Source organism: Haemorhous mexicanus, chromosome 9 (genome assembly GCF_027477595.1).
Source record: "Haemorhous mexicanus isolate bHaeMex1 chromosome 9, bHaeMex1.pri, whole genome shotgun sequence".
NCBI lineage: Eukaryota > Metazoa > Chordata > Aves > Passeriformes > Fringillidae > Haemorhous > Haemorhous mexicanus.
The window spans coordinates 1,062,080-1,119,553 of record NC_082349.1 but is presented as its reverse complement, the minus strand read 5'-3'; the positions used below and the strand labels follow the sequence as shown (position 1 = coordinate 1,119,553).

The window sequence follows — 57,474 nt, the reverse complement described above, 5'->3', positions numbered from 1 at the left end:
GGGAAACTCTCAGTGAATTGCTCCATGAATTTCTTGACCTGTGGGATGTCAGCCTGAGGCTGGCTCTGAGCCTGGACCTGCCAGGACCTGGTCACTTTTTAGGGAGCTTGTGGGAGAGTGCAGTGCCCTCCTGCTCCACTGATTATCCAGAGTTTCTCCCACGTTCCCAGACCTGCCAGAGCTCAGGGACTGCTTGGACAATGCTCAGGCACAGGGTGGCAGCATTGGGGTGTCTGTGCAGGGCCAGGCCTTGGGCTGGATGATCCCTGTGGGATCCAGCTCAGGATATTCCATGATTCCATTCCTCTGAGCAGGAGAGAATCCTCTGGGATGTTTCAGTATCTCCTGCTTCATGGCTTCCCTGGAGCCACCCTGTGTCCCTGCTCTGGGCTGATCCCAGCTCTGGGTTGTATTTCCCATATTCCATCTTTCTGAAACTCAGAGGATGTGTTTTTCCTTGGATTTGGTGTTGCAGATTGGATTCAGATTCACTCCATCTCCAGGGAATTCCGTTTCCATGCTGAGGCCCCAATTCCTCGTGTTGGCTGAGGATACCTTTGTCCTTGGGAAGCAAAGCACCAGCACTAAGCCTTAAATCCAGCCCAGCTAAGCCTGAGGCAGGGCCTGGCTGCCAGCCCCAGCATTCTGAGTGCTGGGGTCAGCCTGCTCCCTCCCAGCCTCACATTCCCTGGATTTGAGCATTCTCTGGCTTTTCTCACTGTGTTTGATGAAGGGTTTGTGTCCTCCAGCCAAGACCGAGCCACATTAGTCAGAAGAGTTCTTAGAAACTCTGGCTTTCATTTACAGGAAAGTTCTGTCACTGCGCTCCTCTGTGTCACCAGGAGAGCAGCTGGGCATCCAGGAATGCTGAGCCCACAATTCCCAATCCAGGGCCACTCTGGGGGCTTGGGCACTGCCCCTCTCTGTGCCGCTGGCCATGGACATGGAGCTGGGGTGCTGCTGCTGCAGGGCCCAGCAGGGCTGGGAGTCACAGCTCCCATCCCACAGGTTTATGGATTGAGTGGACTCCAAGGCACAAACTCCAGATGCCCTTCAGTCCCAGCACAGCTTCCCAACATCCCCATGAATCACTGGAATGAGCCTGAGCCCCGTGAGTGCTCAGTAATTATTTTATCTGCTGCTGTGTGCAGTAGCTGACTGACAAATGCAATTTTTATTCCTCCCTTTTATCATCTCCCTTTTATCATCTAATCAGTAGGAAAATATTGATTATCTCCTGTCTTTCTAAAGGATGTTGGGAAATGCAGTTGGAGCCATGGCTCCCACCCTGGCAGCCTGACAGGATCATGGAATACCCAGAGTTGGAGGGACCCACAGGGATCATCCAGTCGGGCTGCTGGCCCTGCACAAACACCCCAGCAATCCCACCCTGTGTCCCACAGTGTTCCACCAGCTGGCTCCTGGAATGCTGGGGCAGGGCAGGAATTGAAATTCCCCCCAGGTTTTCAGCCATCATTTCTAACTCGTTAAACATCACTGAAAATCCATTTTTCTTCTCTAGCAAACCCCATTTTTCACACACATCCCACCCTGACGGATCTTAATCCAGAGCAGCTGCAGGATTTGGGAAGGAAAGTTTACCCCTTGGGGTGGGTTTTTCCCAGTATTTCCCAGTCTGCCTGCATTTCCAAGCTGCCTGTTGGGTTCTCACCGGGACACCATCATTGACATTGTTACTGCTGGCTTTTAATGCCTCGTGTGTTTCACAAGAGCAAAGGGAGATCTGTGAGGGACGGAGCAGAATTCCATTTCAGTTGGGAGTATTTCCCAAGGGAGTGTGTCACAAAGGCTCTCAGAATGAAGGAATTATATTTAGATGATGTTAGTAATTTATAATCATTTATCTCTTCTCCTCTTCCAGGCTTCCATGAGGACAGATGAACGTAAAAGGAATTCTCTCCCTTGGACTCACAGGGAAGAGCAGAAACAGAGCCATTCCAGTCACAAGCCCTGTGCTCTGTTCCCAGGCTCCATGTCAAACCCATGGGCTGCTGTTGGGGAAGGATTTCATCCAAGCAGCCAGCTCCCAACCGATTTCTGTGACATCTTGGATCAGGAAATGGGAAGTTTGGATTCAAAGTTTCTGGATGCCACCATTTATGATTGCACAACAAACACTTGTCTGAAGAGGGAAGTGCCCCAGGAGGTCACGTGGAGCTGCTCCTGCTTGTTTCCAGATACTTGGCTCGTTGACCTTGGGTTTCTGTGGTTGCTTTTGGGATGTGCTGTGCTCTCCTTTGGTTCAGGGTTTGTTTCCCTCGGGGCCTGGGCTCTGTGCTGCCCATGGTGGGGGAGAGCTCCCCTGGTCCTGCCCCATTTCCCTGAGGTGACAGGAATAACAAGAGACCTTAAATCCCACCCAGTGCCACCCCTGCCATGGACAGGGACACCTCCCACTGTCCCAGGGTGCTCCAAGCCCTGTCCAGCCTGGCCTTGGGCATTTCCAGGGATCCAGGGGCAGCCACAGCTCCCCTGGTCTCTGCTCCCTGCCTTTCTCCCAGAAATGTCTGAACTTGGAGAACTGTGCTGGTCTCCTACTTTTCCAGGTTTTCATCCATGCTGTTGCCTTTTCCAAAGGTTTGTTTTGGACTCATTTTGGTTCCTAACACCAAATCTCACCTGAGACACCGGCAGCAATTCCCAGGAGCTTCAGCCAGGAGCTTCAGCATTTGCCAGCAGCCACAGCTCTGCATTCCCAGAACTGCTGCCTGCATCCAGCATGGATTCTCTGGAAATTCTTCCCAGGAGCTCCAGGCACTCTCTGGCAGGAGTCCAGTGTCACCAGAGCCCTCCTTGCACCTCCAGCCCCTGATGGAGCAAAGCAGAAGGTGAAGGAGCACTTGTGGGGCTCAGTTCCACCTCAGCCTTGCTCAGGAGAAAAGAGGAACCTGGAAAAGGAGTTTTGCTGCCCCAGGCTCTGGGCTGGAGGGGAGCTCCAGGACACCTGGCAGGAGGAGCCATGGTGTGTTTGGGGGTGGGAGGATCATGTGCAGGGGAGGCTTGAGCCCAGGCCAGGCACTGCCATCCTGCAGGAACAGCCTTTCCTTGTCCCACCTTGCCTGGTGGCCTAAGATGTCCAGAGACATTTCAGCTGGCAAACTCTGATCACTTCTGATCCTAAACCCTGAATTAAGTTCCTTTCTTCTGTTGTGTCTGAAACTCACCCTGCATCTGTCTGTGACTTGCTCCTTTCCCTTGGAAACAAATTCCTTTCCAGCTTGGCCATGGGGCCCAGGATAATTAATGGAACCCCTGAGACTCCAAGAAACAAATGCCTGCATTTACAGCAAAGGTTCCACTCAACTGACTGCACATTAAATCCATTCCTCAAAGGAAAATCCAAACAGAAGCACTGGGCTCGGGGGGATGTGGGGAGGGCCAGAGCTGATCCTGCCATTCCCTGATTCTCTGGGTGGATGGAGCTGTTGGATTCCCTGGTGAGGAATGAGCTCTGTTTTCCTGGGAATGAAGGCCCTGGGGACTCTGTTCAGTGGCAGATACCGAGGCACCAGCTCTGCCCTCTCGGGTATTCAGGCTCCCTGAGTCGTGCTTTATCACCTTGTTCCTCTCTGACACCAGATTTCCCCCTCAGAGAAGACATTAACTCCATCTCCTGCAATCCCAGCTCCTGCAATTCCCTGAGCTCCCTTCCCTGGCTGCTGCAGAGCTTCTCTGCCTTTGAGGCTCCAACCAGAGCCCTTAATTTGACAAGTGCTGAGGGAGCTGATGAAGCTGGAGCCAGATCTACCCTTCCAGGGCTGCTGCCAGAGCTGAGCCCTGGGCGTGGGGGTCCTTCTGCAGCTGTACCTTGGAGCTGCTGAAAGCTCGGGATGGGCAGCCAGGCAGGGCTTTCCTGACTCCTGTGATCCAGAGTTTCCCTCCAAGGTGAGAATCCCTGGCTGCAGCCTGTGCCTGTTCCAGTTTTCCTGATGGTTTTCCCCTCCAGCAAAAAACAGCTCCTGAAGAAACTCCAAATCCAGGGCCACCTTCCTGCTGCCAGGGTGGCCCTGGGGGTGACATGGGTGACCCCTGGCCCAGGCAGAGACACCTCCCTTGCTGACATTGCACTCATCCTGGCTCTGCAGGAGCAGGTGGCTCTGGCTGCTGAGGGATGATGGATGATGGTGGACAATGATGGACAATGATGGTGGATGATGATGGACACTGGATGATGGACAATGTTGGATGATGATGGATGATGATGGACAATGATGATGGTTGATGATGAACAGTGGATGATGGACAATGATGGATGATGGACAATGATGATGGACAGTAGATGATGGAAAATGATGATGGATGATGGACAATGATGATGGACAATGATGATGGATGATGGACAATGACGATGGATGATGGACAATGATGATGGATGATGATGGTCAGTGGATGATGGACAATGATGGATGATGGACAATGATGATGGATGATGGACAATGATGATGGATGAAGATGGGCAGTGAATGATGGACAATGTTGGATGATGATGGATGATGATGGTCAGCGGATGATGGACGATGATGGATGATGGACAATGATGATGGATGATGATGAACAGTGGATGATGGACGATGATGATGGACAGTAGAGGATGGAAAATGATGATGGATGATGGACAATGATGATGGACAATGATGGATGATGGACAATGACGATGGATGATGGACAATGATGATGGATGATGATGAACAGTGGATGATGGACAATGATGGATGATGGACAATGATGATGGATGATGATGGTCAGCGGATGATGGATGATGATGGATGATGGATGGGCTGTGCTGCCTAATGATGGCTCAGGACAACAACAGCAGGAGCAGCTCCACCATTGAATCACAAATGAGGAGAGGTACAGAATTCTTCCCAAATGTGAGGAACTTTGTGCAGAGAGGATCCCAAAGATCCCCACTGGCCCCGGACCCTGCTGGGATGGATGGGCTGTCCCAGTGGAGGTGGTGTCCCCACACGTCCCTGCTCTGCAGAGGGTGACAGCTCCACCCCTGACAGATGTGCTGCTGATGCCTCGGGTTAATTGGGCTTTGCAGGGCAGTGCAGGACAGCTGAGGGCTGGTGGCCCTGGCATGGCCCTCCTTGGTGTCCCGTTCCCAGGCAGGCCCTCCACATTTGGGAAGGAATGTGCAGCCCTGTCAGCCTGGGCCGTGGCAGAGCCGGGCTGCCCGGGCTTCTTGGGATGTGTGAGCTGCCCTCGTGCTGCCAGAGGCTCCCTGGGATCCTTCCAGCTGGGTTTATTCCCTGGAGTTCCCCTGAGCAGTGCTCATCGCACCCCAGCAGCACAGACAAGGAGAAGGAGCTGTTAAATATGAATATTAATATCTAGAGTATCTTTATTAAATGGCCATTTTTGGAAGCTCTGCTCCACTGATGGGTGAGCAGCTCTTCCCCTGTGCCAGGAGAGTGAATTCTGCATGGGCAGATGGTGATGGGACACGAGGGAATGGTTTTGAACTGAAGAGGAGAGACTGAGATGGGACTTGGGGAAGGAATTCCTGGCTTGGAGGCTGGGGCTACCCCTGGATCCCTGGCAGTGCCCAAGGCCAGGCTGGAGCAGCTGGGACAGTGGGAGGTGTCCCTGCCATGGCAGGGTGGCCCTGGATGGGATTTAAGCCCCCTCCCAACCCATTCCATGACCCCTCTGAGGTGCCCTGATGCTCCTCTGAACTCCCAAGGACTTTCCCTGTTCCCAGAGCAGCAGGGAAACTCCCTTTCCACGCAAGCCCACGGGCCCCAGCTGTCCCAGTGCCTGCAGCACCCCTCCCCAGGGCGTGTGAATATCCATGGGCTGGGATTCCCACATTATCCACGGGGTGGGACAAATCCTACCCCGTGTCTCAGTGGCGTGGGGCCCAGGCTCCCCCAAACCCCATTTATCCCATCCCTCCCTGTCAGGTTCAGACTTGGAGATGCAGTTCCCAGTCCTCCCACTCCCTCTGTTCTGACTCCCAGCTGTTTTCTCCCCGAGGTTGTGCTCACACCAATGCAAACCCTCACAAGTCAGTTTGCAAATATCCCTGCCAGCCCTTAATGACCTGCTAAAAATACCAGGAATGATTCATCTCCTCATCTATGGAAATGAGAATTATTTGCTCTTGGCAGCTCCTGGCCCTGGGCTGGGCTGCTGGAGAACATAAGAATGAGCAGATCAGGGAATATTGAAAGGGTTTTTCCTTCTTTTCAGGGGAATAAAAACATTTTCTACAAACCCAGGTGGGTTTTCTATGGCCTTGGGTGATCCGTGGGGAGGTCTCAGGCCTTCTCAAAGCTGCTGTCCCAAATTTGGACAGGGATGTCCAATTTTAATAATGTATTTTTTAGGTAGAAGTATTTAAACAGCAATCATTTTAACCAGGGATATTCCAAACAGTGTTTTTGAGAGCCCTACAAAGGCTCAATATCTTCTAATCTTTTAATAGGGGCTGCTTAAATGCCCTAATAAGAAAATAAGGGCTGTTGTAATCACTTATTTTTAATTGAAATAATCCCATTGGATTGATTAAAGTGGATTGGGGTTTAATTCCAAACCTCCCCAGCGCTGCAGGATGTTTATTGGGAAGGTTTCCCAACCCCTGCCACACACTGAGGTGCAAAATGCCTCAAATCCTGCACTTCCCCAGCTCTCCTGGGGCAGATCAGGGTCCCCAGATCCACGGGATCCCAAATGGAGCCGTGAAACTTCCGTGGGGCTGGAATTTATTTGGGAATGATTTGGCAGCTGCTGGCTGGAAATAAATCGACTCTCAGAAATCTGCAGCAGTTTGTGAGTGTCCCCTTAATGAAAATCCAATTATTATCCTTAAAAAACCAATTTGCTGCTGGAGTTTCATCGTCTCTGCAGGGGATCCCTGACAGGGATCTGTCACTGTAGGACACAAAATAACACCAGGTGCACACACCGCTGTTCTCAGGGTAAAAAAGGGAATGTTTAATTTCTGACTCCAACATTTATAGATTTCCAAAAGTGACAGTGGGTTGGAGGGTGACAGTGCCACCTCTCCAATGACACTGGACAAACCAACAGCCCATCAGATTTCTCTTCTATAAAAGAATGCAAACCAATAAGTTATTTACAGAAAGTGTGTGAGAAAGTTTGCTACAAGAATATAAATATCAGAAGGCTTGGGAAATCTTCAAAAATCAGGGTGACAGGGATCCATCCCAGGATTTGGGTCTAGGGACTCCTAGGAGTGGAGCAATGTGGGTCAAAAATCCCATGGAGCAAGGAATTGCAGAGAACATCTCCTTTTTTATCACTGGTTATTTTATAGTCTAAATCAGAACGTGTCTGGGAATGGGAGGGTTTGGGAGAAGGTGCCGAGTTTCCAGAGGGAGCTGAGGGAGCTGGGGGTCACCTGCAGTTCCTAGAGCCAGGAGCTGTTCCAGTGAATGAAAAAGGCTGGAAGAGGAGCCAAGTGCAAACATCCCTTTGAAGCCCTGTTTGTTGAGATGTGCTTTTATCGCCGTGCTGAGGAAGGAGAGAGTGGCTGTGTTTAACCGGGGAACAAAAATATTTACGTGACTCCAGAACTTCCCTGGGTCTGGCTCCTGGCGCTTGGCAGGAGGTTTCCTGCGGGGTTTGGCACCTTCCCTGATCCCAGAGTGGCAGTGTGGGATCTGTGGGCCACACAGCCACTGAGCAGCAGCGCTTGGCACTGTCACTGGCACTGTCACCTCAGCCCCTGGTCCCTCTGCACGGCTGGGACGTGGCATGGTGGGAAGGGAAGGGAAGGTTTGGGAAGGGAAGGTTTGGGAAGGTTTGGGAAGGTTTGGGAAGGTTTGGGAAGGGAAGGTTTGGGAAGGTTTGGGAAGGTTTGGGAAGGTTTGGGAAGGTTTGGGAAGGTTTGGGAAGGTTTGGGAAGGTTTGGGAAGGGAAGGGAAGGGAAGGGAAGGGAAGGGAAGGGAAGGGAAGGGAAGGGAAGGGAAGGGAAGGGAAGGGAAGGGAAGGGAAGGGAAGGGAAGGGAAGGGAAGGGAAGGTTTGGGAAGGTTTGGGAAGGTTTGGGAAGGGAAGGGAAGGGAAGGGAAGGGAAGGTTTGGGAAGGGAAGGGAAGGGAAGGGAAGGGAAGGTTTGGGAAGGGAAGGGAAGGGAAGGGAAGGGAAGGGAAGGTTTGGGAAGGGAAGGGAAGGGAAGGGAAGGGAAGGGAAGGGAAGGGAAGGGAAGGTTTGGGAAGGGAAGGGAAGGGAAGGTTTGGGAAGATTTGGGAAGGTTCGGGAAGGTTTGGGAAGGGGGTGGCAGAGCAGCAATCCCACACTGTTAGGAAGGGCAGCTTTGGGAGTGCAGCGAGGGAAGGCAGCCAAGAAAGGGCCGGGATGGACAAGGCACCATGCCCAGGGGCAGATCCCGGCTCCAACCTCATTCCCAGAGAGCAGGATGCTGGGGTAGTGTGGCCGAGCGGTCTAAGGCGCTGGATTAAGGCTCCAGTCCCTTCGGGGGCGTGGGTTCGAATCCCACCGCTGCCAGCTCTGTTTTGGCACCTCGGGGACCTGGGCGAGTTCCACAAGTGGCCCCGGGAATCTCAGGATGTCATCCAGGTGCTGGGGCTGCCCGTGGGGCAGGGCAGGGCAGGGCAGGGATCCATTCGGGATGGGAGAGATGGGAAATGGGGAAGGAATTCCTGGCACAGGTGCCCAGAGCAGCTGGGGCTGCCCCTGGATCCCTGGCAGTGCCCAAGGCCAGGCTGGACACTGGGGCTGGAGCACCTGGGACAGTGGAGGTGTCCCTGCCATGGCAGGGGTGGCACTGGGTGGGCTTTGAGCTCCCTCACAATCCAAACCCGGCCATTTTATGAAAAGCCACCAGCAAAACCCTGATTTTTCCCCCCGGGCTCAGGTGGGGCTGTCCCACGTGTGCCCCACTGGTGACTGTTGGGGGGGCTGAGACACAGCATAAATTCCCTAAAAATGGGTTGGAGAGGGGAGCAGGGCCGAGGTGGGAGCTGCTGCTGCTCCTGCCAGCGCTGGTGGAGCTGTCTCTGCCAAGCCAGGGCTGCTCTGGGCACCAGCCAGGACGTGCTGGGAGGGGGCAGAGGTGAACGAAAGCAGCCTGGCCTCAAACCAGGAGGTCATGGCAAGGAAAGATTAATTTTGTGGTTTGGGAGGAGGATGAACACATCTAACACTGAGCCCTGGGGCTGGGACCGGGCAGTTTTCATTGCATCATCTCCACAGGCCCTGCACATGAAAGGAAATTATTTGTTAATTATGGAATGGTTTGGGTAGGATCATCTTGTTCTTTAAGGTCCTTCCCAACCCACATCATTCTATGGCTTTGTGGCATTCCATGGGTCCCAGTTATTTGCTGCTGGATCCAAACAAAAAATGAATTTTGCTCTGATAGCAGGGGTCCCGTTTCACTGGCTGCTAGGGCTGCAGCCACAACCTGGGGTGATCCTGCTCCAAACCCTGTCCCTGAGCCCGGCAGCTGCTCCCAGGGGAGGGAAGGGGAGCAGGCGACACAACCAGGGCTGAAAGTCCTGTGCAGCTCCTGCCGAGCCCCTCGTGCTGCGGGACAGCAGCCTGCAGGAATCCTGGGTTTCCTGGGCGTAATTCCCGCTGGGCACAGAGCTCGGCTCCCCTGCGGAGCGCGCAGCTGGCCAGCCCTGAATAAACCCAATCCCCGACCTTTGGCGTGTTACTGAGCGCTCTGTTAATGAGCTATCCCCCCGTTAATGAGCCATCCCCCCGTTAATGAGCTATCCCCCCGTTAATGAGCCGTGCCCCCGTTAATGAGCCGTGCCCCCGTTAAAGAGCAGCGCCCGGAGCATCCCTCCGGAGCAGGAGGAGCTGCGGGAGGACCGGCGGTGTCGCACCGGCGTCCCCGGGGGCTCCTCCGGCCGGGGACGGCGTTCTGGCAATGCCCCAGGAGGATGCTCTCTTTATCCCGGCGGTTCCTCCCAATCCCTCCTCGGCCGAGGCCCCCAGGTCCCATTCCCAGCCCTTCTCCTGCCCGGGCCGGGGCGCAGAGGAGCCGCTGGGTCCAGCACCCCCTGCCCCAGGCCGCTCCTTTTCCCATCCCATCCTCGTTCCCGGATGGAAGGAAAAGCTGCTCCTTCTTTGCAGAGTCACTGAAAAGCAGGAAACTCATTTTCAGCACAACTCGCAGCGAAGATATTCAATATCGACACTAATGAGATCAGCCTGGCTCGGGGCAATATTAATACTAATTGGATTAGGTCGGGTTTAAGAGGAAGCCATGTTTAACTTAATGCTTGTAATAAATGAGGAGGAAGGGAGGGGAGGGAAGTTCTCCTCCTCTATTAAAAAAAGCCAGAGCAGGACATAAATATCATTTGAGAGATGCCATCGCAGGGGAGGGACTGCAGGGACCTGCACGGGGACCTCTGAGGTCCCCTCCACCCAAACCATCCCCTGATTCTGTGTCACCTGTGGCCAGGAGGAAAGTGCCACCTTGTCCCAGCCATGCCCACAGTGCCACAGCCCTGGCACTGAGATCCCAGCAGGAATTGTGTGTGTTTGGTTACCCGTGGATTTTATTAACTCTTAGACTTTACTTTAAGGGGAAACTTTTTAATTTCAGTGGGATTTTTAGGCCAGGTCGAGTCTGTGGTCTGAATGGAGAGATTTAATCCCCCAGATAAATGTGTAGGGCCATAACTAATGAGGCCATAATGATGTCCTGTTTAATGCCATTATTATCTCATAACAGTGCAAACAGGATGCTCCTGCTCCCCTGGGCAGGTTTGTGACAGGAGAAAGATTTAACTCTGCTTTCCTGCATCTTTTCTCTGTCAAAAACCTCCTGGGTAATTCATGCAAATGTCATTGGAGCACCCTGGGCTGTGGAGGGTGCCCCTGCCACCTGGATGCCCCAAACCTGTCCCTGTGAGTCCCCAAACCTGCCCCATGTGGGTGCCCCAAACCTGGCCCAGGTGGGTACCCCAAACCTGCCCTATGTGGGTACCCCAAACCTGCCCCACTGGGTGCCCCAAAATTGCCCCATATGGGTGCCCCAAACCTGTCCCACCAGGTGCCCCAAAATTGCCCCACTGGGTGCCCAAACCTGTCCATGGGGGTACCCAAAACCTGTTCATGTGGGTGCCCAAAAATTGCCCCATGTGGGTGCCCAAAAATTGCCCCATGTGGGTGCCCCAAACCTGGCCCAGGTGGGTCCCCAAACCTGCCCCAGGTGGTCCCTGCTCTGCTGAGGGTCCCCAAGGGCCACATGAGGCTTTAGGGTATGGGTGTTGCTCTGCAGCTGGAGCCCCTCTGTGTGTGGGGTCAGCTCTCCTGCCACCCCCACTGGACATTCCCAGGAGTGTCCCACACGGTGCCACTGTCCCCCAGCCCTGGGCTGGGGCAGGGAGGTCCCATAGCCAGGAGTTCTGAGCTGGGAAGCCCAGATGGGATGGGATTGTGGGTGCCATCCATGCTCTGCTCTCACCAGGCCTTGTTTGGAAGCAGAGGAGATGCTGGAATGAGGTCCCTGATAACCCAAATCCAGGGGAATCCAGGGGATCAGCCTCCATGGCTGATCCCACCGAGCAGCCTGCTGACCTTTCCCTGTGGCTGGGCTGGAAATTCCCCTGCTTTCCACACGAGCTCTCATGTTTGAAGGATCTTAAAGACCAGGAGAAGGATAAAAGAGGTGGAACGAGGGGAGAGACATTCCTGCCGTGCCCCAAATAATTCCCGTGCTCCTCAGAGCTCCTCAGGGCTCCTCCTCTCCTGCTGAGGGCCACTGCTCGTTCCTGCAGGCATTTCTGTGTGCCAGGGAGCAGTAATGGATATTTATGGGCTGCCCACTGGTGCTCACGTCTCCCAGCGGGGATGGCGCCGCTCCCTCGGGACGGCGTGTGCCCCAAATCCAGGGCACTGCTCAGCAATTCCGGCCTCCTGGGCTGGCCAGGCAAAGCCATGAGTTAAACCCCACCTTGGCTAGGCCTGGCTCAGCACAGGGATTAAGGGTGAGGTTTTGAGGCGTCTTCCTGCACTGATGGATGTTGTGGCTCGGGCTGTTTTATCCCAGGATCACGGAATGTCCTGATGGAAGGGACTGCCAGGGATCACTGATCCAACTCCTGCCCTGCACAGACACCCCAAAATCCCCCCTGTGCCTGGGAGTGTTTTCTGCTGTGTTTTTCCCTGTTTTTCATCCCCCACTGCACCTCCCCTCCACAGGAAAGAATTTGCTCTACCCTGAATTCCTGCTGTTGCTCAGCTCCAAGGAGCTGTTATTCATCAAATTCCCTGCTTAAGGAGCTGTTTCACATCTCTAATTTATATCATTTCCATTCCCCTGAAAAACACTCTTTAAAGCCCATTCCACTCCCCTGCCATAGCTCCCAGGCTGCTCTAGCCCCAGTGTCCAGCCTGGCCTTGGGCACTGCCAGGGATCCAGGGGCAGCCACAGCAAATCTGGGAATTCCATCCCAGCCCCTCCCCACCCTCCCAGGAACAATTCCCAATTCCCAATCTCCCATCCATCCCTGCCCTCTGGCAGTGGGAGCCATTCCCTGGGTCCTGTCCCTCCATCCCTTGTCCCCAGTCCCTCTCCAGCTCTCCTGGAGCCCCTTCAGGCCCTGCCAGGGGCTCTGAGCTCTCCCTGGATCCTTCTCCTCTCCAGGTGAGCACCCCCAGCTCTCCCAGCCTGGCTCCAGAGCCTCCTCTGGACTGATTTAAGGGGTTCTTAAAATTAAAACATGCCCATTAAGCAGCTGCAGTAATGCACTTTCCACTTCAGGGTGTTCATTTGATCAATACTGAGCAAACATTGGCCCCCCCTCGGCTGAATTTGTTTAACAAAGGGAACGAGCCTGGTGGGTGTGGCCAGGAGCCTCATTAACGGGGAGCCTCATTAACGGGGAGCCTCATTAAGGGTGATACTCATCCCAGGTGAGTCTCATTAAAGGTGATCATCATCCCAGGTGATCCTCGTTAAGGGTGATCATCATCCCAGGTGATTCTCTTTAAGGGTGATCATCATCCCAGGTGATCCTCGTTAAGGGTGATCCTCATCCCAGGTGATCCTCGTTAAGGGTGATCATCATCCCAGGTGATTCTCTTTAAGGGTGATCCTCATCCCAGGTGATTCTCTTTAAGGGTGATCATCATCCCAGGTGATTCTCTTTAAGGGTGATCATCATCCCAGGTGATCCTCTTTAAGGGTGATCATCATCCCAGGTGATTCTCGTTAATGAGCAGCACATGATGAGGGGTTTTGGGGGTTTCTCTTAACGAGGAGCACATGATGAGGGGTTTGGGGGGTTTCTCTTAATGAGGAGCACATGATGAGGGGTTTGGGGGGTTTCTCTTAATGAGCAGCACATGATGAGGGGTTTGGGGGGTTTCTCTTAATGAGCAGCACATGATGAGGATTTTGGGGGGTTTCCCTTAATGAGCAGCACATGATGAGGGGTTTGGGGGGTTTCCCTTAACGAGCAGCACATGATGAGGGGTTTGGGGGGGTTTCCCTTAATGAGCAGCACATGATGAGGGGTTTGGGGGTTTCTCTTAACGAGGAGCACATGATGAGGGGTTTGGGGGGTTTCCCTTAACGAGGAGCACATGATGAGGGGTTTGGGGGGTTTCCCTTAACGAGGAGCACATGATGAGGGGTTTGGGGGGTTTCCCTTAATGAGCAGCACATGATGAGGGGTTTGGGGGGTTGCTCTTAATGAGCAGCACATGATGAGGGGTTTGGGGGGTTTCCCTTAATGAGGAGCACATGATGAGGGGTTTGGGGGGTTGCCCTTAATGAGGAGCACATGATGAGGGGTTTGGGGGGTTGCCCTTAATGAGCAGCACATGATGAGGGGTTTTGGGGGGTTTCCCTTAACGAGGAACACATGATGAGGGGTTTGGGGGGTTTCCCTTAATGAGGAGCACATGATGAGGGGTTTGGGGGGTTTCCCTTAATGAGAAGCACATGATGAGGGGTTTGGGGGGTTTCCCTTAATGAGCAGCACATGATGAGGGGTTTGGGGGGTTTCTCTTAATGAGGAGCACATGATGAGGGGTTTGGGGGGTTTCTCTTAATGAGGAGCACATGATGAGGGGTTTGGGGGGGTTTCCCTTAATGAGCAGCACATGATGAGGGGTTTTGGGGGGTTGCCCTTAATGAGCAGCACATGATGAGGGGTTTGGGGGGTTTCCCTTAATGAGGAGCACATGATGAGGGGTTTGGGGGGTTTCCCTTAACGAGCAGCACATGATGAGGAGTTTGGGGGGTGGGCTCTGAGCCCCCAGGACAGGGATGGGGGCACTGGGGTGATACCCCGAGGGTCAGGACACCCCTGGGAGCACTGGTGGCCCCCGGTGTCCTCTGGCAGGGCTGTCCCTGTCCCTCTGTGCCCCCTCCAGTGCCAGGAACCTCCTGGATCCAGGCTTGGATCCCTCTCCCGGCTCCCTCCCTGCCAGGCCGCAGCCCAAGCCCTGTAATTTGTCTTGGTTTTAAATTGCTTTTAAAACAAACCCCTGCAGAGTCGGTGGTTAAGGATGCAATTCAATAACTCACACCCTGGGCTCGAGGGCTGGGATGAACCCTGGGGATGGGGCTGGGGCTGGGCTGGGATGTTTGCCGGGCTCTGAACATCTAGAATTTAAATTTTCCAACGGCTTCAAATCCATCCTCAGTTCTTGGTTCCCAAAGGCATCTCCTGCAGAATTTACACTTCTCAGGATCTGGACTCAGGGGAGATGGAACAGCTGATTCATTTAAAAAAAAACTTAAAAAAATTCTTTACGTGTGTCCTCTAATAAAAGTCAGAGTTGTTTTGAAAGCTTTCCTCTGTGAAATACAACCACAGAGAGGAATGACACATGTTAACAAATCCCTGTCTTTTTTATCTGGAAAACTTGTGCACGTGGAAATTCCTCCCCCAGGCCCAGGAGGTGTTTTTTCCTCTCTGTCCATTGTGAGGGGAATTCACCTCCCTGGCTGTCCCGGGTCTGGGAGCTGCAGAGGGATGGGGATGAGCTCAGCCTTGGCTGCAGATGTCACCTCGCCTGGGGACACTGTGGGGACGCTGGGGATGGCCAGGGACACTCCCAGGGGTGTCCAGGGACACTGCCAGGGTGGGGCAGCCACAGCTCCCTGTCCCAGAGCTCCTGCCCCGTGCAGACACCCCTTGTCCCCCCCTGGGACAGCTCAGCCTTCCCCTGGCTGCTGGTGGCTCCCAGAGCTGGCTCAGCCCCCCCTCCTGCCCCAGGGAGAGCCTCTGGCCCCCAGCCACGTGTCCCGACTGCTCCGTGTCACCTAGCTCAGCAAAACACATCCCCTTTCCCTGCCAGGCTGCACTCCATGGTCCTGGAGGTCCTTCCCAGCCTTTCCCAGCCTTTCCCAAGCTCACTCCCCAGCCCTGTGGCTCTGCAGAGCTCCTGTTCTCTCTCTTTGTGGGAGAACGTTGCGTTTCCTCCCCACTGGTTCAGCTTTACCCTCTTGGGTCTCGTGTGCTGAGCCCCCAGGAAAGAGCTGGGAATGGAAAATGTGCTGGAAAATCTGTGCCCTGAGGAGGAGAATTGGCACACAGACACAGATAGGAACTGCAAAATAAACTGAGAAACAGAAATAAACCGAGAGGAGCCAGGAGGGCCCGAGTGCCACCGCTGCTGTCCCCTGCCCTTGGGGACCTTCAGGCCCTCTCTGTGCCCTCCTGCTGCAGCCAGGGCGGGGGGCTGCAGGCAGGGAGGCTCAGGGCAGGGGGCACAAGGAGTGCCAGGAGTGGGTGATGTCCCCTCCTGACCGGGCTGGGCTGGTGCTGCCCAGCTCTGCTCCCTCCTGGGACAGACAGGCCTGGGCACCCCCGGGGTCCCCCGGCTGCCACTGGGACCTCCGAGCCCCCAGACTCAATTCCTGCTCCTCCCAGGGCTGTCCCAGCCCCATGCCCAGCCAGCAGCAGCAGGACAGTCCCCTCTGCACAGAGACACAGCCCTGGCACCCCCTGGCACCCCAGGGCTTCCCCTGGGCTGGCTCCTGGCACCTGAGCCCCAGATGTGCCAGGGAGAGCCCCAGATGTGCCAGGGAGAGCCCCAGATGTGCCAGGGAGAGCCCCAAATGTGCCACCTGAGCCCCCAGCTCCGGGCTGTGACACCCCCAAGTCACCCCCAGCAGCCCAGGGTGTCCCCTGCCCTGTGGCACCGAGGCCACCCTGAGCTGGGGGTGCTGGGGCTCCTGCACTCCTGGGGCTGTCACGTTTTGTGTATCTTGGCAGGACATCCAGGAGAACAAAACCTGGCTCCCTAGCAGGGGGAAAAACTCCTGTTTTCTCTTTATTTATTTATTTTATACAACTTCCTCTGCTGCTTTCCATCCCCAGTGCTGTGCACAGATCCTGCCGAGCCAAACACTGCTGCTGGTTTGCAGGGACACAAACAATCTCCTGGTGCTGCAAGCCCTGGTGAACGTCCCCAGAACCCAGCTCTGGAGGAGATTTCCAACCACCCCCATGCCTGCAGCCTGCTCTGCTGCCTCCTCCATCCTGCACCTTGCCAAATTAGAAGTCACAACCTCCCAGGCTGGCCAGGAGGAATAAACTCCACAGACAGCTCAGGTGGCTGGGTTTATATCAGGCTGGGCTTAAATCAGGCTGGGTTTAAGCAGGCTGGGTTTACATCAGGCTGGGTTTACATCAGGCTGGATTTAAGCAGGCTGGGTTTACATCAGGCTGGGTTTACATCAGGCTGGGTTTAAGCAGGCTGGGTTTAAATCAGGCTGGGTTTATATCAGGCTGGGCTTAAATCAGGCTGGGTTTACATCAGGCTGGGCTTAAATCAGGCTGGGTTTACATCAGGCTGGGTTTAAATCAGGCTGGGTTTAAATCAGGCTGGGTTTAAGCAGGCTGGGTTTAGATCAGGCTGGGTTTAGATCAGGCTGGGTGTTTAAATCAGGCTGGGTTTAGATCAGGCTGGGTGTTTAAATCAGGCTGGGTTTAAGCAGTCTGGTTTTTAAATCAGGCTGGGTGTTTAAATCAGGCTGGGTGTTTAAATCAGGCTGGGTTTACATCAGGCCATTCCCCAGAGGTCTGAGGTGCAAAGGGCAGGGGACGTTTGTGGGGACCTTGGGGATGGACATCAACACCAAGGTGATTCTTGCTGGTGTTTTGGGCTCACGTGCTGGGCCAGGAGGGACATCTGCCCACTCAGCACATTCCTGTGGCTGAGGGACCCTGGGACATCATCTCAGACTGGAATTGTCCTTTGGCAGCCCAGGGCCAGGGCCAGGGTCACTGCTGTGACACGGCTGCACTGTCACAGCTGTGACACTGGCACAGGGTGCCCAGAGCAGCTGGGGCTGCCCCTGGTCCCCTGGCAGTGCCCAAGGCCAGGCTGGAGCAGCTGGGACAGTGGGAGGTGTCCCTGCCATGGCTGGGATGGCACTGGAGGGGATTTGAGCTCTCCCCAAGCCAACCCACTCTGGGATTCCATAATTCTATAATCTTGGGAAAGGGCTGCCCCTGTTGCTAGGGATTGACTGATTTATCTCTTTACTTATCTCTCTCTTTACTTGTTGCATTTCCATGCAGCCTCTGGCTGGGCAGAGCCAGCTGAGCTCCCTCAGAGCCCCCTGAGCAGGAGCCCAGGCAGATGCAGAGCTCTGCTCCAGCCTCTGGGGCTGCCCTGGTGCCCTGCAGAGCCTGGCAGGGCTGGGCTCAGAGCCCAGCCTGGGCTCAGCTCAAAGCACTGCCTGTGTGCTGAGGGGCTGCTGCAGACCCAGCCCCAAATTCCCCTCCTGCCCTTTTCCCTGCCTCCTGGCACTCTGCAGGTGCTCCCTGCTGCTCCTGCATCCCTGGGGGTGTCCCAGGCCAGGCTGCAGCAGCCTGGGACAGCAGGAGGTGGCCCTGCCATGGGGGAGATGATCTCTAACGCCCCTCCCAGCCCAAACCAGTCTGGGGTTCCCTGTTTCTGGGGAATCCCCTCCTTTTGAAAATCACCAAAAGCTTTTTGCTGCTCCAGCTCTGCTTCCAGCCCCGTTCCCTCCCCCACCCTCCCAGGTTCCCTCCCCGTGCCCCACTGGAAGCCTGAAGGCAGCTCCTGCCCTGGGTCCTGCCAGGCACTCGGGCCAAGGGATGGCCCCAGACCTGCCCAGGGGGGAGGGAAATGGGAGTAAAGGGGCTTGAAAAGGTAAATCCTGATCAGAAAGCAGAGAATGACCTGTGGAGAGAAGGTGGGGGAGAAGCAGGATGGGACTGTGCAGATGGAGAGCCCTGAGCTGCTCTGCCATAATTGGTATTTATGAAGCAGGCAGGGCACTGGCACCGCTGATGTTTGGTGCCATGGCAACTGCTGCTGCCAAAGGATCAATAAATAAACAAAGGAGAGAAATAAATGGCAGCGAAGGCAGGATGTGGGGAGCCCTGCCTGCTCCTGCTGCCCCCAGGTTAGAGTGCTGCTGGGCAGAGAGAGGAATGAACTGCTGGAAGCCAAAGTGCAGCTGTGGCAGGGAGCTGGAATTGCCTGGATCCGTTTGCTTTCCATACCTGGGGCAGCTGCAAGGGTGGGGGCCAGGCTGGCACGGCCCCAGCACCCCTCAGCAGCTGCTCTAGGGGCTGCAGCAGTTCAAATTCTGAGTTTGCAGCCAGGAGCAGGAGCAGTCCCTGGGCACCACGAGGGCTGACACCCCTGCTCCTGCAGCTTTCACCTCAGAGGGAAGGAAGTGGTTTGAGGCTTGGTTTGTTTCAAAGAACTGCGGTGGCTATTTTGAACGAGGGAAGTTGCCCATCTCAAGAGCACTCTGAGTCAGGGCTTTTTGCAAGAAAAATTGTAGTTTAAAGAAAAAGTTAATGCCAGACAAGCCACGTGCATCTCTGCCGGGAAAGCGAAACCAACCTCCTCCCTCTTTTGATCTATTTTGGGGTGTGGATTAGAGGAACCCCAACGATCCCTTCCAACCCAAACTGTTCTGAGATTTTACAGCCCTGTGGAAGGTCGGAAAAGAGCCTGACAGATGGAACACTGCTTTTTTTGTTGTTGCTGTTTGAGGATGCTGCTGTTCATGCTTTGCTTTAACAATCCAGCCTGGAAGAAAAGAGCACAGCTGGAACCAAGGGAGTCACAGAATGACAGAATATCCCGAGCTGGAAAGGATCCACAGGGATCATCAGGCCTAGTCTTCACTGTTCACTGGGAAGTGTGGAAATGTGCAGATGTGTTACAGATAAAATCCAGATGGGAGCAGGAATGGGGCTCTGGCTGTGGCACTCAGAGCTCTGGGCTGGTCACAAGGTGGGGCTGGGTCACAGGTTGGCTTTGGTGCTCTTGGAGAGCTTTTCCAACCCTATTAATTCTGTGACTTAGCAGGTTCTTCCTTTCCTGTGGCTTGTTCCAAAAACAATGATGATTTCTCTCCTGCTCCCCATCTGCCCCCCCGCTGGAGGCTGTGCTGTCCTTTGGGAAGAGACATTGTCCCTTCAGAGCTGAATTCCTGCTGAGGGGCACAAAGCCACCCAAAAGTCCCTGGAGGGGAGGCTCCAGGTGTCCTCCTTCTCCTCCTGCCCAGCTCTAAGCCCAGGAGCAGGAATGAGCAGTTTGGGCTCTGGGAGCAGCCTGCCTGGGCTGAGCTCAGCCAGGAGCTCTGGCCCTGGCAGGGCTGAGGGCTCAGCCCCGAGGGCTCAGGGGGTTTGTGGGGTTGGGGCTGACCCCGAGGAGCACAGGAGTGCCTCGTGTCCCCCTCGTGTCCCCCCTCAAAGCCCAGGCTGCAGCAGCTCAGCCTCAGCAGAGGCACGAGGCTGCCGAGGGAGGAGGAGGAGGATGGAAGGGAGGAGGATGCAGGAGAGCAGCTCTGGGGAAATCTGGGTGCTGGGGGGTTCTTGCCACCCAGGGTCTGCTCCACTGCTCTGGTTAATGCAGGCTTTCATTAAGAGCTCCCGTGGAGGCTGTTTGGTTCTGCCCCCACAGGAAATGAATTGATGTGCTTGGTAAAATACGCCTCAGTTAATATTTAATGCCATGGTTGAAAGGGAAAATGGAAACAAAAATAAATTACCTTTCTTCAGTGCTTACAGCAGTTTAATTTCGCTCTGCAAACACTTAGAGTAAAAGAAACACCTTTCAGACTGCAGCCTGTGGAATTATTAATGTCTTTATGGGGGTAAATGTGCTATTTGTGTTTTGCAGAAACCAGCCCATGGAGTAATCCAGCGGAGCAGGGGCTGAATTTCCCTGAGCTGCCCTTCCTGTTGGGAAATGGGAAACATTCCAACCCCTTTCCCCTCCAGGGCCACCTGCCCTGTCTCCCAGGGCCTGTGGGGCTGGCAGGAGCAGGGCAGGGCCCCAGGGTCCATCCCAGCACGGGGGGAGTGGAGCATCACTCCCGGCGGGAGCTCCGAGCGCTGCCCGGGACAGCTCCAGCCCTCGGGAGAGGCAGCTTTTCCCAAAGCCCCTGTCCAGAGCTCCCTGGAGGAAAATCTTCCTGAAAGAGCAGGAAAACAAGGGACAGACATCAAATGTCATTGGTTGGGTTGTGCCCCACAAAATCTGGGGGATGCTCGGATCCAGCCGGGAAACCAAACCCAACTGGAAATGAAACGCAACTGGAAATGAAACCCAACTGGAAATGAAACCCAACTGGAATCCAAACCCAACTGGAAATGAAATCCAACTGGAAACCAACCCCAACTGGAATCCAAACCCAACTGGAAATGAAATCCAACTGGAAATGAAACCCAACTGGAAATGAAACCCAACTGGAAATGAAACCCAACTGGAAATGAAACCCAACTGAAAATGAAATCCAACTGGAAATGAAACCCAACTGGAAACCAACCCTGACTGGAAACCAAACCCAACTGGAAATGAAATCCAACTGGAAATGAAACCCAACTGGAAATAAATGAAACCCAACTGGAAATGAAACCCAACTGGAAATGAAACCCAAATGGAAATGAAATCCAACTGGAAACCAACCCCAACTGGAATCCAACCCCAACTGGAAACCAAATCCAACTGGAGACCAAGCCCAACTGGAATCCAAACCCAAATGGAAATGAGACCCAACATGGAATCCAAACCCCACAGGGTGTTGGAAAGAGGGGCTGGAAGGGGCATCTGCAGTGGCCTTTGCCATGACATCACCGTGACATCACACTGTCATCACAATGACATTACAGTGACAGCACCATACTATCACCATGACATCACTGAGCCATCACAGTGACATCACCATGACATCACCATGGTACCACAGTGACATCACACTGTCATCACAATGACATTACAGTGACATCACCATGCTATCACCATGACATCACTGAGTCATCACAGTGACATCACCATGACATCACCATGGTATCACAGTGACATCACCATGTCATCACTATGATATCGCCATGACATCACAGTGATATGGCTGTGACATCACTGTGATTCACCCTCTGCCAGGGAATGTCTGGGTCACAGTGATATCACAGTGACATCACCATGACATCACCGTGACATCACACTGTCATCACAATGACATTACAGTGACATCACCATATTATCACCATGACATCACTGAGTCATCACAGTGCTATCACCATGACATCACCATGCCATCACCATGTCATCACCATGGTATCACAGTGACATCACCATGTCATCACTATGATATCACCATGACGTCACAGTGGTATCAGTGTGACATCGCCGTGATATCACAGTGACATCACTGTGATTCACCCTCTGCCAGGGAATGTCTGGGTCACAGTGATATCACCGTGACATCACCATGACATCACCGTGACATCACAGTGATGTCACCATGACATCATTGCAATTCACCCTCTGCCATGGAACGTCTGGGTTCCCCCCCTCTTCCCTGGAAAATGCCTCTCCAGGGCTCAGCATTTCCCCTTTTCCCAGGACTGGGTGGATTTAAACTAAACTTGGAACTGGAAGTCGAGTTGGAATTTGGACGAAGCTGTGACAGAAGTAGATTTTCTGCTTTTTTATGTTTTATGTTTATTTTTAAAGTTTTTTCCCCTCCTTTTTCAGGCTGTGCTCACCCTCCCTCTCCTCAGCTGAGCTCTGCAGCCTGCTGAGGTCCTGACACGAGGAGCCAGCCCTGATTTGGTGCCTCTGAGCCTCAGCCAGGTCAGGCTCTCCCCAGGTGCTCCAGGTGCCCTCACGTGGAGCCTCTGGAGCAGTTTCCTGAGTGGCTTTGGGCCCGTGGTGCCGTGGGAGGGATGGAATTCTGCTGCTGTTCCCAGGGAATGGCTGCAGCTCCCAGCAGTGGAATGGGGAATGAGCTCACCCAGGTCCCAGCAGACACTTGAGACTGAGAGGGAAAAAGGAAAAAACAGGTGAGATTGGGACAAAACCATTCATTTTCCCAGTTTTTTTCAGCGTGGCCACGGAATGTGGCAGAGAAGGCATTTTGTGGCTCTGATCCATCTGGGAGCCCCTGGGCTGCTCTGCCTTGGACAGCCTCACTGGGAACTCAGGGAAATTAAACTTACTTGGGTATTGAGTAACATTAGAAACTGAATTAAAACCCCCATAAAGAGTGAGCAAAGCACAAATGAAAGCTCTGCTGCCTCGGGCTCAGCCCTCCTGGGCTGGGTTCCCCTGTGCCTTTGGAGGGGGAGGATTTGCAGCGGGGATGTTTTGGAGGAGACGTACAAGCTTCCCAAAAAAGGAATAAATTGTGGCTCTGGTGCTTAATTTACAGTGCTGGGAAGTGCAAGGTGCAGCCCTGGGGCTGGGCTGTCCCCGTGGCCCTGCCAGGAGCAGCTCCCAGGACACCCAGCGTGTTGGGAATGGCGCTGGAGCTCTGCAGAAATGGGAACTGCTGCTGGAGCCAGGCCTTAAAACAGGGACAGGCAGGGATTGCACCCAGCCACCCACCCAGCCCCTTGCCACTGCGCTTTCTGGGGTGTCCCCAGAGCCCCGGGGTCAGGACCAGGGCAGGCCACGCAAGGGGGCCCAGCCTTGCCCCCTCCCCTGCCCTGTGCATGATCCTGGTGATCCCCAGCCCTCAAAATCCATCACAAACCCCAACCCCAGAGCCAGCAGGGCCCTCCAGGGAACCTGGGCCCCCCACAGGACTCCATCCATGGGGAGGCATGCAAACCCTGGGAATCAGAAGTGAAATCAATAGGTGGAAGACCATGGAATCCCGGAATGCCAGACTGCTTTGGGATGGGAGGGGGCTCAAATCCCACCCAGTGCCACCCCTGCCATGGCAGGTGCACCTTCCACTGCTCCCAGCCCCAGTGTCCAGCCTGGCCTTGGGCACTGCCAGGGATCCAGGGCAGCCACAGCTCTCCCCGTGGGTCTGGTGTGAGTGAGGGGCTCTCCAGGAGCCAGGCTGAGGGCTGGGCTGTGCACAGAGGGGCCGAGCCCTGTCTGTCCCCGTTCCTGCCATTCCCAGTGCTCCCAGTGCTCCCAGTGCTACCCCTGAGCGAGGCTCCCTTCCCCGGGGCTCAGCCCGGCCTCCTCCCCGGCAGAGCTTGGCAGCAGCTCCTGCTCCGGGGCTGTGGCCATGGGCATCCCTCGGCATTCCCTGTCCCAGGGGATCTCTCCGCCGGGATTTTTGCCTCTCCGGTCTGTTCTGCTGCTCCCGGAGCGCTGCCATCCCTCTCATCCCTGGATGCCGCAGGTGGGATGGGAGGAGCAGCAGGTGGGATGTGCCCCCGGCCGCACAGGTGCTCCGTCCCCTGGATGGGCAGGGAAATCTCTGGAAGCCGGGCCGGGGCTCTGCTCCTGCCCCGGGCTCTCTCTGCCCTGCCCGGGGCCAGGAACAGGCTGGGCTGGTCCCTCCGAGCAGCAAAATCCATCGCCAAAAGGGAAAAACGCCTCAGAGCACGATGCTGCCTCCCAGCTGGAGGGGGAATAGCGATGGATCCGGGATGTTCCCTGGGAAGTGCCCGTGGGCTCGGGGCCCCGCAGGGCACGGGGGGCTCTCGGCGCCCTCACCTGATCCAGGTGTGACCGCAGGGGCTGCCAGGAGAGGGGAAATCAGTGAGACCTGCGGGCATCTCTAACCCAGAGTCGCAGCCTGGGCTGGGCTGGGAGGGGCTGCAGAGCCCACCTGGCCACCTCCGGTGTTCCATGTGCCAGGACACCTGGAAGGGGCTGCAGAGCCCACCTGGCCACCTCCGGTGTTCCATGTGCCAGGACACCTGGGAGGGGCTGCAGAGCCCACCTGGCCACCTCCGGTGTTCCATGTGCCAGGACACCTGGGAGGGGCTGCAGAGCCCACCTGGCCACCTCTGGTGTTCCATGTGCCAGGACACCTGGCAGAGCCAGGCGGTGGCAGGAGCAGCGAGCCGAGCCCTCCCTGTGACAGACACTGAGTGATGTCCCCGTCATTGCACAACCCTGCCGGCGCCTGCCAGATCTTGGGAAACCTCTCCAGGATTTCAGCACGGCTCCCCGTGCCAGAGTAACACCGTGTCCTCAGGCGGGAGGATCAGCCACAACAGCTGCAGCTACAAACCAGACCTCAAAGGGAGCTCCAGGGTCACTCCTGCAGCCGTGCTGTGCCCAAACCTCCTGGCAGGTGTCACCTGCCCCAGGTAGATCCCCGCCAGGGTCAGCAGTGACCAGCAGCACCCACGGAGCTCCCCCAAAGCAGGGCTTGGGGCACTTGAGGGACATCCCAGGAGGGAGCTGGTGGGATCCAGCTCTGTGCTGCTGACACAAAAAGGGAGGAGAACCGGTGGCAAGGGCACAGTGGCACTGCAGCACTGGTGTCCCCAGCGGGCTGGGTCTGGGAGCACCTGGTGACAGCTGGGCACAGATAAACCCAAGGGCTTTGGGAGTGAAGCTGGGCTGTGCTGCAGTGACAGCCCCCAGGGCCGGCCTGGGTGGGGCTTGGTGGCACCTCACTGCTGGCCATGGCACACCAGCCCCTGGAGCAGCAGCCCTTGGAATGCCAGCCCCTGGATCACCATCCCTTGGAATGCCAGCCCCTGGATCACCATCCCTTGGAATGCCAGCCCCTGGAACACCATCCCTTGGAATGCCAGCCCCTGCAACACCAACCCTTGGAATGCCAGCCCCTGGAAAACCAACCCTTGGAATGCCAGCCCCTGGAACACCATCCCTTGGAATGCCAGCCCCTGGAACACCATCCCTTGGAATGCCAGCCCCTGGAGCAGCAGCCCTTGGAATGCCACCTATAGGAATGTGTCCCCTGTGTCGGAGTGACAAAAAACTCTCCTTTGCCCCCTTAAAAAGGAAATAAGCCCAGAAGTTTCTCTCCTTCATGAGGTGAAAAGACATCTCATAGGACCTTGGGAGTCTTCACCTCAAAATTAAGGATAGTTAATTGGACAGGAGCCAAAAAGTCCAGCCTGAGCAATTTACTAGAAAAAGAAGAGAACAAAAAAACTAATGGCCTTTGTGAGGTGTTTTACCAGGAGCAAGAACCTCTTGCACCTGGCTCAGTTTTTCTCTGTAAAGATTTTTGTTATTTTGCCTTTTATTAAAACCTTTTTGTTTCCAACACTAGTACAGAAGCCATCCTGCTGGTTTTATGCCTTCTAAGGTAGCTGAGCTGTCCTGGGTGTGAAATAGACCTCCAAGAGCTTAGGAGACCTGGCTTGAGCAGAACCATATTTCAGCCAGCCCCTGAAATGCCAGCTCTTGGCACCCCAGCCCCTGGAATATCAGCCCTTGGAAGGCCAGCCCCCGGAACACCATCAGCCCTTGGAAAGCAGCCCTTGCACTCTCACCACCCTTTCCCAACGGTGGCAGCTCCCACTCTGGGAAAGGTCGTGCCTGGTGTGAATCCAGGGAGAGTCTCCTGAGAGGCGCTGCTGGGAAGCGGACTGGGAATGTCCCGTGGGCACCCCGTGGCTGCTGTGAAATCCAGGGTCATGCTTGCACAAACCCCTCTGATGTGGGAGAGCAGCTCTCATTTTTGGGGTGTTGCTCAGCCCGGGTATTTTGGGAAGGAAAAGGCCCTCGGGGTGCCAAGCGTTGCTAAATGCTTGTTTTGTCAGGAGGGAGCAGTTGGTGTTCCAGAGGCTGTGGAGCTCCTGCCGTGTTCTTCCTGCAAACCCAACAGAGCTCAGAATTCCCAGCACTGAGGAACAGCTCTGGCTGTGACAGTCACAGCCACGGGCAGGACTGAGGTCTGGATGCAGGCAGGGAACTCACCACGATGTGCAATGCCTGCTTGGACACCCCTGGGACAGCCCTGGGACACTCCCTGGGAATCCCAGGCTGAGAGTTTAGGGATGGGAAAAGGGCAACGCCAATGAAGTTGAAGGCAGGTGACAGGGTGATGTTAAGACATCTATTTGAATATGCTAATTAAAATTATTTGTGTACAACTGAGGGGAATTTGGTCCCTGGTGTTTCTAAACACAGCTGGAGAAGATCACGGACTCACGGCACGAGATCAGCCAGCAGCAGGGAGTGATTTACCTCCACTCCAGCACCGAGGGATTTTATGCCACTCCAAGGTGGCGCAAGCCAAGGATAACTGATGTCCAGGTGGGATGGGGACCTTTGGATCAAGAGGAAAACAGGAATTAAAATGCCCTCCTGGCCAGGGGCATCTGGTTGGGGTGAGCCTGGTGGCTGCAGGGCCCAGCACAGATCAGAGGGGACATGAGGGGACACAGGGGGACACCAACCCTTCCCGAGGGGGACCTTCCACCCAGCACCAGGCAGTGCCACTGGGAAACTGCTGTCAGCCATGAACTGCATTTCCCAGGGCACTGAAGAGGCTTCTGAGCTCACCTGCACCTGCTCTGAGCTGTGCCAGTGCCCACATGGGACTCCAGGCAGGGCAGTGTGACATGGGTGCAGTGGCACTGTCACCACGGGTGCAGTGACACCGTCACAGTGAGCAGGCACGTCCCCAAACAGGGAATGCAGCTCGCCCTGCCTGGCTGTGTCTCCTCAGGGAGTCTGGAACCATCCCAGCAGCCAGGCTGGCACTGGGACACTTTAGTGCCACCGCCAGAGCCACGGGAGGCTGTGCAGAGTCACCTCCATCTGTGTCTGTTTGTGGTGACAAACACAAAGGAAGGGACAGCTCAGTGTCCCACAGCACCTGCTCTGCACTCAGCCCTGGGAAACAGCTCGGGGCTGGCTGCCAGCCCCACGGGACACCGGGGACACTGGGGACACCGGGGACACTGGGGACACTGGGGATAGTGGGGACACTGGGGATAGTGGGGACACTGGGGATAATGGGGACACCGGGGACACTGGGGACACTGGGGATAGTGGGGACACTGGGATAGTGGGGACACTGGGATAGTGGGGACATCGGGGACATCGGGGACACTGGGGACACCAGGAACAGTGGGGACACTGGGGATAATGGGGACACCGAGGACACTGGGACACTGGGGACACCGGGGACACTGGGGACACCGGGGATAGTGGGGACAGTGGGGACAGTTTTTCTCTGTCCCTCCATTGGGGACACCGGGGACACTGGGGATAATGGGGATACCAGGGATACCGGGGATAGTGGAGACACTGGGGACATTGGGGACACCAGGGACACAGGGGATACTGGGGGCACTGGGGACACCGGGGATACCGGGGATACCGGGGACACAGGGGGCACGGGGACAGCGGGGACAGCGGTGTCCTTGCAGGAGCTGTTTGCCGTGAATGTGCCCGCGGTGGCACGGCTGCCGGAGCCGCGGCTGAATGATTAACCGGGCCATTGTTGGGAAATCGCTCCCATGCCTCCTTTCCCACACCGGGACCGGTCCGTGCCAGCACGGCCGGGGGGGCTGTGCCAGCAGGGAGCGGGGACAAACAGCGACAGGGCTCTGCCTCGGCTTTCGCACAGACTGACGCGGCTGAACTGGCGGGTCTGAGCATCCCGTGGGGGCTGGGAGCCCTGTTCAACCCGGGCGGGACGGACGGACAGCCGGGCTGTCCCCGCCTCGGGAGTCCCCATCCCAGCGAGGACGGGACTCCCGAGCAGCCCCGGGGCGGGCACTGCGAAGGCAGCAGCAGCTCTGCCACCTGGGGCCGGGTGCTGTCCCGGGCAGCGCTCGGGGGCTCCGGCTCGGCTGGCCGAGCCCTCCCCACGGCTCACGGGGCATCTCCGCCAGCCCAGGTGTGCTCCCCTGAGCAGGCGCTGATCCATCCACTCTGCAGGACCTCAGCTAAGCTGACCTGAGGAAATTCAGCTCGGGCTGGATCTTTATGCTCTGGGGTTTCTTCCCACTGTATCTTTAGAGAAAATCCTGATTTTAACCGTGGCATTAACTGGGTTTGACTTTGGTTGTTTTTGCTGTCAGGCTATCCTGGGGGTGCCTTTGTACCCTGAACACGGAGTGGGACATGCCACGGTCACACTGCTGGGGGTGATGTCCCCACCAGAAGGGTGGGACAGAGCCACCTCCAGCAGGAGCCCTGCAGAGGTGGCACCTGGAGGGAGCCTGTCCCTCCCATGCTCGGGCTGGGCAGCCCTGGCAGCTGGCACTGCCACCACCAGGTCCTGCTGCGGGCACCCAGCGTGTCCTCGCTTGTCACCAGCAGCAGGGGACACAAGGACAGGGAGTTCTTGGCTGTCACAGTGTAAACATCCCCGGAGGTGGGGCTGGGCAGCGGGGGCTGCTTCTGCTCCGGGCCACTGAGCCCTGCTGGCTCTCACTCAGCCAGGGGACATCCTTCAGAGAGCTGGCTTTGCCCTGCCCTTGGGACAGCTGTGTGCCACAACTGATCCAGTGCTTCAAAGAGCCAGAGAATCACAGAGTTCTTTGGGTTGGAAAAGACCTCCAGGATCACTGAGCCCAAGCTGTGGCCCATCCCCACCTTGTCCCCAGACCCCTCCTTTGGGTTTGAGTGTTTAAAGTTGTGGCATTTACAGGTCCCCAGACCATTCCTTTGGGTTTGAATGTTGAAAGCTGTGGCCTTTAGAGGTCGCAGATCCCTCTCAATCCCAGGAACAGAGGCCCCAGTGCCTGTACTGGGGAGGGCTGGAGGGAGGCTGGCGCCCAGGTGGGTTTGGAGCTCTCCCCTCCCGGGGTGCTGCCCTGGGGTGGTTGGGCTCTGTGCCAGGGCACTCCCAGCCCAAAGCCCTGCGTGTGCAGCCCCCTGGCTCAGGGAGCCCTCTCTGGGCTGGGCACTGTGCAGGGCTCAGCCCTGGGTGCTGGTGAGATGGGCAGCTCCCTCGGCTGGGCTGGGCACAGCTCTCTGGTGGCACTGCCCAGCTCTGACCTCTCCCTGAGGCCAGGACGGGACAAAGCCGTGCCCCAGTGTGGGCAGAGGGTTTCCAGGCCTGTGTTTGCCTCTGTTCCTGGGGGCCTGTTCAGAGCCAGGCAGCTGCAAACACATCAGGCCAAGTCCAACCTGTCGCACAAAGCACGAAGTGCTGGGAAGGACCCCCTCCACTGGAAAGGCACTCCAAGAGGGGATGAACACTTCCTTTCATCTGCCAGCCCCAGAGCCCTAACCAAGCTGAACTGACATGCCCTGATGGATGCATGGAGGAGCTGTGGCTCCTCGGAGCAAGCAGCCTGTGTGGGGAGGGGGAACAAGGTCTGTCCAAGCACTGTGTTTACAGAAACAAAAATAACTGGGGCTTCTATCCCTGGCCATGATGGATTCTTCAAACAAAGCAGCCCCAAACATAAATACATTGTCTTTTACAAAATGCACTTGGGCATATTTGACATATTTCATATTCAGAGCAGTTCTTTCATGTTGTGCCCTGAAGCGCAGGGGGGGCTCAGCCCCTGCTCCCCCCTCACTGCTGGGGCTGCTCTGTCTTGCTGACAAGCCTGGCTGAGCTCAGGATTAATTCTCCTTTTGGCTTCATCCCTGAAAATCCCAAACTGCTGCGAGGGAAGGCAGAGCTGGAGGGAGCCAGGGCTTGCCTGGGGTCTGGCTTAGGACAGCCAGCATGTGCAGCAGGGAGCAGGGTGACACCCAGGGGGACATCCAGGGCAATAGCCAAGGCTCCCTGGGGATGGCAGCAGGGCTGGGAAAGCCAGAACTGCCCACGGGGAGCAGGGAAAGTCCTTGGGATGCAGGGCTGAGATAGAACTGCAGCAGCAGGAGCAGCACAGACCCTCCCAGCACTGCCCAGGCACTGCCCAGGTGCTGCCCAGGCACTGCCCAGGCACTGCCCAGGTGATGCCCAGGTGCTGCCCACACTTCCTTCTGCCCGGGGCAGCCCAGCTGTGGAGCAGCAGCAGCAGCAGAGTTAATCTGTAAGCCAGGCTCTGCAGGGAAAAGCTGCAGTTTATGGTGCCCAGCAGGAACCTGCAGAGCCTGAACTGTGGAGCTGCTGGGAGACTCCGGCCCCAGCAAGGCCTGGGGAGCTGCAGGGCCCAGCCTGGACACACCTGGCCAGCCCTGCAGCCCTCAGCAACAGGTCTGGGAAATGTGCCAGGGAAGGGACTGCCGGGGGTGGAAACTCCGGGAAGGAGCTGGAGCAGGGTGTGATCCTGGAAATCACACTTCTGTAACACAGGGATGGATGGGAGGGTGGGAAGGAATTCCTCCTTGTGAGGGTGGGCAGGCTCTGCAAAAGAATTCCCAGAGCAGCTGGAGCTGCCCCTGGATCCCTGGCAGTGCCCAAGGCCAGGTTGGACACTGGGGCTGGAGCAGCCTGGGACAGTGGGAGGTGTCCCTGCCAGGGCAGGGGTGGCACTGGGTGGGCTTTGAGGGCCCTCCCAGCCCAGCCCAGTCTGGGATTCTGTGGGATCCCAGGCTCCTGTAACCCAGGGCAGAGCCTGGTGCATCTCAAAGGAGCTGTTTGTCCTGACAGCACAATTTTGGGGAGCTTTCTGCTGTCTCTGAGCAACCAGATCTATCAGCTCAGGCTCTTCCTGCTGCTGCTGAAGATCAGAGATCTGCCTCTTGTGCTCCCAGCTCTGTCTCTGCCTTCACAGCTCTCCTGTGTTCTGCTCGTTTTCAAACTCAGGTTCTGTGTTGCCTTTTGTTGCCTTTTGTTGCCTTTTGAAAAAAAACTGAGATCAAACTGATAAAGGGAAACTCAAAGCCAGCTCTTCATTGGGGGCTGGCTCCAGGTGCTCCTGCCACCACCTGGGAAATTTAATTTGGGATTTTGCAGAGTTCCCTGTCCAGGGAAGTCCTCAGTGCTCTGGGCTGGTGACAAGCTGGGGATTGGTCACAGGTTGGACTCAGTGGTCTGGGAGGGCTTTTCCAGCCTCAGGGATTCTGGGATTTGCCTGCCTGGAGCTCCTGTGTTAGTTCAGACCCAGTGGCAATCAGGGATTTCCCATTCTGCTGGGCTGGGGTGCCCATCCCAGTGCTGCTCCCCTGTGTCACCCTGCCTGAGGAGCTCAAAAAGTTCCTGTTAAATTCCAAAATGCAAAAAACCAGTAAAATAATTGGAATAATGGGATAAAAACATGGGAGCAGCCTTGGCAGGGGGGCTGCAGATGATTCACCTCTGCTGGGATACAGCAGAGCCTGAGCTGGGTTTGGGATTGGGGTGCAGGTCCCAGTCCCAGGTGCTGTGCTCCCCAGGGGATCCCTGGGAGGTTTGGGGTCGGGGTGCAGGTGCTGTGCTCCCCAGGGGATCCCCAGGCTGGTTTGGGGTCGGGGTGCAGGTGCTGTGCTCCCCAATGGATCCCCAGGCTGGTTTGGGGTCGGGGTGCAGGTGCTGTGCTCCCCAATGGATCCCCAGGCTGGTTTGGGGTCGGGGTGCAGGTGCTGTGCTCCCCAGGGGATCCCTGGGAGGTTTGGGGTCGGGGTGCAGGTGCTGTGCTCCCCAGGGGATCTCCATGCTGGTTTGGGGTCGGGGTGCAGGTGCTGTGCTCCCCAATGGATCCCTGGGAGGTTTGGGGTCGGGGTGCAGGTGCTGTGCTCCCCAATGGATCCCCAAGCTGGTTTGGGGTCGGGGTGCAGGTGCTGTGCTCCCCAGGGGATCCCCAGGCTGGTTTGGGGTCGGGGTGCAGGTGCTGTGCTCCCCAGGGGATCCCTGAGCTGGTTTGGGATCGGGGTGCAGGTGCTGTGCTCCCCAGGGGATCCCAGGCTGGTTTGGGATCGGGGTGCAGGTGCTGTGCTCCCCAGGGGATCCCTGGGAGGTTTGGGGTCGGGGTGCAGGTGCTGTGCTCCCCAGGAGATCCCTGGAAGGTTTGGGGTCGGGGTGCAGGTGCTGTGCTCCCCAGGGGATCCCTGGGCTGGAATTCCCAGCAGAGCAGCTCCCACAGGCAGTTCCTGGATCACGGGGCAGATAAGATCTGCTCTGGCCCCACCCCAGCAGCTCCCACAGAAACCCAGCACACGCCAGGGTCACTCTGGTTTTCATTCTCCCTGGCCCAACACGCTCGGCTTTGGGACACACTCGGGTGGCTTGCAGGCACACCATCATCTCCAGGTGGATCTTCTGTGCCCTGCAGCTCCCAAACAACACAGAGAGAGCAGGCTGAAAAGGCATTGTCAAAGAAACACGCCACAAACAGCTTCCCGTGCCCTGAACGTGGGAATGGAAGCTCCAGGTGCACTTCAGCTCCTTGGATCGGCTTTAGGAAGGGCAGCCCCTCACAGAGCCGTGGCTGGAGGGCACAGCTCCCACTCCTCTCCTGAAAACAAGCAGGAAGCTCCCGTCCCTTCCCACTTGGATAAAGCTCCCACCCTTCCCACTTGGACAAAGCTCCCATCCCTTCCCACTTGGGTAAAGCTCCCATCCCTTCCCACTTGGGTAAAGCTCCCATCCCTTCCCACTTGGGTAAAGCTCCCATCCCTTCCCATTTGGGTAAAGCTCCCATCCCTTCCCATTTGGACAAAGCTCCCATCCCTTCCCACTTGGACAAAGCTCCCATCCTTTCCCACTTGGATAAAGCTCCCATCCCTTCCCACTTGGGTAAAGCTCCCATCCCTTCCCACTTGGACAAAGCTCCCATCCCTTCCCATTTGGATAAAGCTCCCATCCCTTCCCACTTGGGTAAAGCTCCCATCCCTTCCCACTTGGACAAAGCTCCGTCCCTTTCCATTTTGATGAAGTACCTTCTTCCTTTTAGCCCAGCACGGAGGGACAGAAGTGCCCACCCCAAACCCTGAATATTCATGACAAAAGGCACAGTTTGATGAGAACTGGAGTGAAACCACGCCCATATTAAGAACCAGCTGCCCCTAATCTGCTGGAGGACCCTTCCCAGTGTCACATTCCTGGTTTTCCATGCGGGATCCACGGTGCTCAGAGACACAGCACCCTGCTCCTCCTGTAAGGAGCAGACCACAGGGGTGGATTCCCTCTTCCTCCCAGAACTCCTCTCCATCCCAGCCTGATCCCAGACAACCCGGGAGCCAGGAATGTGCCGGCCAGGGCTGCTGCAGGCGGCTGAGGTCATCCCGACATATTTCACAAGTGAGCGGCTCTGCTGAGCTCTTTCCCAAAGGAAAAGTACACAGAAGGAACAAAAGGGATCCTCTGCACACCACAGGCTTTTTCCAGCCCCACATCATTCCAACAAGACAGTCTGACTGCAGCAAGGCGCTTTTTCAAGCAGAAAGAACCCGTATTTTCCCTTAAAGCAACACCCAGTAACTGAAGCTCTGATGAACCTGTAGTTGTTACACCCAGGAGTAGCTCAGCACAGAGCAGGGTCCAGCAACTCTAACTAAAAAAGGCATTTAATCCATTACTTTTAGGCTGGGCCTTCAATTACAGCTAAACCTTGGCTTTTAGGCTGGACTCAGACATCACCTGGAAAAAATCAGATTTAAGTGGATAAGAATTGGACAATACAGAACAAAAATGAAGGCACGGATTCTTTGCTGAGGAGTTACTTTTATAAACAAATTAAATAGAGTAAAAGTAAAGGTTTTGTGCAAGAAATTCCTCACAGATGCAGGACTTCATTTGCCTGCAAGACCCCTGAATTCCACAGCGCCTGGCACATGGAATATAAGCTGTATTTTATTGTATTTGCATTTAACTTCACCCCGAAGGCCACAAAACAGGAGACATGAGAGGCTGTCAGCTCCAAAAGGGTGACCAAAATGCATTAAGACACAGCTTTTTTTAAAAAATAAACTTCAGGTGTGGCACAAATGGATTGGAACTGAGTTTGTAACTAAACCATGGAAGTTTCTTTGGGAAAAGACCTGACAAATTCACACACTTCCACCCCCTGCTTCCAGTCTGCTGCAGATTAAAAGCTCCCAGAGCTGCCCCGTTTGTGTTTTTGGAGGAGGAGCTGAACTCTTTGGGGTGCTGCTGTGGGCACTCCGTAGGGCACTGCAGGAACAGAGTGCCATCCCCATTCCTCACACAGCCCCTGTACAGGGGCATTCCCTGGGAGCAGTGGCTCTGGCTCTCACTGATCCCGGGAGGACCAGCTGCAGTCCCTGCTCCAGCCCCTCTCCCTCTGCCCCCAGCAGCTCTGAGGGTGCTGTGCAAGTAGCAATTCCAGCCTGTCTGGGCATTCCACAGGGAAAAATCAGGGATTTCTTCCCTTGCCCCAGTGCTAATCCTCCTCGAGCTCCCTTCAGCTGCCATGCGGATGAGTGTTTATCAGGACGTATCTGTGACTCAGGAGACTCGTGCTGCCTTCAGTTCCTGGAAGGGATGGATGTTCCATCACTGCCACCACCCCTGCTCAGTTTTAAGACACTGAAATCCAATCAAATTTCGGGTTTTTTTCCTTATTCCCAGTGATTTTTCTCCCTGTCTCCTCTTGCCTCTCCAGAAAAAATGAGGAAGGATGCTCTGAAGGAGATAATGTTAGTATCGAACATTCTCAGGAATGTTACTGAATAACATTCTCACTAACTCCTTCTCTAGAATCTGTTGGCTGTCAGGAAAGCAATTTTTTCCACCTTAAAACAAGAGAGGCCCTCTCAGGCTCTACTTCAGGCCCACAAGAGCTCCCCTGTGCATCTCAGCCACGAGTGGCAGTGGCCATGGAATGTCCTTGTCCTGTTTGCAGGGACCATGGGATGTTCTCACCCAACTCTGCAGCTCAGCCACGAGTGGCAGTGACCATGGGATGTCCTCATCCTGTCTGCAGTGACTGTGGAATGTCCCTTATCTCGTTCTGCAGTGACCATGGGATGTCCTCATCCCGTCTGCAGTGACTGTGGAATGTCCCTTATCTCGTTCTGCAGGGACCATGTCCCCATCCCGTTGTGCAGCTCAGCCACCAGTGACCATGGAGTGTCCTGTCCTGCTGTATCCCAGCACTTGTGGCACCTTGCAGGAAGAATGTGGCACTCTGGGTCCAAGCAGTGACACTGTGAGGGGGTGCCAGTGCAGAGCAGATTCCCAGGAGGGTTTCCAGGTGGCCGTGGCTCTCAGCGCTGTGGGAATGTCCCCTCAGGCTGCTGCAGAGTGTCCCTCAGGACATTGTGGGATGTCCTTCAGGCTGCAGTGGAATGTCCTTCAGGTCTTGTGCAATGTCCCTCTAGGCCATTGTGTGATGTCCCTCGGGCTATTGTGGGATGTCCCTTCAGGCCACTGTAGAGTCCCAGAGGCCATGGTGCAGTGTTCCCCAGGCCACTGCAGTGTCCCCCAGGCCTCTGTGCAGTGTCCCCTCAGGCCATTGCGGGATGTCCCCTCAGGCCGTTGCGGGATGTCCCCTCAGGCCATTGTGGGATGTCCCTCAGGCCACTGCGGGATGTCCCTCAGGCCATTGCGGTGCGGGTCCCTCAGGCTGTTGTGGGATGTCCCTCAGGCCACTGCGGGATGTCCCCTCAGGCCGTTGTGGGATGTCCCCTCAGGCCATTGCGGGATATCCCCTCAGGCCATTGTGGGACGTCCCTCAGGCCGCGGTGCAGGTCCCTCAGGCCGTTGTGGGACGTCCCTCAGGCCATTGTGGGATGTCCCTCAGGCCATTGTGGGATGTCCCTCAGGCCATTGTGGGATGTCCCTCAGGCCGCGGTCCAGGTCCCTCAGGCTGTTGTGGGATGTCCCCTCAGGCCATTGCGGGATGTCCCTCAGGCCATTGTGGGACGTCCCCTCAGGCCATTGCGGGATGTCCCTCAGGCCATTGCGGGATGTCCCTCAGGCCGCAGTGCAGGTCCCTCAGGCCAGTGCAGGTCCCTCAGGCCATTGCGGGATATCCCTCAGGCCGCAGTGCAGGTCCCTCAGGCCGTTACGGGACGTCCCTCAGGCCGCAGTGCAGGTCCTTCAGGCCATTGTGGGATGTCCCTCAGGTCATTGCGGGATGTCCCTCAGGCCATTGCGGGACGTCCCTCAGGCTGCGGTGCAGGCCCCTCAGGCGGCGGTGCGGCGGATCTCCTCGGACAGGGTGAGGGCCCTGTCCCGGCACTCGGCGTTGGAGCAGCGGGACACGGCGCTGGCGGCCTGGCGGCACTTGCGCAGCAGGATGCGGCGCAGCAGCAGGTACACCCAGGGGTCCAGGATCTGGTTGAGCGAGGCCAGGCGCACGGCCGTCAGCGGCAGGTTGCACTCCCTGCGCGGCTCCCAGCGCTGCCAGCCCCGGCACGGCCCGGCCCCGTGCTCCGACACCATTCGCAGCATGGTCACCTGCCAGAGGGGACACCGTCAGGGGCTGCTGCCTGCGGGGCACCGCACAGCAGGCTGGGGCTGCCCCTGCATCCCTGCAGTGTCCCAGACAGGGCTCGGGGCAGCCGGGGATGGTGCAAGGTGTCCCTGCCCGTGGAACTGCCTGAGCTTACGGTCCCTCCCAACCCCAGCCTGTATGGGATTCTGTGGGAGGGCTCCTGAACACCTCGTTTTCCTGAACAGATCCTTTTTCTGGTGGCAAATCTTTCCTGGGCATGACTTGGAGGCGCCAACTGTGCAAGTGTGTTGCCTGGGATCCCTGTAGAACAGGGCTGTCTGTCCATCCTGCTGTGTGTGCTCCCAGTGGGGCTGTCACTGTGCTGTGTGTGCCCCCTGTGGGGCTGTCACTGTGCTGTGTGTTCTCCCAGTGGGGCTGTCTGTCCATCCTGCTGTGTGTGCCCCCAGTGGGGCTGTCTGTCCATCCTGCTGTGTGTGCTCCCAGTGGGGCTGTCACTGTGCTGTGTGTGCCCCCAGTGGGGCTGTCTGTCCATCCTGCTGTGTGTGCCCCCAGTGGGGCTGTCACTGTGCTGTGTGTGCCCCCAGTGGGGCTGTCTGTCCATCCTGCTGTGTGTGCTCCCAGTGGGGCTGTCACTGTGCTGTGTGTGCCCCCAGTGGGGCTGTCACTGTGCTGTGTGTGCCCCCCGTGGGGCTGTCTGTCCATCCTGCTGTGTGTGCCCCCAGTGGGGCTGTCTGTCCCTCCTGCTGTGTGTACCCCCAGTGGGGCTGTCTGTCCATCCTGCTGTGTGTGCCCCCAGTGGGGCTGTCTGTCCATCCTGCTGTGTGTGCCCCCCGTGGGGCTGTCTGTCCATCCTGCTGTGTGTGCTCCCAGTGCCACAGCAATGAATGCACCCCCAGCACTGCCCCGGGGCACCTCCAGCTCTGCCCAGCACTCCCAGCCCTTCCAGCCCCAGATAAACTGGCAGCCAGGCCCAAAGCTGCTGGGAACAGCCCGAGGGAGCAGACCCGCTGGGAATCACTGCCAGTCCCGGCCCTTGAAAAGAGGCAGGCCAACCTGCAATCCCACAGGAAGCTCCTCAGAGCTGTGTCACCACAAAGGTCACAGCTGGGCTGCTGCTGTCCCCACAGGCTGGGACAGCCGGAGCCACAGTGACCGGGAGCAGAGGCTCCAGGGAGGATTTTTCCACTCAAAGGGATATTCTGGGTGCCAGATCAATAACCATGTGTTGACCTTGGAAAGCCTGGGCTGAGTCTGGAGGGCAGGGCAGCGTGGACAGCACAGGATTGTTTTTGTTTCTTTAAACAGAAGCAGCTGAGGATTCTACCCACGACATTTCATTGACCGACGTGGCCATGGATAGAGCCTTGTGAAAACAGGGATGCAGAGCTTTGTAAAAACACGGACACAGACCCAGAGCACATCAGGAGCCACTGGAGCACCAGACCCATACTGCCAGAACCTGACCACTTCCCTGGCTCTTCACACACTGGCCCTGTCCAGACTCTGCCATCTCTTTTTCAGATGGCGCTCCAAAACCACCAGGCTAATCAAAATACATTTCCCAAGCACACAACTGCAGCTCTTTTCTGGTTTTATTACGTAATATCCCTTTATTGCAGTAGTTGTTGGGCCAACAGCTGCTCTACTGGAAATTTTGTTTGTTTGATATCATTAGAGGTTGTTTATCATGGCCTGTATTGGTCTTCTAAATGGATTAAAAGCCTGCACAAGGCAGAGGAACAACATCAGGTGGAATAAAGTCAACATAATTCATGCCATTAAAAATCTGGCTCAAAATGATTGGATTTATTCAACAAGAGCAGCCAAAACTTTATTGTTATCATGAGTGTGGTTTTATACGTCTGTAATTTCTGTCTGCCAGGAGGGATAAGGAGCAGAAGTATTTTAACAGGAAGAGCAGCAGAACTTCTGAGCATTTTGGCTTTAAATAACTGGGGAACAACTCTGGGAAGGAATAATTTTGTAGCTGGAATTCCAAAATTATTATTATTATAATTCCAGGTTGCGCTGTGGTGGCGTTTCTGTGAAATCAAGGAACAGCTTGCTCCATTTCACCTTGGGGTCATTTGTCTGCTTCCTTCCTGCTCAGGGGCTATCCCAGACTCACAGACTGGTTTGGGAATGGAGGGACCTTAAATCCCACCCAGTGTCACCCCTGCCATGGCAGGGACACCTCCCCCTGTCCCAGGCTGCCTCAATGTCCAGCCTGGCCAGGGATCCAGGGGCAGCCCCAGCTGCTCTGGACACCCTGTGCCAGGAATTCCTTCCAATATCCCATCTAACCCTGCCCTCTGGGAAGCCATTCCCTGAGTCCTGTCAGTACAGGCTCCAAAACAAACAGGTCAGTGTGAACTGGAAACCAGCAACACCACCCTGCAGCGGGGTGTTCTCCCAGGTGCTCCCTGCGACTCCTCCTGTGTGCCTGGAAAAAGGAAACAACTCCTGCACTGTCTGCTCTCCTCCCTCCTCCCCAGGCCAGCGGAGAGCCAGGCCTGCAGGACACTGCAAGGAGCCCTCCAGAGCACAGCCACGATGTCAGAGCTTTCCCCCTGCCGCTAAATCACATTTGATTTTGTCGTTTACATCAACAGATCAGCTCTAAAAATACCGTGTGTGGCGAGGGCGTTGTTTACCTCACAGCAGCAGCTGCCAGGATCCATTAGTTCTCAGTTACAAAACTCAGATGTCTTTAAAAAAACAACAGAAACACAAAAACCTCCTCTGTAAAGCGCCAGATTTCCATTTCAGCTGTTTCTTACAACTGCTGAGTGCTGCAGCTAGGGGTTAAATGATTGCTACGAGCTGGCTTTCACTGAAAAGGCATTTGCATTCTCCGTGCTCACTTCTCCAAAAGTCTGGTCTCTAATTCCTGACCTGCACTTCAGGGGGGTACAGAACAGGTTGGGGAGCATGTAAATGGAGGTTTATGTACAAAAATGGAGGTGCATTTGTAAAAACACCCCCGCAGCCATGAGTCTGGATTGTGAGAACCCCACAGAAGAAGTTGCACACCTCCAAGTGTTGCTGCTGCTGAGGGAAGGGAAGTGCTGATGAATTCCCTCGTGCCTGTGGCTTGACTCCTGCCTCTGAAACCACAGAAATGCCCAGGGCACCAAACCATCAGAATTTCTGCTTCCTCACTGGTTTACCTGGGTTTGAGGGAGGAGGAAGCTCTTCCCCCACCTCAGGGCTCTCCTCTCAAGCCACGAGGCTGGTGGAACCCTCAGGGGTGACAGGACAAGAAGAAAACTCCTTCTCCAGCCAGAAAGAATCTTTCACATAACCTCAGCATTTCCTCAACCAGCTTCAGCCCATCCTGCTCAGAGAGCCCAAGAACAAATTTTCCAAAAATCCTACTAGTCCTTGATAGAATAACCCAGCCTTTGGGATTCCAGAGCCCCGGGTGTGCCCCGGTCCCACACAGCGAAGATGTGACTTCTGTCTCCCCCATTCCTACATCACGAGGGGAGGTTCTTAAAGAAGGAATAATAAAATAGTGGAAAGCAATGCAAAGATCCTTAAAGGCCAGGCTGGACAAGCCCTGAAGGCTGCTGTAACTGAAACACAGCGGGCTGCCAGCCACAAGGCACTCACAGAGTCACGGCTTGTGCGTTTTCTCATAAAACACTGACAGAAGTTTTGCTGCAAGGTGGGAGCAAACAAAAGCCCCTAAATCCCATCCGGCTGCAGTGCCCTGCTCCCAGAGACTCTCCTCACATCCCCCTTTTCTCCTCTGCACAAGAACCTTCTTCTCCTCCTTTAATCTCTGGTTCCTGCAGCTGCTTTCCCTGCACTCGGCTGTCCTCTGGGACCTCTCCCAGCTCCTCTCCTACACCCGTGCCAAGCTCTGCACCCCTGTCCCTGTCCCCACTGTCCTCCCGAGGGGCTGTCCATGGATGTCCCCGTCTGGGACCTCTCCCAGCTCCTCTCCTACACCCGTGCCAAGCTCTGCACCCCTGTCCCTGCCCCCACTGTCCTCCCGAGGGGCTGTCCATGGATGTCCCCCTCTGGGACCTCTCCCAGCTCCTCTCCTACACCCGTCCCACGCTCGCACCCGTGTCCCTGTCCCTGTCCCCGCTGTCCTCCCGAGAGGCTGTCCATGGATGTCCCCCTCTGGGACCTCTCCCAGCTCCTCTCCTACACCCGTCCCACGCTCGCACCCCTGTCCCTGTCCCTGTCCCTGTCCCTGTCCCCGCTGTCCTCCCGAGGGGCTGTCCATGGATGTCCCCCTCTGGGACCTCTCCCAGCTCCTCTCCTACACCCGTCCCACGCTCGCACCCCTGTCCCTGTCCCTGTCCCTGTCCCTGCTGTCCTCCCGAGGGGCTGTCCATGGATGTCCCCCGGAGGCTCCGCGTGCCGGCCCCGCTGGCTCCCGCCCCGAGGATGCCGAGGGCAGCCCGGGGGTCACCTACCAGCAGCGGTGTCCAGCAGGCCGAGAGCACGCACATGATGCCCAGCAGCTGCAGCAGCGTCTCGGTGGCGATGCGGCCCCACCGCGAGCCGGGCTGCGCCGCGCCGCCCTTGGCGCGGCAGCGCGACACCAGCGCCTCGATGGTGGCCAGGTTGCAGGCGCCGGTGACCACGAGGGACAGCAGCCCCAGCGCGGCGAAGGCGGCGGCGAAGGCGCTGCCGCCGGCCGTGCTGATGAAGCACCAGGTGCCGGGCCACTGCAGCGCGTAGCGGCCCAGCCCGGCCAGCGGCAGCAGCGCGAAGGCCACGCCGGCGGCCCAGATGGCGGCCAGGCCGCGCTCGGTGGCCCGCGGGCTCATGTGGCTGGCGTACCAGTGCGGGGCGCGGATGGCCAGCGCCCGCTCCACGGCCATGGCGCTGGCGATCAGCAGCGGGCACAGCCCGAACACCGTCATGCTGAAGCCGAAGAAGTCGCAGAGGCGGCCCGAGGGGTCCATGGCCGCCCAGGGCCGGCCCGACAGGTACACGGAGATGACGATGGGGCTGGTGAGCAGCTGGCCCAGCATGTCGGTGAGCGCCAGGGAGCCGATGCACAGCAGGAACGAGCGCTTCCTGCGGCTGCCCTTGGCGCGGTAGCTGCGGGACACGAGCAGCATGGCCATGGCATTGCCCACGACGCCCGTCAGCATCATGGTCAGCGGGATGGCCACGGACACGGCGCTGCCGCGCTCCGCCGCCCGGCCCGTGCCGTTCCCCCGCGGGCCCGGCCCGCCGGCCGCGCTGGCGTTGGGCGGGCGCTGCTGCCAGGGGCTCATCCCGCAACCGGCAGGTCCCGCATGGAGCGGGCACGGAGCAGGCACGGAGCCGGCAGAGCCCGCATGGAGCGGACACGCAGCGGGCACGGAGCCGGCAGCGCCGCGCCGCCGCTTTATGGGAGGGACGGGCGGGACCGGGACCCGCCCCGGGGCCGGGAGAGGCGGAGCGGGAGCGGACGGAGCCCGAGGGGATGGAGCGGGAACGGGGCCGGGCAGGGAGCGAGCGAGCTGGGCAGGGGCTCAGCCTGGAGCAGAGGAGGCTCAGAGGGCCCTTGTGGCTCTGCACAGCTCCTGCCAGGAGGGGACAGCCGGGGGGTCGGGCTCTGCTCCAGGGAACAGGGACAGGAGCAGAGGAAACGGCCTCAGGCTGAGCCGGGGGAGCTCAGGGTGGATATTGGGAAAGGTTCTGCCCAGGCTCCCCAGGGCATGGGCACGGCCCCGAGGCTGCCAGAGCTCCGGGTGAGTTTGGACGCTGCCAGGGATGCCCAGGGTGGGATTACTGGGGGGTCTGGATCAATGATCCCTGTGGGTCCCATCCAGCCCAAGATATTCCATCATTCTGTGAAAACACCTCTAAGTTTTATAAGTCTTTTGCTTTGAAATTAAAAATTATTTTTAAGACTTAAAGGATTGCAACAATGTGAACATGTGGGATCCGTGGGCCAGGTGAGCCGACTCGCGGGATCAGGGTCAGCGCAGGTGACAGGGACCAGGGTCCGTGCAGGTGACAGGGACCAGGGTCAGCGCAGGTGACAGGGACCAGGGTCCGTGCAGGTGACAGGGACCAGGGTCAGCGCAGGTGACAGGGACCAGGGTCCGTGCAGGTGACAGGGACCAGGGTCCGTGCAGGCCACCGGGAAGTCCGAGTGTCCCCAAGACAAAGCACTCGAGCACAGTTGACTCACAGGTTTTATTTACACTTGTCTACAGCATCATTTTGCCTCACACGTTCTCTAAGCCAAATGAACCATCCTCCTCCTCCTTTGCCTGTGGCCTATCAGTTGCTAAATTTCAAACCTCCCATCTGTTAAGTACAGCAACAATTGGAATACAAAGCACAAGAAAACCCAAGGCTAACAACAGAGCGTCTACTTGATCTGGTTTTACAGTTTAGTTGGACGTTGAAGTCAGAGGCACAGTTACAGACTAACCTGCTCTTGTGCAACCTACACACACTTAGCATGGAAATTAGAGAGAAAAGAAAGCATTAAAGAGGAAACTGCATTTTTTCTGCAAAGATTTATCAAAATACCTCTACACCAAAAACATTTTGCTTCTAGACCAGTCCAAAAGACATGGCTCAAAAAAAAAAAAAAAAAGAGAAAAAAAGAGAAAAAAAAAAGCAGAATGGAGTTTTTCGATTTTGCTCCGTTTGTTTCTGTGCAGTTTATCAAAACAAGCAGCAAATCTGGCAGTTTTATTACTGAAATAAATGAAGGTATATTGCTCTTTGCTTGCTTAAGAAGAAGAGTTTTCCTTACCATACTTACCTTGTGATGGCACTGAAGAAACTTAAACCTTTCTTAACCAAACGGAGCTCAAGAGAGACCAAGTTTTATACTCAAATGGATTCCATAAAGCATTTTAAGCCATAAATTATGTGGAAGGGAAAAAGAATGATCGATGAAGAAGACGTTGAAGATGCCAGAACTTTCTACACAGTTTATTCATTCTCATTTTTTAAAGAAAAATAAAATTAAGATACCTTGAAAATTTTAGTCAGCCCCAAAGGAAATTTTACAGGCGGCCTGCAGAAGCTTCCCTTGATTCCAAGGAGCCAGTTCCATACTCCTCCAGCCCAAGAGCAGGTCCCAACCGATCCGTTTGGAAGGAGGGATCCCGGAGTCCGGGCTCTGGAAACCACCACAGCCACAGCACTGTGCTGGCTGCAAACGTCCTCCCTCGCCAGGAATGAGGCTAATTCCCTCTGGAATCATGTTGGACTGGGGGTTTGAGCTGCTAGAGAGGGGTGTCCATCTGCACTGGCACTGCTACGTGGCAAAACAAAAACTGCTCAGCCCAAGGCCCCACTGCTGGCCCCAGGTGCCCCCAGCCCTGCCCCTGCTGTGGTCCCACGGGAGCTCCATCCTGCTCTGGAAAACTCACGGCTTCCTCCTCGCACAAAGAGCTGTGCCAGGACATTCCCAACCTGCTCCTCCAGCTGAGGGAGCCAGGAATGGAGGAACTGATCTTGAAAAATAACAAAACCCCCCCACACCACAGAACTTCCCCCTGTGCCGGGGAGTTTATGGCTTAAAATGCTACTGCGGGTTTGGGTGATGGATGAACAAAGCTGCAGTTTGCCAGAAAGCCAGGACAGACATGCACCTCTACTAGCAGATTGAGCACTTCTGACCAAGTAAGACACCAACTTCTTAAAAATGTCTCATGCACTGACTGGAATTTTGGTGGGTTTTTGTAAGTGTGAGCTTTTACACATTATTTCTTTTTAGAACTCGTACGGGAACCAGAATGGGAGGATCCGGAGGAAGATCTGCGGCGTCTGCAAGATACAAATGGAGAAAGCATGCACAGAAATGAGCTCAGATTCATCCTGGCACCCACTTTGAGCAGCATCCTATCATAGCTGGAAGCCAAGTATATCTCATGGGGGCCTTACAAAAATATACAAGTAACTTTAAGCCGCTAATTTAACACTAAAAGTCTAAGTTTAATACTGAGAGTAGAATACAGTTTCTATTTCAATACAGTATTTACTTAAGAAAATAATTCAGTAATGAACACATTAACACTGTCACACACTGAAAGAAGGGTGAGCCAGGTGTTTATACAGAACATGCTCCTACCAGGAGGCCTTTCATTGGAGGGGGAAAATTATTTAAAAAAAAAAGCAATTACAGAGGGGTTAACAAAAGTAAGAGTAGGGTAAGTGAGGAAACTACTTTTACTATGAGAAAAACTGCTCAGATTCAACAGCTTCCCAGTGAATCTCAGTCCTTGGATAATTACAATAAACCAGCACACATCTCAATACAGCCATTCTTATTCTACATAAACCCAAACCTTTCGGGTGACCGTGATCTCGAGCGCCTTTTTTTGCGATCACCAGAGGAAGAGGATCTAGAGCGGCTTCGCTTCTTGCCTCTCTCGGGGGAAGACGAGGAGCGAGAGCTGGAGCAAGATCTTTTCCTTGGGGTGGAAGACCCCCTGTAGGACCTGGAGCTGGATCTTTATTGATCGAGAAATAAACCACATTTAATTCTGGGAACATGGAGAAGGCACAAAGACAGAACAAGCAGAGACAGTTTTCATGAACATTCACTACTCTGTTTTCTCCAAGGGTATGGAAAATAAACATGAGAGGCTTCCATACTTACTCTGCCAAGAACACTGCTACTGCCAGGGCAGCTTGCCTAAGAAATTCTGCTAAGTAGTGTTTCCTGATAAATGGGCCACCAATGGTTTGGAAAGCTCCTCCTAGCATGCACCAAAGTGAGCCATTTTGGCAAAAAAAGCACTGGGAGGCTGCTGGGAAGTTGCCTCTGTAAGGACCATCCTCAGCAGTTAAATTCACACATCAGAATAACCCGGAAACCAAAGACCTAAAGCTGATTTACCATGGTTCACTTTATCCTAATGGACATTTCACACTGCATGTTCATCTGAACAAACAGCATCAAATCCAGCTGCTATATTTACAGATCTCACACTACATTTGTGAAGAGAATAAAACCTTCCTCAACCAAAATACTGCAAAAAGCCTCTCAGAATAGAGTCAGAATATTAAAAAACATCTCTTGGAAAACAGTGCCCCTCTGGTGGGGCACAGGGACACCTTTCCTCTTCCCAAAAGCATGGATTCCATCCTGACCCTCACGGGATAATCCACAGCACGTCCCTGCCCCCAAGGGGTGGTGGCACCATTTGTGATTCTTCTTCCCAACCTCATTTAGAATTTTGGGATTCTCTGCAGGCATGGAGAAGGGACAGCCCCTCATTCCATCACAGAGGGAATGCTCTGCCAATGGAATGCCTGTGCAAGGACACCTCAAGTGTGCTTCTGTTCCTGTGCCCTGTCCAGCTCAGTGATGCTCTACACAAATCACTCTGACTGCTCTCTGCCTCTCCCCCCATTTCCTACCAACATTCTCCTATGATCCCCCAGGTTTATACAGGAACGGCTGCCCTGTCTCGTGGAAGATGCAGAACTCCCCCTGAACACAAAACCAGAAGGACAGTGGCATTTCTAACGTTCCTCCAGCTCAAGCAGCCCCAGTGGAAACAGGAAAAGCACTCAAATGCCTGCAGCAGGGAACCATGCACTCAAATCCTTCTTCCTCCACTGCAGCTCGGTGGCGTCCGCTCGTCCGGCTTAGGCCAGACTTAACCTCTCGCACCAAAACCTCTGCTCCTCAGTGAACTCAGCTGTGCTGGCAACACCCGGTGCAGAGACCCAGCAGGTCTGACTTCCAAGATAAAAAGCAGTTAATGTTCGTCTGAGCAGCACAGCCTTACGGTGGGGCCAGAGCAGCTGCAGCCTGTGCCCTGTGTCTGTGCAGGGACAGGCTGGTACCTCATTCACCTGGATTTGGACCCACGGGACCGGGACTGCTCCCTGGAGCTGGAGCGGGATCTCGATCTGGAACTGGAAGAACTCCTGGAATGGGACCTGCAACAACACGGGAGATCTTTTTCCAGTGTCTGACTTGCATTTAGCAGAGTTACTGCTCCTGAGAGCAGCAGACACGAGGCAGCAACACAGTCTGAGTCCTAAATGCCAGTCCCCTCCTGCCCCCAGCATCACCACAGCACCCTTTAAACCAGACACTTCTACACAGCATGAAAAACATTACAAAATCAGCTTTAGATTATGGTTCCCAAAACAAAGCACAACAATTAAACAGGATTGCAGTTATCTGGCAAAAGGAAATAACTTCCTATCTATTCATTATTTAATGAAATCAATGCTTTAATTTGTGCCTTAACTGGAAACCCATCAGTTTCCTTCAAAGGCAGAGCAGATGAGAGCATTAGGATTGGGCAGCTAAATTTCCCCCCAGCCATTTCTCACAACCACTTTGCAATCACCTTCAAATTTTCATAAAGATTTTCCCCTGCATTATAAATTAAGCGGTTAATTTGGGGCTAAAATACTGCCATATCCAATACAACTTGTAACTGGCCACAATTATTTCCCAATTTTTCACTGATGGATTTCTCTAAAGCACAAACCACAAGAGGAATGTAACAATGGCAGCAGGCTCCAGCAACCACTGGAACCAAAAGCACCGAAAACAAATTCTAATAACAAATTCTAATAACAAATTCTAATAGTATTTTCAGGTAAAATATATTCAACTTGCTGTCAGCCTCTGTTGCCATGAATTTCTCATTTTACTGGGCAGGACACAGTAGTGTGAACATTTCCTAGCTAGGAAATAACATTTAAACCTTTTTAAAACCCTCAAAAAAGGCATCCACAAATGGCAACTGATATTTCCAATTATCTGTAGCTAAAAGCAGAAAGTTCAAGAGGAAGTTGAAATCTCAGTTAGGACAAGTTACTCTCGACTTCACTGTTAATATTTGTGAATTAATGACCAAAGTTATGGAGAGGTGAGATAACTGAATGTCCTTGGAGCCTCCCAGCCAAGCACTGCTCTGAGCAGTGGGAAGCAGGGGAGGCTGAGGAACAGAAGAGGCAGCAGGAGCAAGAGCCAGCAGTGATGGGAAGAAGCCAAGCCAGAGGCTGGGGCTGCAGAGTTTGGCCAGTGACAGCACTGAGAGCACAGAGGGGCAATGATGAAGCCGGGAAGATCAGAAGAAACTTGAACTTTACAGATGTGAATTTAATAAATGACCCTGGGAGCTTGTTCTGAATTATCAGGATCCTCCTTGCATGAGCTGTAAGGCAGCTCAAAAGCTCCAATATTGACATCACCCCATTTCAAAGCACTGACTGAACTGTTCATTTATTACTGAATTTAAATAGCAATGAGAGAGCTTAAGCCTGCCCAGCACACCTGTGTGAGGTCTCCTATAAACTTCAGTGTTATTAGAGAATTCCAGAGTGGTTTGTGTTGGGAGGGACCTTAGAGCTCATCTCATTTCGCTGTTCCATGGGCAGGGAGACCTTTCACCAGACCAGGCTGCTCCAAGTCCTGTCCAGCCCGGCCTTGGACAGTTCCAGGGATGGGAAGGTTCTGACAACACTGCCACTGCATTTAAAACTTTGTTACTTGCCATTAACTCAAGTTCAAGTTTCTTGTCTTTATTCCCAGGATATTCCCACTGTGTCCTTTCCCTGAATCTGCCTGGGCTGCACTGTCACTGCCTCTTCTGCCACTTCCTCCCACTCCAGCAGTGCCCCCCTCTGTTCAACAACAGAACCACACATGGCCAACGAGCCTGAAAACCTGAAAATAAATTACATTATTCCATTTCTCTGAAGGATTTCACCAAACATCAACTTCAATCACTAAAACAAGCCCCAGAGAGCCTCCCTGCTGCAACTCAGGCAGAGCATCACCACCTCTGTAAATGGAGAGTTATTCACATCATCACACAACTGTAAGGCAATGAAACAAAGTAAATAAGGAAGTCAGATACTGACATTTTGCCTGGCGTTACCCTGGACCTGTACCCGTTTACCTGGACCTAGACCTTGAGCTCGAGTGAGAGGATGAGCGCGAGGACGAGCGCGAGTGGGAGGAGTGGGACTTGGAGCGGCTGCGCCTCGGCGGCTTCTTCTTCTTGTTGGTGTCCTCCTCCTCGCTGGCATCCAGGTTGTACTTGGACAGGTCAGCATCATCTTCATCCTCATCCTGCCACAGGCACAACACAGCAGACTCAGGCAATGCTTTGAGCCCCCCTTCAGTTTTCACTTATCCCAGCCTTTACCTCGTGCTCTTTGCCCACCTTTGAAAGCTGAATGAGACCCCACAATTTTTAGCAGTTAAGAGTGACTGAAAATTGGTTTTGAACCACAGTAATAAAAAAATCTGCAACACCCCCCGCTTTATTTAATGAAGTTAATGAGCACACAGACATTTTTACCACTTACTTGAAATGAATTTTCACTCTCAGAATCTCTAAGCAAAGCCCAACTCTGCAGAGACAGATCTCATGCAAAGTTTGGTGACTGCTGGGTAAAACAGGACCATTTGCACATGTCTCTGCAGGGCTGCTGCCCAAAGATGTGGAAAATCCAATAAGTGATACCCATATAGCCCAGACAGGATGAAAAAAGCCCTCAGAATATTTTATTTCATTTTATAAAAAAAAAAAATCTGATGTGGTTTTAAAAGGAAGAAAACTCAAGAGCACTCACTATACATGGTAACCATGCATCTAGGTTCCAAATAAAGATCTTGGAGCTCTGGGTTCTGATCTCAGACAGGCTTGTCATTTATGATTTAAGGAACTGCCCATTTTTGAGTGCAGGTATTTAGAACAAAGCAGAGCTTGTGCACATCTCTTCCAGCAGCTTTGGGCACCCTTACTGCCAGAGCTCTGCTATAGAGGCAGCTGAAAACACTGACCAGCCCTTCCCCAGCTCCTGGGCAGCACTGAAATCATCATTAAAAACTGCTTCAAGCCAACAAACCGTCCTACCTCATCCAATTTATACTTGGAGAGATCTTCATCCTCATCCTCCTCATCCTCCCCCTCAGACTCCTTATCTTCCACTTCCTTCAGGATGGAGGCAGGACCCACCGGCTTCCCCCGGTACTTTTTCTTTTTGCGCCCAAACTGAGGAATTTTGTGCCAGGATTAGAACAGCATTTAAACAAAAACAATCACCAACTGCATTTTTGATAACACTTCTATAAGAAAATAAATAATCATCAATTTTAAATAGGACCTTGCCCCAAGGGAAAGGGGATGCTATGGAACATCAATTAGCAACAAGGAACTTTCAAAGAGACATTTGTCTTGGGGACAACGAGCCTCCACAGAGCTGAATGGGAATCTGAGCATTGTGCATTTCAGTTTTATGGGATATCCTTAAAAAACACAACAAGAGTCCCCCCAGAGCAATCCCAGCCCCTCCCTTACCTCATCATACTCCCCGTCAGACTCCTCCCGCTCTATGTATTCCACGTTCTCCCGTTCATTGAATCCTCCTCCATAGCCTTGAAAAAGGGGCAAAACAACACAATGCCTTCAGCTGCTTGGAGCACAGAAACCTCCACAGGGGCTCTGGAAACCCTCAGGGAATCACAAATCTGCCATAAGGATGTAACAGGATCTCAGGAGGAACATGAATTGTTCCCACACACGTTTATTAAATGCAGTTTCTCACAAATCCAATTAAAATAATGGATTAGGACCACTAAAAGTATTTATCAACTTAATTAAGTACTAAGTACTTCATTAAGTTATTTAAATAATAAATAAGTGGATATATTATTTACAATTATAATAATTATATGAAATATGATTATATTATTTAATATCCTTTACTATTTTCACAATACTCAATACTGAAATATTGTTTTTCCTTTTGAATAATAAGCTCTGTGCTCTTCTCTAGGCTCCTTTATTTCTGTGCCTTTGTGTTCCACCCAGTGCTCTAAATTCCCTGCCCTGCTCCAGTCCTGCAGTGAATTCCCTGCCTGATCCCAGGTGCAGAGGGGAGAGTGCAGGAGCTGTAAGGAGATCCTGCCCCAGTTCCCTCTGGGCTCACGTTCCCTCAGGAGAGCTGAAACTGAGCCCCAGCCCTCCTGAGCAGATAACAGCCTTATCTGTGCATGGCCAGCCCACAGGAGGCCTCTGCAGATTAATTAAACATTGCTTCCAAAGTCCTGACATCAAAATCCAACACAGGGGCAGCTGAGGCTGAACATCCCTCGATTTCCCACTCGGAGCCCCCACTTCCCTCAGCACCAAAACTCACTGAGGCCAAAACCTGCACCTTGTATGAACTGTGCCACTTCAGGGAGAACAAGGAATGCCCATTCTGATTCCCAGAGCCCTTTCTGCCAGCAGTGCCAGCACCTGGGGCACCCCCAGCTCACCTGTCCTCTCCTCCAGCTTGGCATACTTGGGGGTGTTGCACATGTTACACTCCGAGCGCCGCGCCCAGTTCACATTGCCACAGCTGCAGGGAGACAGAGATGGAAACCTTACCTTCAGACTGGGGATTAAACATCCCTCAGAGTGGGGATAAAACCTTATCCTTCAGATGGGAATAAAACCTTACCTTCAGATTGGGGATTAAACATCCCTCAGAGTGGGGATAAAACATCCCTCAGACTGGGAATAAAACCTTACCTTCAGATTGGGGATTAAACATCCCTCAGAGTGGGGATAAAACCTTATCCTTCAGATGGGAATAAAACCTTATCCTTCAGACTGGGGATAAAACCTTACCTTCAGACTGGGGATTAAACATCCCTCAGAGTGGGGATAAAACATCCCTCAGACTGGGAATAAAACCTTATCCTTCAGATGGGAATAAAACCTTACCCTTCAGTTGGGAATAAAACCTTACCCTTCAGACTGGGGATTAAACATCCCTCAGAGTGGGGATAAAACCTTATCCTTCAGATGGGAATAAAAACTTATCCTTCAGACTGGGGATTAAATATCCCTTGGACTGGGGATAAAACATCCTTCAGATGGGATAAAATATCTCTCAGACTGGGAATAAAACCTTATCCTTCAGATGGGAATAAAACCTTATCCTTCAGATGGGAATAAAACATCCTTCAGACTGGGAATAAAACCTTATCCTTCAGATGGGAATAAAACCTTACCTTCAGACTGGGGATTAAACATCCCTCAGAGTGGGGATAAAACATCCTTCAGATGGGATAAAATATCCCTCAGACTGGGAATAAAACCTTACCCTTCAGATGGGAAAAAAACTTTATCCTTCAGACTGGGAATAAAACCTTATCCTTCAATCTATCTGGGAATAAAAGGTTATCCTTGGATTGGGAATATTATCCTTTAGACTGGGGATAAAAGGTTACCCTTCAGACTGGGAATAAAATGTTATCCTTGGATTGGGAATGTTACCCTTCAGACTGGGAATACAAGGGTGGGGACACAGCACTCGGGAAGGTGACAGCACTGGACAGACATGGGGAAGATGTCAAATCAATGGGTAGGAGCAGGGACAGGAGCACAGCTGCACAGGAAGGGCTCTTTCCCAGCTCCCTCAGCCTCTCCTGGGCTCCAGCCCCCTCCCAGCTCCATTCCCTGCGCTACAAAGGAAGAGCTGCTGGTGCCAGGCCAGGTGCTCTCTGGAATTGCCACATCCAAGAATCCCAGAGCCACAGCTGGTTTGGGTGTGAAGGGACATCACAGCCCAGCCAGTGCCACCCTGCCATGGCAGGGACACCTCCCACTGTGCCAGGCTGCTCCAGCCCCAGTGTCCAGCCTGGCCTTGGGCACTGCCAGGGATCCAGGGGCAGCCCCAGCTGCTCTGGGCACCTGTGCCAGGGCCTGCCCACCCTCACAGGGAAGGCAGCACCTCCCAATGCCATGGGGGTGGCAGTGCCATCTCCACATTCCCTCCAAACCTGGGCAGTGTCCCAGCTTATCTAACCTGGCCTTTTTCCTGGGCACTGCTGCCGTTTCTGCTGCTCTATTAATTAACGTGCAGCAAACGAGGGCTGACCCCAGAGCACGGCCCGGGGCTGTGGCCCCGAGCCCAGCTGTCCCCGCAGCACAGGGAATTCCCAGGGAGAGGCAGCAGCCGTGTGTCGGAGCCTACGTTTTGCACTGCCAGTCGTTGGCGCTGAACAGCCCCCGGCTCTTCTCGGCCAGCGTCTTCCCGATCTCCGTCCCCCCCGCCTTCATCATCTTGGCCTCCGTCGTCTTCTCTGCGGGGAGAGACACAAGAGCGCCTGAAACGGCAGCCTCGGAACTTACCGGAAACATTTCAGGGTCTTTTAAACAAAAACAAGTGGACTTCTCAAACAACTTCGGGTTCGACAAGAATTTTTAGTGCTGTTTTACGGGGCAGAAGGAGACAAGGGGGCAAGGCGTGTGTGCTGCCGGGAACTCACCTCTGCCGCATCTGTTACAGCTCGTCCTCCTGGCGAAGTTCACGTTCCCGCACCTGGGCACGGAGCAGAGCACGAGGGCCGGGATTAACCGGGGCCGGAACCCGCGCAGCGCGGGGCTCCAGCGCCGGGGGCTCACCCCGAGCGCCGCAATTTAACCCGACTCTGTCCCACGCCAAGAGCCAGCTCCCTGAGCCCGGGCCGGGCCCGGACCGTGTGGCCCCTCGAGCCGGCAGCCGCGGCTCCCGGAGTCCCGGTCCCGGTCCCGTTCCCTGCCTCGCTCCCCGTCCACACTGCAAGTGCGCCCCGTTCCCTGCCCTGCTCCCGCTCCCTCCTCCGCGCGGCTCCCGGCCGTGCCCTCACTTCTTGTCGGGGCAGATCCAGTCGCCGTCGCTCACGCGGAAGTTCTTGGTCGCCATCTCGGGCCGAGCCGAGCCGGGCCGGGCCGAGCGCCGCCGCCACACGCAGGACCCGGGCCCTGCGCCGCGCGGGCTGCCCGCCGCGCGCCTGCGCCCTACCCTGCCCCGCCCGCGCGTCTTCCGCTCAGGCAGCGCCGCGGACGCCTCAGCCGCGGCCGCCGGGGGCGGGAGCGGGGCGCGAGCGCCCCCTGGCGGAGGGGAGGGGAGGCGTGAGGGGGATCCGAGGGCGGGAACGGGAAAGGGGAAAACTGAAAGGGAAAAGGGAATGGGAAAGTGGGAAAAGGGAATGGAAAAGGGAAAAGGGAACGGGAATGAGAAAGGGAATGGGAACAGGAAAGGAGAACGGCAAAAGGGAACGGGAGAGGGGCAGGACGGGGCTGTGTGAGGGTGGGCAGGCCCTGGCACAGGTGCCCAGAGCAGCTGTGGCTAGCCGTGGATCCCTGGCAGTGCCCAAGGCCAGGCTGGAGCAGCCTGGCACAGTGGGAGGTGTCCCTGCCGTGGCAGGGGTGGCACTGGGTTTAAGGGGTTTAATCTCCTCTGCCCCCAGCCCATTCCGTATTTCTGTCTCTGCCCGGTCTCACAGCTGCACGTCCCTCAGACCCTCACGGAAGCTCTCGGCTGTTCCCTCCCCAGCAGAGCAGCCCGCAGTGCCCCGGCTGCTGACGGCTCCGAGCTGCCACCCCGCAAACCCTGCTTGGCACAGACACGCCGGGCTGGGCTGGTTTTCACGGTCCCAGTGACATCCTGGGACAGAGAGCACTCGGATATCACAGAGTCACAGGGAATATCCTGAGCTGGAGGGACCCCAAAGATCTCCCAGCCCAGCCCCTGGCCCGGCTCAGACACCCCAAATCCCACCCTGGGCATCCCTGGCAGAGCTGTCCAAACCCTCCTGGAGCTGCTCTGGCAGCCTCGGGGCTGTGCCCATTCCCTGGGGATCTGGGCAGTGCCAGCACCCTCTGGGGAAGAACCTTTCCCAATATCTTTGGGATAAAGATCAATATGGGAGTGTTGGAGTCAATCTGTTACTTAAATAAATATTTTTATTTGGATTAATGATCCATGCCATGGTTTGTGGGTGGGTTTGGGCCAGCACTGGGACATTGTCCTCTGTCCCCTGGGTGTGCCCAGGGTGCCAGGGCTGTGCCCATCCTCAGTGCTCTCCTGATATCTCCTTTCAAACCACCTCTGATATCCCCCCTCCTGCTTTTTTCTGGCCTGGGTGTGACCTGCCAGGATCTGCTGTGCTTAGGTGGCCCAGCATTCCTGGAGCACATCCCTGCTGCGTGTTTGTTTACAGCAAATGTTACCTCCCTGGCAGTTTCTTATTCTCTCTCTCCTTCTTGTAGCCACATCCTGTGGAAAAATCATCTGGGATCTGCTTCTGGAGCTGGTTTTTATCACTCCCTCTCAGGGTGATGCGGAGATGACAGTGCTATTGCTGTTTATTTATAAAAGCCTGAAGCAGCGCTGGGGCACCTGCTCTGCGCGGGGGGCCGTGCAAATTCCCACCTAGGGAATGTCCCCAGTAATCAGGAAGGACAGAGCTGTGTTTTCCTGCTGCCGGGGAAGGGCTGGGCTGGAATTTGGAATGAGGCAGGAGAGGCTGCTGGAGGGATTCCCCGCTGCCGTGTCCTGCTGCAGGCAGTACAGCAGGTGGCACTTGAGGAACGCCTGTTTCCCGTGGAAAAACCCGCTTTTCCATGGGGTGTTTTAGATATCAGCCCATCAATAGGAAACACCGCCAGTGTCACCGTGGGGGGCTGGCCCTGGGACCGGGCATGGATTGACCTCGGGCTGCTCCTGGCACAGGACATGGAGCTGTTGGATGCAGCAGGTGCAGCAAAACTATTCATTTTATTATGCAAAACTATTAGTTTTATTCTGCAAAACTATTAATTTTGCTCATGCAATGCAGCTGAAAATCCTAAGTAATTAACAAAAGAGAGTCTATGGAAAAGGAGCTGCCTTGCTGTGGGCTAAAAACATCTCAGTTTAAGCCAACTAGACAAACTATCTTTTTTACCATACCAGTGCAGGCCATTGATCTATTTTAATCATCTCTTCCTATTTAAAGCTCTTTCCCATGAGAGAAATGCAACAAAACTTTACATCTGGCCAGCAGGATATTCTCAGTATTCCCTGCCTGCTCCTGACCAACAGGCACCACCCAGCTGCTCCCGAGGGCTCCAGGGAGGAACAGCCTGGAGCTGATCCATTCCCGGGTGCCTTTAGGGAAAAGCCTTTCATAGAAGTGGGAATATCCATCAGAAAGTGTCGTGCCAGGGAGAGCAAACCAGCCCGGGGAGTAAATTAATGAGTGATGGATGGAAGGGATTCTTCTGCTGGGATCTCCTTCTCTGTACCAAAAAATGTTGGCTGAGCAGGAATGTCGGAATGAAATCCGTGTGCTAAACTCTGCTCATCCAATATTTATGAAATTTAATGGCATTCCAGAGCGGTTTGGGTTGGGAAGGACATTTAAATCCCCCCCAGTGCCACCTTGCCATGGCAGGGACACCTTCCCCTGTCCCAGGTGCTCCAGCCCCAGTGTCCAGCCTGGCCTTGGACACTGCCAGGGATCCAGGGGCAGCCACAGCTGTGATTAAAAGCTGAAAAGCCAACTGGGAACTGAAAAATAGCCCCAAACCTTTAAATCATGACTAAAGCAAAGCCCAGGTGGCCAAGGGGGACCTGGAGTTCCCCGACACAATCCTGTGACTGTCCAGGATATTCCTGTTACTGAAGGAGCAGCTTTGCTCTCGGATTTCCATTGTGCCGCTCCTCTTTTCCCGTGTTCCTCCCACCAAGCTCCATTTAAATATCTTCCCCCCGTATCCCAATAGCTTGTGAACACTTTTATTGGATTCCTGTTTCTATCACAGCACATTTGGCCTTCAGACGAGGCTGAGGAATTGATAATAACCCGGTAAATGAGAAATACATCAGCCATCATTTTACCGTAATGAAAGCGAGCGGTTGAGAATGAATCAATGTGCAGAAAACTGTTTAATTGGCCCAGCTCTAGACAGCCAATTCCTACCAACGAGCCCTGAAAATCAGTTTCCTGAAGAAAAACTAAATGGTACAAAGGCCAGGAAGATCAAAGGCAGGTAATTAAAGGAAGGTTGTGCCTGCAGCCCTTCCCAGCCCTTCCTGGGGTGCTGCCTTCGTGCCACGCTCTTCACTCAGCAGCTCAGGGCTCCCAGGTTTTTAAGCATCACTTTAAAGCACTTAATACACTGTTGATGCCTTCCAAGACACAATAATAATAATAATTTCAGCTCTGGGAGTTTAAGGAGCGCAGTGCTTCCAGCAGGGCGAGCTGGCTGCTGTGGGCCTGCTTTGAGCTGCTGGGATTGCACCGAGCAGGGGGGCTCCTGGGACAGCCAGGACGTGGATGTGGGGCTGTGTGGGCACTGCAGGTGCCACGGAGCCCTGAGACACCCCCAGGGGTGGGGTTGGTGTGGGCTCCCAGCAGGGTGTAGGATGCCCATGGACAGCTGGTCCGACCTGCTTTGTTCCGGTGCCACCTTTGGATGTGGAGCTTGTCAAGCAAGTGGTGAGGTTTGGATTTAGAGCAGAGATTGGGCAGGAATTGTTCCCTGGGAGGGTGGGATGGGATACTGGGAATGAGGAATTGTTCCCTGGGAGGGTGGGATGGGATATTGGGAATGAGGAATTGTTCCCTGAGAGGGTGGGATGGGATACTGGGAATGAGGAATTGTTCCCTGGGAGGGTGGGATGGGATATTGGGAATGAGGAATTGTTCCCTGAGAGGGTGGGATGGGATACTGGGAATGAGGAATTGTTCCCTGAGAGGGTGGGATGGGATACTGGGAATGAGGAATTGTTCCCTGGGAGGGTGGGATGGGATACTGGGAATGAGGAATTGTTCCCTGGGAGGGTGGGATGGGATACTGGGAATGAGGAATTGTTCCCTGGGAGGGTGGGATGGGATATTGGGAATGAGGAATTGTTCCCTGGGAGGGTGGGATGGGATACTGGGAATGAGGAATTGTTCCCTGGGAGGGTGGGCAGGCCCAGGCCCAGGGTGCCCAGAGCAGCTGTGGCTGCCCCTGGATCCTGGCAGTGCCCAAGGCCAGGCTGGACACTGGGGCTGGAGCACCTGGGACAGTGGGAGGTGTCCCTGCCATGGATGAGCTCTGAGGTCCCTCCAACTCCATCCATCCTGGATTCCATATGATCCCAAGCTGTTGTGCTTTTGGAATGATCTCCCTCAACGTGTGACCCATGCAGGAGTCAGACCCTGCGTGGCATTCATTGATTTAATAATTAAGGAACGATTCAAGCCTGCTGAGCTCACATCCAATCACAACAGACATACCTGAAATAATATTTAAATGTATTTTAGTCATGGAAGAGCTGGCAAATGTTCACGGAGTCCTGGTTCTGTGGGGGAGGGTGTCCTAAACACAGGGCACTCAGGGGTCACACACGTGTCACACAT

The 57,474-nt window shown here is 54.8% G+C and overlaps 2 protein-coding genes and 1 non-coding gene across 3 annotated transcripts; 1 reads left to right on the top strand and 2 right to left on the bottom strand.

The window, feature by feature from the left end:
- The first annotated feature begins 8,414 nt into the window (after positions 1 to 8,414).
- On the top strand, positions 8,415 to 8,496 carry TRNAL-AAG (transfer RNA leucine (anticodon AAG)). The gene has a single exon. It is a non-coding gene; the product is annotated as a tRNA-Leu (tRNA).
- Positions 8,497 to 33,641: 25,145 nt separating this feature from the next.
- On the bottom strand, positions 33,642 to 41,676 carry PTGER3 (prostaglandin E receptor 3). The gene is made up of 2 exons (XM_059853536.1): positions 40,793 to 41,676; positions 33,642 to 36,361 (listed from the first exon to the last, which is right to left on the bottom strand). The coding sequence occupies exons 1-2, from the start codon at positions 41,603 to 41,605 to the stop codon at positions 36,089 to 36,091; spliced, it is 1,086 nt and encodes a 361-aa protein (XP_059709519.1). The 5' UTR covers positions 41,606 to 41,676; the 3' UTR covers positions 33,642 to 36,088.
- Positions 41,677 to 42,500: 824 nt separating this feature from the next.
- Positions 42,501 to 53,079, bottom strand: ZRANB2 (zinc finger RANBP2-type containing 2). Its single transcript, XM_059853535.1, has 10 exons — positions 52,948 to 53,079; positions 52,588 to 52,640; positions 52,293 to 52,401; positions 50,587 to 50,669; positions 49,625 to 49,701; positions 49,181 to 49,318; positions 48,218 to 48,390; positions 46,149 to 46,235; positions 44,630 to 44,794; positions 42,501 to 44,108 (listed from the first exon to the last, which is right to left on the bottom strand). Exons 1-10 carry the CDS (start codon positions 53,001 to 53,003, stop codon positions 44,045 to 44,047), a joined length of 1,005 nt encoding a protein of 334 aa, XP_059709518.1. The 5' UTR covers positions 53,004 to 53,079; the 3' UTR covers positions 42,501 to 44,044.
- Positions 53,080 to 57,474: the final 4,395 nt, after the last annotated feature.

Excerpts from the sequence above, each read along its gene's own strand:
- PTGER3 (XM_059853536.1), bottom strand. The coding sequence starts at position 41,605 with ATGAGCCCCTGGCAGCAGCGCCCGCCCAACGCCAGCGCGGCCGGCGGG. Across the intron at positions 36,362-40,792 it reads CCTGCTGGACACCGCTGCTG|GTGACCATGCTGCGAATGGT; the intron begins GTAGGTGACCCC and ends CCCCTCTGGCAG.
- ZRANB2 (XM_059853535.1), bottom strand. The coding sequence starts at position 53,003 with ATGGCGACCAAGAACTTCCGCGTGAGCGACGGCGACTGGATCTGCCCC. Across the intron at positions 46,236-48,217 it reads AGCTCAAGGTCTAGGTCCAG|GTCCCATTCCAGGAGTTCTT; the intron begins GTAAACGGGTAC and ends GTGTTGTTGCAG. Across the intron at positions 44,795-46,148 it reads TCCCGTGGGTCCAAATCCAG|ATCCAGCTCCAGGTCCTACA; the intron begins GTGAATGAGGTA and ends CGATCAATAAAG.